General features: G+C 46.0%; 2 protein-coding genes and 2 pseudogenes across 5 annotated transcripts; 1 reads left to right on the top strand and 3 right to left on the bottom strand.

Annotated features, from left to right (window-relative positions):
* Positions 1–37,501: 37,501 nt before the first annotated feature.
* On the bottom strand, positions 37,502–38,272 carry LOC140222595 (uncharacterized; annotated as a pseudogene).
* A 166-nt stretch (positions 38,273–38,438) lies between these two features.
* LOC140222596 (uncharacterized) lies at positions 38,439–41,058 on the bottom strand (annotated as a pseudogene).
* A 5,384-nt stretch (positions 41,059–46,442) lies between these two features.
* LOC117852123 (G-type lectin S-receptor-like serine/threonine-protein kinase SD2-5) lies at positions 46,443–51,043 on the top strand. Of its 4 annotated transcripts, XM_034734090.2 has the most exons (4): positions 46,443–46,626; positions 47,549–47,595; positions 47,684–47,774; positions 48,371–51,043. In XM_034734090.2, exon 4 carries the CDS (start codon positions 48,434–48,436, stop codon positions 50,903–50,905), a length of 2,472 nt encoding a protein of 823 aa, XP_034589981.1. In that variant the 5' UTR covers positions 46,443–46,626; positions 47,549–47,595; positions 47,684–47,774; positions 48,371–48,433; the 3' UTR covers positions 50,906–51,043. The 4 variants fall into 4 exon arrangements, with proteins under 4 accessions (XP_034589981.1, XP_034589979.1, XP_034589980.1 ...); XM_034734088.2 differs by lacking the exon at positions 47,549–47,595 and having other exon boundaries at positions 47,680–47,774; XM_034734089.2 differs by lacking the exon at positions 47,549–47,595.
* A 484-nt stretch (positions 51,044–51,527) lies between these two features.
* On the bottom strand, positions 51,528–55,085 carry LOC117852124 (paired amphipathic helix protein Sin3-like 3). The gene is made up of 4 exons (XM_034734092.2): positions 54,789–55,085; positions 53,798–53,921; positions 52,051–52,131; positions 51,528–51,954 (listed from the first exon to the last, which is right to left on the bottom strand). Exons 2-4 carry the CDS (start codon positions 53,855–53,857, stop codon positions 51,769–51,771), a joined length of 327 nt encoding a protein of 108 aa, XP_034589983.1. The 5' UTR covers positions 53,858–53,921; positions 54,789–55,085; the 3' UTR covers positions 51,528–51,768.
* Between the last annotated feature and the right edge of the window lie 17,004 nt (positions 55,086–72,089).

A 72,089-nucleotide genomic window follows, 5' to 3' on the forward strand; every position in this document is an offset into this window, starting at 1 on the left:
TTCTAATTAGCATCCGAACATTCGATGTGATAAGGGTTAAACGTATCCAGACAAGCCTCTTACTCTACATGTCAACAGAATTAGTACTTTTCATTTTCGATGTAGTATAAAACAAGCTAGCTATGGATATAGACCACTTCCAAATACTGTCAGGTCCAAAGCTAAATCAAGTTGCTAAACCAACCTAGCTGGTCGTGTGCCATCGTTACTGCATTGATGATAGTTGACCTAGAAGGATCTAGGAAGAAGGCAGACCATCAAGGCCTATGTATATAGGTTGTCTAGGCTAAATCAGTGATCTGTTCTCCTATTGGTACGATGATGAAAAATAGATCAAGGGGCTGTTTGGCTTGCGGCCACAATTTGCCACGCCAAGCTCTGGCGCCACCTAAGCTCTGGCGCTAAAAATCGGCGCCACAGTTGTGGCCTGTTTTGCATTGCAAAAGCCTATGGCAGCTGCAGGTGAAGAGTAAACCAAGCAGTCTCCGTTGTTTTTATTTGCGAATCACGTAGTATAGACGCAGACGCTAACAAACTCGTACGCACACTTATCCTTACAAAAACACGCATACAACTCTACCTCCGAAAGACTGAGCCAGCAAATTCTCGAATTGATGAAGTCAACCATTGAAGCCTCGCTGTCGCGGACACATCACCGTCAGTTAAATCCTGGAATAAATCTAGGAAAGTACAAGCACTAGTGCCGAGTCGAGGACTCTGAACCCTGATAGGCAGGTTCCACCACAAGTAACTTTACCAGCTGAGCTCAGTTCGCTTGCACCTCCATTGTCGAATAAATGGATCACAACCTTTAAGGGCTGTTTGGATACGAGATGCTAAACTTTAACAGTGTCACATCGGATGTTCGGATGCTAATTAGGAGGACTAAACATGAGCTAATTATAAAGCTAATTGCAGAACCTTGTGCTACTTCGCAAGACGAATCTATTAAGCCTAATTAATCCATCATTAGCAAATGGTTACTGTAGCACCACATTATCAAATTATGGACTAATTAGGCTTAATAGATTCGTCTCGCGAATTATACTCCATCTGTGCAATTAGTTTTGTAATTAGCTTATATTTAGTACTCCTAATTAGCATCCAAACATCCGATGTGATAGATGTTAAACTTCAATAGGGTGTTCCCAAACACCCCAAGGATAGAACTGCACCAGGCTGGGACGTTGCTTGTACGGTTAAGTTTTGAAATTTGCCAGTTCAGATTAACTTTCACACGGAGGACTCCAGGAAGCTGCCTCACTGTTGTCTACCACATCAGCACCTCCTGCTCCTTGCCTCACAGAGGATGCAAGTTGAACGTACGAAATAATTTCTCGTGGAAAATGGGTTCTTCATTGCACCGGCAGTCCAATGAATATCTGCAGACTGCACTCTGTAATGTTCAATGTATGTGTGCTCAGCCGTAACAACACCGGCCTCAATCACTTTCCTATCACACGGATAAGTGTTGTTTCGAAATCCTTATTTAGCGCGCGCTACTCACCGTAGCAACGGACGCCCATATCCGGCAACCTCCCGATCCCACCACCTACCCTTTTTTGTTTCTCACGTCGTTTTGTTATCCGCATGGCATCCCGTTTCGAACTATGTAGCATTTTTGTTTTGTTCCCGCTCGGCGTTGGTTACCGATACAATTTCTCCACCCACCCCCCCAATTAATTCAAAAATCACCGTGCCTTTCTCCCTTCCCCCCCTTCCATCCAAATCACCACCCGCGGATCTCACCAGCGATCCACCCAGTTCCCCGGCGATTCATCCACGTCGATCGGAGGTGGATCTGCGCGCGGCCGCGAGAGGCCCGCGCCGCGGGACCTAGTGCCGTTGGAGGCACGCGGCAGCGAGAGTGCGAGGAGGAGCCGCGCCCCGCACACCATTAGCAGGGCCGCCACGACCGCCATCGACGGCCTCCCGCCCTGCTTCCCGCCCCTGCCGTTGTCGTCAGCCTGCGATTCATCACCATCGGAGGAAGGTTCGCATGTCAAGCTCGTCGCACCCCCGCTGTTTCGCCTGCATCGAGGGGCAAGCAGAAGCGGAAGGGACCAGCCACGCTCGTCTTCCTCCAGCGCTCCAAGCGGTCCATCGACGACGCGGCGAGGCTGAAGGGGGCACCCCCCCTCTGCGTCTCACGAGCCGCTCGAGGTAACCATGCTTTCTCAACTCGATCCCTGTACTTCCGATTTAAAGCTGATTTCTCCCTATCCCTCGACGTTTGGTGTTTAGAAAAGGGCAGGGGCACCTCGAAATCGAATACATGGCACAATTAGGGCTCGGTGATTAGCGAAGGTTTTTTTGGATGGATTTCTGGTTGTTAGCTCATGCTTACTCTGGTTTACTTTTGGTTACCTGTGCTAATTTAGTGTGGATTATTCTGGTTAGCTAGTAGTTTACTGATCTGTGTAGTTTGGAATTGGCTGGTTATACATGATCTGTGGCTTAGGCAGTTAGGCTTCAATCACCCTGTTGGTGTTTAAACCCGGCAACCTACCAAGGGGAGTACCCAAGGTAGAGTTTTGGTTGGTGGGTGTCGCTGAAATCAGGAACTCGATGGTGTACGTAGGCACGTGATGTACACAGGTTCGGACCGCTGGATCGCGTAATACCCTACGTCCTGTGTGTTGTTTTCTTGTATTCAATTGAACTTATCTGGAGGGGGTCCCTACCCATCCTTATATATCGGAGGAGTAGGGTTACAGGTTGGTTATTTTACAGGAATACTAGTCGGATTCGACCAGAGTGTCCTACTCTAACTGATATGAGTAGTTTTTGAGTCCTCGACTAGTTCCTGTCCTCTACGTAGACTATGCCGTACTGCACCGTAGTCTCCATATCTAACACATCTCGGTGCACAACCCTATATGTGGGTCTGTCCAAACCTTCTGGTGGGCCCATGGATATATGTATGATAAGCTCCCGAGTACGTTTTAGTCAAATGCAGCAAGTACCTTTACAGGCTTCATCCAACTAGTTTTTGGTGCTCTTTTGAGTACTCTATCGAAGTTGAGCTTCAAGTAGCTCGAGTACTGCCATGTGGCTAGAATGTGCTCAAGCCTCATTTGATGCTGTCTTGAATATCTGTCCTTGAATTTATATATGGAAGTGTGATGAAAATCGCACTCCATATGGAGTAGCCCCCGAGCCTTAGGTTCAATGGAAGAATCAGGCTGAGGGTCAATCTGCATTTGCACAATCTTCACCTTAAACTCCAGAGAAAAAACTTTTTAGCCGACGGGCACGTGGCACACAGCCCCCGAGCCGTTACCCGACTAGTTTCAGGAGGTATAATGGTCAACCACCAGTCATCTTGACCGTCGCCAATAGTAACCTTATCTTTGGCAATAACTTTGGAAACTAACGGCCATATGCGAAATTAACGGCCAGACGTAAAAACATCGGGGCCATTACCTCCGTTTACTCTACTTCTGTTATAAATAGACGAGGGAAGTTATCCCCCGTTTACTCCACCATTACCATTTGCTAATTGCGCTTGAGAAAAAACCCAACTGCCCAATGCCGCCGCAATACAATTTGAGATCGCCGACGTAGCCTTCCTCCTATGAGCCCCCAGCGTCTGCGCGCGAAGCAGCTTGTGACATCCAAGATGGGGAAAAAAGTTTCTGCTTCCAGGGGTGCTGAAGGTTCCAAGAGGAGATCTAGAAAGGGGAAAGAGCCACAGCTACCTTCGGCCAAGTATGGGAAGATAGGCCAAACCGCACTACCAATTCCTGCCTGTGCTTGGAAGAGATCAACCCTGAAGGAAGAAGAGATCCAAGCATTGGAGAAAGCGAAACTGTTGCAGAATCAAACAACCGTAGGCTGGAGGTGTGCCTTCGGTAATGCATGGCCGTTTGAAGAGTACTCCGAGGAAATGGTAATCTTCGCACACTTTGTCAAGCGGGGTTTTGCTATCCCCTCCTTTGATTTTCTGTGGGGTCTTCAGGATTTTTACAAGCTTCAGCTGGTCCATCTCAATCCAAATGATATTCTCCACAATGCTATTTTCGTGCACCTGTGCGAGGCTTTCTTGGGGATTCAGCCCCACGTTCAACTATTCCGCAAAATATTCTGAGTGAAGTCGTAGCCAAAGCTGGTGTGCACTATGGTAGTCGGGGGCCCTGGAATTTAGGTCCGAGAGAAGAGTAATAGTCTGTACTTGGACTACGAGTTGCTGGAGTCGCACTCTGGGTGGAAGGAGAAGTGGTTCTGCATTGGAGACCATGATCCGAAGCTACGTAAGGTGTCTGGTCACCGCTCGGAATGGAACAATAGGTGGATTGACAAGCCGACACACAGGGACAGTCTTCAAGTACTCGTGGTTTTGGCCAAGATCACCCACCTGAAGGAGCAAGGACTGACGGGTGCTGGAATGGCCTTCAATTTTCTTGAAGAGACGAGTGCAACCCCTGCAGCTCCACTCCACGTGGGGCTACGAGTACTCGGGCCTCAACGACCCATCAAGATGACATTTGAAGAAAGCTCCGATGACAGGGAGAGGGTGAGGTTGAAACTCTTCTTTAAGAACGCCAATGAGATCCCTCAAGTAGTCCCAGAGTTCAGCGCTGCTAACCCACCGAGAGCAGTAAGTACTCGTGGCTTTAGCCCCCGAGTACTTAGTTGAGGTCTTTCTTGCTTTCTGATTTGTCTTCTTTTATGTAGGAAGACATACTTGTGTTTTATTCACCCCATCCTCCCCCTGGCTCCGATGATATAGAGTGCCCCACGGGTGTTTGGGGGAAACCTTGCCACCGAGGAGGAAGAAGAAGAAAAAATTGAGTCCTTCAGCAGCTCAGACTCTGATGCTGCTGGGGCATATTGTGTGAAGGTCCGCACCTCAGACAAAGTTGGGATGTCCTCTAGGTCATCGAAGCGCCCTGAGGATAATGAACTTGAGACCATTTTGGCCCCGCCACCAAAGAAGAAGCAGACGGTCGGCAGGACGTGCGCTTTGGGTAGTCTGCGCACCGTCGAATCCACGCCCCCGCCGGTAATAACCTTCGAGGGAGGGCAATACCCTAAGGTATGGGTACGATTAGTCATGTATGTTGATACCACGACTACTAATCAGGACTTGTTGTATCTGCAGGTAGTCCCGGAGGTAGTCAAAGCGACGGAGATGATAGCTGGCGCCATCTCGTCTGAAGTGCCAGCATCCAGGGAGGTCGTCGTAGTTGAAGATGATCCGGAGCTTCTCGCTGCTGAAGTCAATCCTGTGGGTATTGAGGTATCCACGCAGAAAGAAGATAAGATTACCCTGGCTGGCGATAGTCAGGATTTGCCGCAATGTACCTCGCTAGGGGAGCCTGCCCCCCTTGTCAAGCCCCTGCGCTTGGTGGGGAAGCCATCACTGAAGCTGCGATAGTCCGCAAGGTAAATTGATTCGATATAGTTGAGTACCAATTCTAACTTGAGTACTTGTTTGTCTTCCATCACTGACACTATGTGTTGTGCAGGACGTCTTCTAGCCTGGGCCTTGGGTCGCTGGGTTCAAGGTCAACAACTGATGACACTAGCCACTCGGTTGAAGATGCAAGCCCCACACCTAATGTAGCCCTAGTGGAGGGAGATTCAGCTCCGGTGGTCAAGAGAGGTGCCGCATCACTCGTTGCTGCATTGATGCACAACGTCATCGACTCGATGGCTGACATTGCAGTGCCAGCCCCCGAGCCTGCTATACCCAGGGCTCTTCCCATGGCTATTCCCATGGAGAGTCCACCCCCACCTGTGATCGTGGAAGCTATCCCCCTCAACACTGCTACTCCCAAAGCCCCTAAGCTTGAAGCCGCCCGAGCTCTTGAAGTCGTGGCTGCTATTGTCGGGACGACTTCCGAAGCCGTCACGTCATCTAGCCATGAGATGGTTCTCGTGCCCAGTGCGAGGATCAAGCTGAGCATTGGGATTCGAGTGCTACCTGAGGAGGTCCAGCTAATTGACGATCCTTTGCTAGATGCGCATACGATGGCCACCATACTCGACATGAACCAGCGCGTCGCGTCTTACATCAAGGTAAGTTTGAGTTTTGCCTTATGCTTCACTTCTAAATGTCCGTAATATGTACTCCGTGAGGTACGCGAGTACTGATTTCTGGATAACAGGACTTGATCAACTGCTCCTGTCGGAAGTCCCAGTTGCTTTGGGACTATGGTGAGACCATGCAATGTGCTGAGGCGTTGGAGAAAGAGCTGGCTGAGGAGCGAGTGCAAACCTATCGGCTTGTCATGGAACTTGATAGCACGACGGTGACCTTCTGGGCGCAGGTGCAAGATTTGGAAAAGGAGAAACAATGCCTTGCTGCCCGGAACAAGTCATTGAGCCAGAAGCTTGAAGGTGAGTACTCATGTTTTTGTTGTGTTTATCTGTTGGTAACCTATGGTCTTTTTTATTGACTTTTGGTCTCTCCTATGCAGAGTATAAGAATCAGGAATCCCAGTTGAAGGCTTCCATAACTAATTGGAAGAACGACTACTACCGGGCCGCTGATCAACATGAGAGGTTGTAGCAGCAGGTGTCCGAGCTGGAGCGCAACTTGGAGAAGGAGACGCAGATGCACCAAGATGGCGAAGTCGAACTGATCAATGTCAGGATGACCATCCAGGCGTAACTAGTTGAGCTTGGGGCCTGTAAGCTGGAGCTGCAAGAACGGTCTGTGGTAGCCCGACCCTTGGCTGACATGGTGGATCCTCTAGTCGATGGCGCGGATCCTTGCCCGCTGGTAGAGAGACTCCGAGATGCACTAGGGAAGATCACAGGCTATGTCCAAGGGATGGCGAAGTCCATCTCAAAACAGTTGCTGGCCTTTGTGAAGTCCTTCTACCACGACGCCGACTTGTCTCCTGTCACGAAGGGGATAGCGGGAGATTGCACGGATGAAGTCTTCCAGCAGTATCTACAGGAGGTGGATCCCGGTGTGGAGGAAGTTGCCAAGCACCTAGACCTGCAATGAATTCCTTATCTTTTGGGATAGGAAGAACATTTAGTTTTGTAGTGGGGTAAATGTGCAGATAACTTTAAGTCTTAATGCAATTTGTTGCTCTCGACTTGTCATCTGTTGTGTTTAGTGCTTCTCACACTTGGTCCTGATTTTGCTCGTACGACTGAGGTGAGTGTCCGCGCACAAGGCTACTACTGTGAGCCTCTTTGGAAGAAAATTGTTGGGTACTCGGGTACTCAAGCTATCCGGTAGTGGACATTGTGTAGTTTCTCCAGGATTCCGCTGACTAGGGCTTGTTTCCTCGACCCCCCTGAGTAGAGTACTTGCATGATTGCTGCTTTGTCAAGAGGGCCACATGGGAGTGCTGCTCGCCCGTGTCCAGTCGATAAAGATGAGCAACATGTGGATGCTGGTCGTTAGAGTCCTGACGGTAAGGACAAGCGTCACGTGAACACTGTATGGGCGTGATGTGCATAGAGAGCTCTGCCGTGCATTCACGGGAGCATACTGTAGCACTCAGGATGATAGCCAACTGCCTTGGTTATAAATAGAGCTGCATCTGCATCCGTAGTGTTCATGGCTCAAGTTATAGCGCTTGTTCGGTTGAGGCTTTTGTTGTTCGCTAGGGGTAGCTTCCACCATATTTCCTGGTGCTAGAAGAATTGTTGTGAAGAATACATAGGTGATCCTTCCTTCTACAGTGTCTTCGGCCTAGCCTGGAGGCCATGATGCTAGAATAATCCTCATGAGGAAGGTGCATCGTGTGCCCCTAGCTTTGTCCAGGACACCGCTGAGGAAGACCTTGAGTGCAGCTTCCTTGAGCGCAGCTTTCTTGCATTCACTCTTTTTTCTTCTTCCGCGTTGAAGCTTCTTGCCCTGAGGTTAGGGTAGTCCCGGGATTGTTCACACACACTTTGTGATATTTTAAAAGCCTCAGACTTCTGTTGTAACCTTAATGAAAGCACATATGCCTTATTGATGAGATGTTGCTGTCTTGTTTCTTTGGCGTATTTGTTGCTGTGCCTTGGAAACCTGGAGCTACAAAACTCGTTAGCATGAGCCATGTTAAGATAGATTTGTAGTAAATAAGTAGTCGATCAGGTAGTTTGTGGACTCCCAGACGATGTGATGGCTCTTGCACCGCTAGTTCTCTTAGCGAACCGCCGGGTGAGTTGAATAACTCATATAGACTTGTAATTACAAATCATACTAGGGCATTGTGGCCTAAAGAGCTCAGTAGCTTGTTGAGATGTTGCTGACGCGCTTTTGCGAGCTGCAATGGGGGCGAGAATAAGTAGTCGAATTCCACCAAAGATAATTGCATTATTATGCTAAAAACTTACAATGGTGGCCAGTGGCCTATTTACAATGTTGCATAGTCTTCTGACTACGGATAGAATTGATAGAGATGCTCGATGTTCCACGAGTTGTCGGCATCTTCGCCAGAGAGGTATTGTAGCCTATACGATCCTAGGCCTATGACCTTGGATACAATGTGCGGCCCTTCCCATGGCGAATTAAGCTTGTGCAGCCCCTTGGTATCTTGGATATGCTTGAGGACCATGTCACCTATGTTAAAAGAACATTCTTTGACGTTGCGATCATGATAGCAGCAAAGACCCTCGAGGTACCTTGCAGACTGGATGAGTGCTGCACAGTGGGCTTCTTCTAAGCTGTCTAGATCTAGACGCCTTGTCTCCTATGCTACCCCTTCGTCATATTGCTCAACTATTGGGGATTTCCATATAACATCAACAGGAAGGATAGCTTCTGATCCGTAGACTAGGAACTAGGGTGACTATCCCGTAGGTTTGCATGGCTGAGTACGTAGCCCCCAAAGGATGTTGGGTAGTTCTTTGAGCCACTTGCCTCCTTTGGTGTTGCCAATGTCGTGCAATCTTTTCTTCAAGGCTTCCAGTAGCATCCCGTTGGTGTGCTCAACCTACCCATTGGCCCGCGGGTGAGCAATAGAGATGTACCGAATGTCGATGCCGTTATTTTCACAATACTCCCAGAACTCGTGGTTGTTGAAATTGGAACCTAAGTTTGTGATTATCCAATTAGGGAATCCATAGCGGTGTACGATCTTGTCAAGGAAATCAAGTACTCTGTCTACCTTGGGGCAGGTTACTGGCTTGACCTCAATCGACTTAGTGAACTTGTCAATGGCTACTAGTACTCGGTTGAATCCACAGGCGCTATAGGAAGTGGACCGATCATGTCAAGCCCCCAACATGAGAAGGGCCATGTTGGCGGTATGGTGATAAGCATGTAGGCAGGGACATGCTGTTGCTTGGCGAAGAATTGACAATCTTGGCACCGGTGGACTAGTTCATCAGCATCCGTTAGGGTGGTGGGCTAGTAAAATGCTGCTCTGAAAGCCTTGCCCGCGATTGTATGTGGGGATGCATGGTTACCGCAAATGCCACTGTGTATCTCCTCCAATATGTCCTTGCCGTCTTGTCGTGTGACGCCCTTGATGAGTACTCCTGAAGACACGCCTCTTTCTATAGAGCTTGTCTCTAACTAGAACGTAGTTCTTGCTTCGTCTTAGGATCTGCTCTGCCCGTGTCTTGTCCGAGGGTAGATTTTGCTCCCTTATATAATCGATGAACGGGGTTCTCCAATCCACGTCAATCATCATCACCTCTCGATCTAGTGCCTCAAGACTGCGATCGATGGTTGTGAAAGGTGCCTGCTCCACTATACATGGCTTGCGTAATTTGTGGACAAAGACTCCTACTAGGACTTGGGTGCGAGTTGAGCCAAGTTTGGACAAGACATCCATGGCGACATTGTTGTTGCGGATTACATGGTGAAATTCCAGGCCCGAAAATTTATTTTCGAGCTTGCATACTTCCATACAATACGCATCCATGTTCTCCTTGGTGCGATTCCATGCGTCATTTACTTGGTTGATCACTACCAGTGAATTGCCATAGACCAACAATCTTTTGATTCCCAGCGATACTGTCAGGCGAAGCCCGTGCAATAGCGCTTCATATTCAGCTTCATTGTTGGATACCTCCTAGAAGATCTGCAGGATGTATTTGAGTTGTTCACCTTTGGGAGATATTAAGAGTACCCCTACGCCGGCGCCCTCGAGCTTGATGGACCCATCGAAGTACATGACCTAATACTCTGGGTGCTCTGCTGGAGTCGGTAGTTGATTTTCCCGCCACTCTACCATGAAATCGACTAGAGCCTGGGACTTGATCGTGGTTCTTGACTTGAAATCCAGGGACAATGCTCCAAGTTCTACTGCCCACTTTGAAATCTGACCTGTGGCATCCCGATTGTGGAGAATTTCACCCAGGGGAAAGTCAGTGATGACGGAGATCTTGTGCTCCTGGAAGTAGTGCCACAACTTCCATGAAGTGACTAGCATGGCGTATAGCAATTTTTGGACCGGTGGGTACCTGGCCTGGGAATCTGATAGTACTTCGTTGACAAAATAGACGTGCCTCTACACTTTGTATACATGGTCGGGCTCTAATCTTTCGACTACTATCGCCGTGCTTACGACGTTAGTAGTTGCAGCGATGTAGAGCAGCAAGTCTTCATTGGGGCTAGGCACTGTGAGGACCGATGGCCTTGACAAGAAGTCCTTCAACTGTTGCAGGACTTGGTCTACCTCCTCGGTCCATTGGAACTTGTCTTGCTGCTTGAGTAGTTTGAAGAAGGGAAGGCCCGCTCTCCATGTCTTGATATGAATCTGTTAAAGGCCTCCATGCACCCAGTCAGCTTCTGAACATCTTTGATGCCAGATGGAGCTTGCATATTAATGATGCCAGATATCTTCTTGGGCTAACTCAACAATCATATGTCTGAGAGTCTGGTCTAACTAAGCGGATTGGAGGCGGGGATTTGCTTCAATGCCTCTGTGGCTAATGATGAACCCAAGTAGTTTTCCAGATGGTACGCCAAACACACACTTTGTTGGATTGAGCTTCCACCGAAATTTCCACGGACTAGTGAAAGTCTCCTCCGAGTTAGCGATGTGGTCATCTAGATTTCTGGTTTTGACTACCACGTCATCCATGTACGCCTCAACATTGCGGTGTAGCTGTTTCTGAAAGCACATATGGATTGCACGTTGATAAGTGGCGCCTGCGTTCTTCAACCCGAAGGACATCGTTGTAAAATAGAAAGCTCTGTAAGGGGTGATAAACGCGGTCTTGGCCTGGTTTTCTTCCTTGAGAGCTATCTAGTGGTACCTCGAATAGCAATCTAGGAAACAAAGTAGTGCGCATGCAGCAGTGGAGTCGACTTCCGTGGGTAGTTTTGCCAACTCTTTCTTGATGGCTTCCCTTTTGTCCTGGGCGAATCATTGTAGTCGTTGTTTCTTTGGAGTAGCTTTCAGATCCACATTTAGTGAATGCTCGATCAGCTCCTTGGGCACCCCTAGCATGTCTGCTGGTTTCCACGCAAAGATGTCTCGGTTGGCCCGAAGGAAACTGACGAGCACAATTTCCTATTTAGGATCCAGCCCTGAACCGATCAAGGCTGTCTTGGAGGTGTCACCGGTCTCGAGGTCAATGGCTTTGATGTCCACGTCACTTGCCGGCTTGACCTTGGTAGCCCTCGACTTGTTCTCTGGAATTTTGAGTTCGGCCGGGGAGAGCTTTTTTGAGGCAGCGAAGACTTGTTGCATTGAATTGGGCACTTGAGAAGTTGCGGCTAACTCGTATGATTTCTTCAAGTCTCCACGGAGGAAGAGGACTCCCTTGGGTCCCAACATCTTGAGTACTAAGTACAGATAATGTGGAATGGCCACGAACTTGCCCAATTGCGGTTCTTGTTGTTATCCTGGCCATTGCTCTGATTGTTGTTGTGTTGGCCTCGATTGTGATTTGACTCAAACCTTTCAAGCTCTTTGTCTTCTTTGTCTACCCATGCTTGCGCCATAATCTTCAGTAACTTGACATCATGGGGGCACCGTCTGCCAAAGTCTTGGAACATACGGCGATCGTAGAGACCGTTCTGGAAACAGTCGATCACGTCTTGCTCTGATGTCTACAAGGGTCTCGTGTCGCCTTTGCTTGACCTATGCCAAGCCAAGTCTATTGCCTGGAGGCTGCATTGTTCCCGCGTAATTGTTGGTAAATGCCTTCTTGAGATCTTGCCATGAGTCAATCGAGTTTGACTTTAATGATTTGAGCCAAGTAAGCGACGCTAATTCCATGCATATGGGAAAATAGATGACTTTTGTGTCATCGTTCCCTCCTACATCTTGAACTGATAATGAGTAGCATCAGAGCCATTGAACTGGATCCTACTTGCCATCATATTTGGAGATCCCTATAGGTTTGAATTTCTCGGGCAAAATAGTCTTCCTGACCTGACTTTTGAAAGCCGAAAAGCTATCGTTGTCGTCGCCTCTGTAGTCAATTTCGAGTTCGCGCTCACGGCGTAGACCTTCGATGATGTCATGAGCATCGCGATTGTTGTTTATCACCTCTCAAAGATCCACCATGGGATGCGCGGGCTCAGGATCAGCTTTGTGGTGGTGGTAGCCTCTCACAAAAGGTGTCTAATTACCCTCGGGTATACTTTGTCTAGCACCTCCGGATTGTCAAGCTGAGGGCATTTGTGGCTACTGCCGTGTTGACTTCGCTGAGATGGAGTACGTGATACCAAGGCTATCGGATTCTATCTGTCGAGTGTTCATAGGCGTGTTCTGCCAGCGCTGCCAACTGTTTGGTATATCTATCTTGTGGCATGGCACACGTAACAAGATCGACGTAAGCAATGGCGGCGAGAGGCGTACGGTGTTGCCGCATTTGGATTGCTTTGAAGGCTTTATCCAGATTCATGATCGGGAGCCTCTCTGCCAACCGGCGGCGACAATTCGTTCTTGCTGCATTCCTTGCTCATCGCTGTGTTCTTTGAGCTTCGGTCTCCTCCCCAACAACGTTGGCGACTAGTACGTCTTGCGAGACGTCATTTGAGTGACGCTCGTGTCGAGGATTCCTCTCCGGGGGATCACTGTTCTCCATATCTTGCCCTGTGATGAGGGCAAAGAGTTCTCTATTTGGAGAGTAGCTTCCTGAACTTGAGGTGATGAATTCTATAGAGCCATCACTTTTAGGGAAAGGGGACATGGGTGTCCCTTCCTGATATGGGAGAACGTCGAGGTGGGCGATGAAGCGTGACTCATTGTCCTGGGCAAGGGCGGGTGGCCTCGTGCCAATCCAGTAGATGAATCTGCCTTGGGGGGTCGAAGTGATCACCAGGCCCCGCTGCGGTCCTAATAATGGCATCTCCTCATTGGAATCCAAGTAGTGCTCGTAGTCGGGGTCCTCGATCACACCCGGGTTAGATTGCAATCTGGACAGGCTTTCTTGATAGGTAGCAGCTGCGTTACAGAGTCTGAACGGGAATTGACTCAGAGTTTGAATCGATTCGCACGATGGTTGGAACGTCGGCTCGTGAGAACTAATCCGAGTAGATGTAGGGCCCGAGTAGTACTCGGACTTGCTTCTCGATCCTTGGAATAGATCAAAAATTTTGTTGAATCTCTCAACAAATTCCTCCAAAGCTTGGCGATGAAGGTTGATGTCATAAAGCTTCTCCTCCGGGACCTTCGTGATGTGGTAGTGGAAGCTTCCAAAACCATATGCAACGCAGACCTAGGAGCCAAAGATGAACGTCACGCCTATTTCGAACATGACTGTGGGTTTGATGATGACTTGTGCCATTGAACTCGCAAGGGAAATCTCAGCGACTTCCCCTACCTAGCGCGCCAACTGTCAGTGTTTAAACCCGGCAACCTACCAAGGAAAGTACCCAAGGTAGAGTTTTGGTTGGTGGGTGTCGCCGAAATCAGGAACTCGATAGTGTATGTAGGCACGCAATTTAGACAGGTTTGGGCCGCTCGATCTCGTAATACCCTACGTCCTGGGTGTTGTTCTCTTGTATTCAATTGAACTTATCTGGAGGAGGTCCCTGCCCATCCTTATATATTAGAGGAGCAGAGTTACACGTCAGTTATTTTACAGGAATACTAGTCGGATTCGACCAGAGAGTCCTACTCTAACTGCTATGAGTAGTTTCTGAGTCCTCGACTAGTTCCTATCCTCTACGTAGACTATGCCGTCCTACACTGTAGTCTCCATGTCTGAAACGTCTCGGTGCACAACCCTATATGTGAGTCGGTCCAAACCTTCTGGTAGGTTCATGGATATATGTACGACACGCCCGCTGCAAGTGTTTGATTCCATGTGCTTTTCGAAAATCTGTGCTAACGTCATGTGGCGCAACCGCCCAACTTAAGCTGGTTTAAGTGCGTCGAATCGCTGTCGGGACAGCAATTATCCAAAACGTACCTAAAACAGCATAAGTTCGGTAGTCCGTCGAGTGTCCCTAGGACTCCTCGAAAGATCCACAACGTGCCTCATAGCCATACACCAGGATCGCTTCCACGATGGGAAAGCATCAACAAACATTACATTTTTACATACATACTGGGGTACGGATTATTACAGACCATAGTTTGAAACAATCTTAATAGTGCAGGTTAGAGCGGTTCTAGGAGTTTAAAACATAAACTGGTCTAGGTGAAAGAAAAACATCTGAGTTTTATTTCTAGGGTATTATGAGACTCGTAAAAATACCCTAGTTCTTTAGGGCTTCTTCCTCGGCGGACTCTTGCTGTGGCTCTGAAATACCAATGAGGGATAACCCTGAGTACGGGGTACTCAGCAAGACTTACCCGACTAACCAATATAATAGCTTTTCTGGAACTGCATGATAGCTGTTTAGTGTACTGGCTGACTCACCTTTCGCCAAAAGAGCTTACTAAAAGTGAAACCTTAACTTTATCTTTTAATTCAATTGAGTTATTACCTAACCAGTCTAGATGATGAAAAAGAGATACTTTTGCAAACAGTAGGAAATTAAGTCATACAACAATTTAATTTTGGAAAGACATTGCATTCATGAGATTACACTACGATGCTCAACAGTGATCAAGTGCATTCATAACCGAGAATTGTGGTGATCTGGATCAATTTACATCCTGCAGGAGAGCACCCTGATCACCAGCTATGTACAACTGTCCGGGTCGTACATAACGACCTTTCGATTAGCATACCCAAAGATTGGGAATAAGACTACCCGAACCCAGGGATGCACCCCCACATGGGACCCCACGTCTGGCCCGATCTCCATGTGAGTTTCAGGCTACGCCCCTGCCAATCTCCAACACGTCAAGCACGGGTACAAAATATTCCCGATCAGAGAGTCTACTAACCTACCGGGCTTTACTGGTCCCATACTCAGTAAGCAACTAGGTGACAATCACTTGATCAAAGGTTAAGACAACGATCGGGCCTTAACCAAATTAATCTAGCCGACAGAACTACATCTCTAGCTTCTGTCACCTCTCCAAATTTCTAAGCTATCTTTCCATATCTAGCATGTATGACCCAACAATTTACCTTAAGGTTCGGTAACCAAGTTACTTTAAGTATGTAAGCATTGCTAAGCATGTGTTAATTACTAATTATGGAACAAGTGGCAAAAATGTCCTTAAAACAAGGTAGGATCATGCACAAGAATAGGTTTCAACCAACTCCTAGACTTAATGCATTCATATAGAAATTAACCAATAATTGGACACATGAAATAATAACTCCAAAGTAGTTAGGTATATATGCACCGGGGCTTGCCTTGATCTATAAAAACGTTAGTGTCGTCCGACGGACTGGCTTCACAGGGGATCAATTCAATGATCTCCTCAAATTCCGAAGGTCCTTCTGATAATTCCAGGAATTCCCCTTCAGGTGCTTCGGTGTCTATGATATAGAACATGCATGGGTTAGTGATGCAACTTTTGAATACAAGACTATACAACTTTCCTTCATGATAAAGTTGCAAGCCAACAAGTGACTACACAATTTATCATGATAAAGTTGCAAGCCAACACACACAAAAACCCGAAAAGATTAACCCACCATTTTTATTTTCTTTACTAATCCTACCTTAGGCTTTTTCTTTTATTTTTAGAAAATATTATAAATATTTCCTAATCTCAAAACCTAACTCCTAGGGGTTAATAATAATTTGTGAATATGAAAACATTATTCCATATTTTATGCATTTAATAAAGGTTAAGTATTTATTTAAGTACCTTAATGAAAAGGCATTAAACAAATACCTAAATTTTATTATTTTTCCTAAGGTATAAGAATTTTAATGCATAAAGGAAAATAAAACAATCCTAACAAAATTGGTTTCACTAATTTAGGACACTCCTAGAAATTTCTGTGATTTAAATGGTGATAAACAAATTTAATCTATTAATCTAATAAAGAAAAACCTACATTTATTCCTAAACCCCCGGCCCAACTTTTCTCACTCGCTCCCTCTCTACCCTCTCTCACTTGCGCTGGGCTGGCAGCTCGGGTCCACCTTCTTCTCTTCTCTCTCTTACCCGCCGGCCACCCCTCTTACTGCTGGGCCCACTGGGCCGATTTCTCTTCCTTCCTCCTTTCCTATTCCTCTGCCAGCCCAACGGCCCACTTTTCTTTTTCTTTTCTCCCTCCGGCGCTCGGCTTGTTGAACCGGCCCAACCTTTCCTGGGCCTCCGCTCCGCCTCGGCCTGCGACCACTTCTACGGCCCGAGCTCAGTCGCACACCCGCCTTCTCTTTCCCTCTCTCCTTCCTATTTTTCCAGCCGACCCACCTGTACAACTCTCCTTTGGCCTGGCACCTGGGCCTTCTAGACCGGCCTATGCCTCACCCCTTCACCCGGCCGACCTTCTCTCTATCTCCTCCTTTCCTACTGCCGCCTGGGCCCCCGGCGCTAGGACCTTCTTCAACCTCGCACCAAAATAGAGCACGGCAGGGGGCGGCGCGGCTCGACGGCCGGTGCCCCACTAGCGACGGGGCCAGGTTGGGGAGGCATCCCCAAGCCACAGCGCACCCGTAGGCGGCGGCGGCGGCTCCCCGGAATACGACCGAAGATAGCCGCTCCACGGCGGCGGGCGGCTTGACCAACGGCCGGCCATGGCCAACCACAGCAACGGCACAACTCGGTCCCTCAACTACCCCTATAGCTTCCTAGTGACCCATGAGCTTACCTACAGCTTACCACAAGGAAGGAAAACGACAGCAAGGGAGAGCTCACCGTGAGCAGGGAGCTTGGTGGCGGCGGACGGAAACGGCGGCAGTTAAGGGCTCGCCGACGGAGAAGTGGAACAACAAGTAGGCACGGTGGTTAGGGAGGCGTTGGTGGGGCTGTGGGTGAAAGGAATCGAGGCGGGAGGCGATGTGGCGATGGAATTTTGCCCGATGACAGGAGCTTGGCGGTGTGCTGTTTGCGGCGGTAAAAGTAGCACGGTAAAGAGCGACGCGCGGGAGCGGTAGATATGCGAAAATTCACCGCGTGCATGGACGACAGCGTGGCCTAGTCATAGGCTTGCGTGCTGAGGAGGTGGCCCTAGGCGCCGAGCTGGAGGACTGGCGAGGACGCCGGCGGTGACACGTCTCGGCCTCTCTGTTTTCTTCCCCCCCCCCCCCCCCCCCCCCCCCCCCCCGTCTTTCTTTCTTTCACCCGAAAGTTCAGACCTTAACCACAGTCGATTTTGAATCCGACGGTCCAAGAGCCCCTTAAGCAAAGTTGGAGATAAACTTGAGCTCTTTAATTCATATATAAACTTTCACCCGAGATAAACATCCCAAAGTCGACAATTTTTAGTTTTTCTCTCGGGTGACATGGAATTGTTCTGAATCCCTGATTCAGTTTGACAGTCAAAACTCATGGTCATTTACCCTTCTTTTGATTCAATTTCAGTGGCTCAAACTTATTCCATCTAGTCCAACCACTAACCATTCATGCTCTACAACTAACAGGGATTCCATTTTGCACATGAACACCTATACCTTTTGCACTATATTTCTCTGAATTTTTCTCCAAACATAGCCACTCGCTGCTGTTTTCAGACTTAGAAAAAGTGCAGGTTCAGTACTTAGGCCGAAATTAGCAGAGTGCTGACTTTGAGCCTCAATTTATATTTGATTCCTTCACTATTCCTGATCAACAACACCCTATTAAACTTGTCCAAAGATCATAATTCATTACTGTGCACTTGGCTTTGTCCACTTACTCGGAAAGTTTGGCAGAAATCAATTTCCAAAATGCATACTCATAATGTTTTGCTGGATTTTCCTGTTTTCAGACAGTGAACAGTACCCCTTTGTTTTTCGTTTTCAAAAGCATTTCTTGAGGAGTTTTGGACTTGTTTCAGTTTCCAATTTCATCTCCTTGAGTTCTAAACTTTCTCAAGTCTCAAGTTTATAGTTTTGCAAAAATTTTCCGAATTTAAATTCCAAAATTCAAATTTTGGTCAAATTCGACTTGAATTTGACTTTGAGTCAATTTCTTTCCTTTTTCTCCACAATTCACCCTTAACCTTTCTTTGTCATCTTAGATTATCAAAACACCAGGTGTTACATGTCTGATGTTTTTCATCCCATCCTCGTCGCCCCTGTTAATTTGCGTGTCTTCTTTTTTGCTGGCGCTGCCTGGGGAGACAAAATGGTTTGAGGACTTGAGGGTATTAGGATAATATTCGGAACTTACCATGTTTAGCCACCACCCCCCAATCCTAGACATGTACAGTTTCAATCTGTCTTACATCATCCATCAGATTATTATCAATTATCCCTGCAAACATTTTTTTAGACCACACTTTTTTTTTGCGAACGTCGTTTTGTAGTTAGAAGCGCAAAGTTTATAATGCTACAGTATAAAGTTCCTAATTCTAGAGCGCAATGTTAATAATGCTACAGTATTAAGTTCCTAATTCTAGAGTGCAAAGTTAATGATGCTAGAGTATAAAGTCCCTAATTCTGGAGCCCAAAGTTTTGCAACCACAAAGCTTTTTTCGCACCTAGAAATGTAATATTTTTGAAGTGCCCTAGCAGTAAGCTTTTGTTATTCAGAGTGTAAGGTTTCAAAATAACAGCGTATAAGGCTTTTAACTTTATGTGTATATATATATGATTTGAATGCTTCTGAGTATATGCATTCAAAGTTTTCAAGTAGTGGGTTCATAGTTTTTAGCATGTAGCTTCAAAGGTTGAGACGTACAAAGTTTTTGACATGCGACTTGAAACTTAGTTGCATGAAAGTTTTCTTGTTTCTGAAATCTGAGTGCAAAGATTTAGTATGTGACTTGAAAGAGATATATATATATATATGTATATGTACAGAGTTTTAAAATTTTTTGATACAAAGTATTTAATGTGCGAGTACAAAGTATTCGATCTGATAGTAAAAAGTTTGGAATGTTTCAGCGCGATCAAGTTGTGCAGTAGCCCAAGCTGCAGGAGAAGGGAGGAGGCGTACGTCCACGAGCGCATTGAATCGAGGTGACGTGATGTATTTTTTTCTGCAGCACTGACATGATTTTCTTCGATTCGTTGTTTTTTGTGTTGTGTTACTTCATATCCGATTGGATTTGTTACTAGGTTATGGGAAGCCTTTTTTTTGTGCGCCTGGAGGTTTGATCTGTGAGCTGTGGGTGAGGGATAGAAGGAATCGAGCCACATGTGGTGAAAATCTGTGCTGAGGTCAGTTTTTATTGGAGTGACAGGAGCAACTGGAGTCTAAATGGAGAAGAAGGTATATAATATTCATCATACTATTATCAAATTGATAAAGCCATGCAACATATATTCCCCCCAGTTTAAAGTTGTGAACTGAGAAATTTAAAGTTGTGAATTGAGAGGTTCAATGTTTTTTATGTTATGACTTTGATACATACATTTTATCTGTGTTGATTATTTTGAAATTCGTTTTTTGTCCAAAGTTTATGTATATATGCATTCAAAGTTTTCAAGTAGTGGGTTCATAGTTTTTAGCATGTAGCTTCAAAGGTTGAGACGTAGGAACTTTTTTGTATAAGAGATATGAAAGTTATTTAGTTTTTATGGACAAAGTTTTCAACATGTGACTTCAAACCTAGTTGCATCAAAGTTTTCTAGTTTCTTCATACAAAGTTACTAAAATCGAAGCGCAAAGGTTTTAGTATGCGACTTGAAAGATAGATATATATGTGTACAGAGTTTTATAAATATAAATTTTTAAGAATTTGTAATTCTGGACAAAATGGTTTTGTTATTTAACTTAAAATATAATGATGTAGAAAGTTTTCAATATACCATTTGAAAGTATTCAATCCTTGGGTACAAAGGTTTTGACATCTAACTTAAAAAGATAGATATGTGAGAAGTTTTGACACTGCTAGTGTAAGTTCATTGCTGATTATAAGTATGTGATGATGGGTCACATCATTTAAATTAATAGTTTCTGTCCTCATGGGAAAAATTGGTTGTATAAAATATAGAGATATACAGATTTTCCACAAAATATTTGATATAAAGTATTGAATCTGTGAATACAAAGTATTCGATCTGAGATTGAAAAGTTTGTGAAGGACCGAAACGGGCGACCAGAGGGGGGGTGAATATTCAAAAATCTCTCTAAGAAACTGGGCCTAAGTCCCAAAGTAACCTTCAACCCTCTCTTCTAGCTATTATCAAGATCACGTAGTCACCGCGGACCTACTATGGCAGAATCGCCCAAATTAACCTGACTAAAATGCACTTAAGTCGCCTGACACGCGATCATGCACTTTAAGCAAGTCAACTTAGTCGTCCGTTGGATTTCATCCGATAAACCACTTACACAGGATTGAGAAGCATTGCTCACACGAAGGTGAGTAGCACAGAGATTACAACATTCCCATCACATTAACATAGTTCAACAATTTATTACATCGGAATTCTCGAAATTCAAACAAGTTTGCAAGGTTCAGCAAGATAAAAAAGCAACGGAAGCTACACGACGATACATAATACCATGGCGAAGCTGACCATGATATCCATTCAACGATCCACGCTGTCTGAGGTGGGTACCCACTCAACCGACCAACCCGGAGGAAGCTGGGTCAGCCAAGTCAGGCTGGCAACCATTTCCTCATGCTCAGCACTTCCTGAAAACTTAGCCACAACAAGGCTGAGCAACTAATACTCAGCAAGACTAACCCGACAGGTGATAACTGCTTTCACCAACTCCTAGACATGCAAGGCTTATTGGCTTTGGGTTTGTTTTGCCAAAAGCGTCTATGGTTGGTCCTTACTTTCAATATTTTTCGCTCAAGTTCTAAATTTATTAACCAGTTTAGATTAGCAGCTTATACTAAGCAAGCATTGTTCCCAAACAATTTAAGAACAAGCATCAAGAGTAAATCATAATCATATTCTATCTTTACTCAGTGCAGAATAACCATCAAGCAGTCCCAAACTGTGAGAGGTAGACGAATCGATTCGAATTTATTAACCATGCATGGCGAACCTAATCTCACGACATCCGCGCACCATGAAGGGTTACTTCATTTGTCAGCCGTCCCCATCGATCCCTTAGGCACGTGTCAGAGCCAACTTCCTTTGGCATGCAATGCTCCATAATGTCGGCCTCTGCCGTATTATGACCGCACTTGCACCCACATGATGCACCATGGGAATGACGTTCTAAGGACAGCTAGAGGGTATGCCACGCCCCAGTTCAATCAGGTACTAGGCTTCCCCATCCCAAACTAGGTATGAGATTAGTACTTTCAAACACTTAATCATGAACGCCGACACGTTTCAACCTTAGCAAGTTCATTGGTAGACAGACGGGGCAAACCACCACATCAAAACCATTCCGAGTCCCGTCCGTCATCCTTATGGTTGTAGGATGAGCAAACAAATAACTCCTATAACTCGCGAGTGACAGACAATCACTCGACTTTTACCGAGCCCTATTTAGCATTGTATCTACGTGACTTATCATGGTAATGTTCAGATCAAAAGGGTACTAAATTCATGCATCTAAGGAGTCATTCAACTCCTATAAACATAAATGCACAATCATAAGCATCAACATATTGCATAATTTAAAAACAGGGAAGCATGCACCGGGGCTTGCCTTCATGATAAGTTAGCAGTTCCTCGAGGTCTTGATCTAGCTCGAGCTCAACTTCCACGTGATGAAGCTCCACAACAGGTTCTTCCTCCAGCATAGGGTGGAGCTCGTAGGTTCCGTCGGTGATATTAGCTTCTACATAACATGCACATGCAAGAGTTTAGTTTTATTCATGCGTATACACCAACGATGCAAGGCATGACCTATTGGTAGAAAGAAAGTCGTAAATAGGCCACATTCACCAAACACAAGGTATTAACTTCCGTTAACTCCACAAAGTAAGGTGGGGTCGGTTTAAACTTGCGGTTGACTTTGATAGTGATTGTGTACATATATAGATTCTTACAACTTAGAGTTGCATAAAGAAGGTGGGTCGTTTTTAGGATTGTTCAGGTGCATTTGGAGAGTTATTCACTTCTGAATGATTTTTTGGATCTCTTCCAAAATTACTTAGTTAGCTTAGTAGGATTTATATTTCTTTTTATTCCTTTTAACCGATTTCTTAGTCAAAAGTGGTTCCTTAAGCAAACAGCAACAAAAGGCACTGAGAAAATTATAGCACCTTACTTATGTCATTTTTAAGTTATTGTAAAAATTTGGGAGCCATTGGATTACCACAAAAAGAATTAAACGCATATTATCACCAAAGGTAGCATGCACTTAACTATTTTTATCTCAAAACTTACAGTGATTCTGAGGGTGAAATTTACTAGTAGGTTGAAGGTGTGTTACAGATGCTTTGGTGAATTTTTCATGATTTTTGGAGAAGAACAACTATTTCCCCTATTTATCTCCTATTTAACCATGTTCTATAAGGAAGGTGGGTTTCTTTCTAAGTCTGACCACCAACCATATTTTTCCTGCAAACTACCCCTCAAAACTAAGCTACTCCAAGTGGTTTCATATTTTTCTCATTTCTGGATTAAAACTTATGCAAAAAGAAAGATTTAACCCTAGATTTCAAATACGAGATTAAAATAGTAACTTTAAGTTCTACTCCAGGGCACTAAGTATTTTTTTGAGCTTCTACTCATTGAAACATACACCACATAGTTGGATTTACCTATTTAGCATTTTCTTCTATTTACTATGATTTGAAAGGCCTAAGCAAGGAATAAAACTATAGGATATTATTTACAATAGTAACATGGGCAAACTTATTTTTGTAAGAAACTAGACAGAACAAGGATTCCAACAAAAGTGGTTTGGCATTTTTCTAATTTTTCTATGATTTACTGGGCATTTACAAATTTTAAACCTTTTTTTGCTGATTTTAAACAAATAACCGTGGCAGACTTGCATTCTACCCCTCACGTCTAAGGGTTATTCGTGTAGGGGTCCCTAGGTTTTGCGCCTAGGCCCCTAGAAAGATTGGGGAAGATGCAATGTCGTCCCCGGGGTGTGCACGTCGGCGGCGGTGAAATCCCCAGCAATTCGCCGGCAGGGGTCGAGCGATAGGTGGCCGGAGGTGCGTAGGGGCTCACCTGAGCTCGTCTTGGTGAAGCTGGGTCGACGGAGATGGCCAGCGAAGATTGGAACATGGCGGCGGCGACTTGTCTTGGCGGGTGGCGGTGCGGGTGGCATTCTGGCACACCGGCGGTGTTGGGAGGGCAACGAGCAGCTTGGGGACATGCGCGGAGGGGTGGCGAAGCGGGCGGAGAAGTCGTCGGAGCGCGGTGCGGCGCGAAGGTGGGAGCTCCATGGGAGACTTAGCGGCGGCGCAGTGGAAACAGGGGCGCGGCGTGCGGGAGGTGGCAAAGGGTGGCGCTGACAGTGTGTTTGGCCCTTTTATAGGGTAGAGGTGGAGTGGAGGGTCGAGGCAGGGCTCCGGGCACGAGAGGATAAGGCCAGAGAGGGCTAGTGCGTGGGCGAGGCGGCCTTTGGCCGGGGGCGCCATTGGCCCTGGGAAGCGGAGCTCCGGGCGTATCTCACCGTGGTTGGTCACGGGTGATTTGTAGTGTGGACAACCGGTTTGTCGGGCGGGTGAGGTGGGGCGCCAAGGCTCTGGTTGGGTGAGCGGGTGGAGGCGTGGGATGATGGCGGCGTGGCGGCTTTTCCGGCGAGCAGGCAAGGCTCCGGTTGGCGGGCGTGGATGCGCAGCAGGGCAAGGGATGTGCTCAGCCGGCGATAGGGTAGCGGGGAGCTTCGTCGGGTCTTGTCGCGGCGCTGGTTGGGCGTCGGGCTTGCCATTCTGTCGCTTCCCCACCAGGGATAGGGCACCGGCGAGCTGCCGGTGGACGGCGGCCACACGGCGGGTAGCGCTCTGGGCGAACATGTCAGGGTGCTCTGGCGTCGAGGCACGGCAAGGCAGCAGCATGGTCGAATTTGGGGGCCCTCCTTTCAAAATTTTCAAACTAAACGTTCGAATATCCCTTTACCAAACTTGTAGTCCTATGGTCGGAGTTCAAACTTTACTAAAGGTGTTAGTCCATATTTCGAACAGATTTGGAGATAACTCGATCCAAATTTTGCCAAAAACTAGAGATTTCGGACTCGGACATTTCAGCCGCTTTGGTGGAATTTCAGGAATTTGGCTGTCTTTGACTCGAATTTTGGACAACTTCTGAGTGGAATTAGACCAAGGTGCTATTGAAGGAATTGTTCTTCGGTCTTAGGAATTCAACTTCTATTAAGAGCTTTTCTTGAGTTTAGTTCAAAAATTTAGAGGAACAAACTCGTCAAGAGGCGCGCTCTGGATGGTTTCCAGACTTAGCGCTGGAATGCCAATACGGCTGAGTTGACTGTTTTGCCCTACTTTGACCAAGTTTTTGAGTAGGTTCGGTTACGATTTGGACCTGGGTCAGTGTAAAAAAGTTGGAACACACTCTAGGGACTACAACTTTTATTAAAGGTCTGATTTGAGGTTAGATATAAAATTGTGAGATAACGATTATTTGTAGGGTTTAATATACTCCTGGTTTGATTCTTGTTTTTGACCTTCTCCCACTCCGAATTAGCCGAAGTGTTATTAACAAAAGTTGTTTGAAATTAAAAATTTTACAACTCTTATTTGGGCAAAAAATTTCAAGTTTGTATATAAAAACTAAAGTTTTATATTTAACTCCAAAAAGAGCTTTTTAGGGTCAAAATGGACATTTCACCTCTTTTACTTAGTGACTAATGACTTGTTTAAGTTTAATTTCACCTAATTAAGGCAGAGTTGTTACACCTACTAACCTTAGGAACGATGCCAGGATGGCTCGGAAGCAACACGGAAGAAAACATCAAAGATTGACGTAAAACCAAGCTCAAAATAGCTTCCAAGTATCGGAACTTCCAACCTATTATCGAAACTTCCGAAAATGGGATCGGAACTGTCTCAAAAGCTCCGACAAGAGGTCCTCAACGGTTTTGTCGGAACTTCTGACCCTGTATGAGAACTTCCAGCACCTATCAGATGTATTGAGAAACTGCCGTCAAAGGACTCTCAAGCTTTCAAAAATAAATCATCGGAACTTCCGGCTTGGTGTTGGAATTTCCGTCCCGTCAGAACTTCCTACAGCTCAGAAAAACAGCCCGAAAAGTTTAATTCAATGCTTCAAAATTCAATCAAACAACCTCCATAATTCATGAAATTTTAACCATAGCTCCACAATAGCGTAGTGAGTTTTTGCCTAAAAGATCCCCTCAAAAAGATCAAGACTTCACTATGGATTTCACAGAATACAGTCAAGAACACAAAAGAGAGAGAGTTTTGGGAAAACTTCAAATACAAGCTAAATCTGTGTAGGATTTGAGGGGGGGTCACATCAAAGATGCTCACAAGGGTCCTAGCAACAATTTCCCCTAACAAACCTCATGGGATTTGGGCTCAAACTCGAAGAACAAAAATTCCCACGAAAATATCCTGAAAATCCCAAAAAAGAAAAACGGGAGAAACAACAATATTTAGCCACGGATATGAGACACAAATTCGACTAAATCACAAAGACAATATCTTTACAAGATGAGGACTAGCCTCCACCCTTCATCCTTCCCCTAGGATGGAGAAATCAAGAGAAAAGAAGCTCTCACCCTCTCATCTCCCTCATCTCCTCTCTCTAAGCACTTGGCTAGCCTCTAAGGAAATGAAATTAGGGTTCCAAGCACACCCCCAAACCAGCCAACTCTAATATATATAGTCCCTGGCTGATGATGAAAATACCCCTATAGCTACAACTAAGATAACTACCCACGTAGGGGTATTTTGGTCCAGTTTTTTATAGACGCATCGGACAGATACACCACCTTCATGACATTGGTTTGCCTCGATGCAAGTTTCACGATGATGCAACGTGCCCTCCTTCTCGAAGCTCTGGCCGCACTGGGCTCGGGAAACCTGCCTGCATAGTGGTTTTGAGGCCCAAACCGTCCATCTCCGCTTGGCCTCCATGCAACCTCCTCAATGTTGACACGTGTCTACCTCCACCAAGCCTTTGACACCCGTCCCGCATGACTCGACCGACACCGTGTCCATCCCATCATTTGCTTATGCTCTTCTGTGCACCATGTGGATCGCCCATGACTCTGCCCGGACTCCTCGGGTCTCTCGGTCCAAGCCTACTTGCGTTCACCCTTCACCGCCCTTGGTCCATCAGCACGAACCTTTCGCTTGACCTTCACCGTACGCCGTCAGCCGCCACATCGCATCCTACACCTGCAAATCACAAACCAGGAGCAACATTAATCCAACACAACGTTGAATCACTCATCATCCAAGAGTGACCACTATTGGTCCCCAATCTCCCCCTTGAGGAGTGCATTGACAACACCCAACAGAATTTCATAGCTGAAAATAAGAAAAGAAAGAGAAAGAAATAGAAAAGCTCATTTAAGTGATCAAAAGGCCAAAAGGAAAAGGCAAACACGAGATCACTCGAACTAAGAATTCTTAGTCCCCTAAGACAAGGGCAACGGCTCAACACCAATCATGTGAAGATCAAAAGCTCAATCCAAACGCCGGCTCCTCAAGAAGAGGTAAAAACTCAACATGACCAGTAAAAGAGCACAAAAGCATAAAAAGTTCACAAAAACTCCACCCGAACACATGCACTCCCTCTGAAAACATGCACAAATGCAATCTCTCCCCTTATGAACAAGCAAATGAGTTTGTGTGAATGTCTCCCCCTTGTTGACAATGCAAACATCAAGTATAGCATGAGAGCACAAAAAGCATGCCATGAGGTGCAGAAACTACCAAGCTTCCCAAATATACCACAAAACGCTCACAAAGGCTACAAGTGAGATAATACAATAGCAGGTAGATCATAAAGAGCAATTGCAACGCCATCAAGAAGATATTATGATATAAGCTGGAGACAAAGCATGCATCAAGTTTTAGCAATTTGTAAAAGTATTACCACATGAGCAAGCACTTAGCCATGAATTACTCAAGCAAGAATAAACTAGGCCATTAGAGCTCATACAAGGAAGATACATTCTCAACAAGAGATCATTACAAACACCCACATATGCATCACAAGTCATGTCAAGGCTTGTTGAAACCGTGTGCCTACTTCTTTTGGCAGACATCATGTAACAACTAAGCAAGCAAGGTGTTGGCGCTGAAAATCGGCCGACGATCCTCAACGTTAGACACACGACCCGGGAGAATCTGCTTAACACCTGTTCGGGTTATCACCCTGGTGCAGTTCGCGCGGTGTGCTAGTCAATTTGACATGTTGATTGATAAGGAAACAAAAGTATTAAATTCCAAGGACCTCGATCGACTAAAGTTCCGATCTGTCCTAAAAAGCGTATCGGTGAATCAGTCGATTCACTGTAGAGCTAACCAGCTATAAGACAGTCGATACCATGTAGTGGTTGTAAACAAAACTTACTGGAGCAAGCTAAACAATGCTAGAGAAGCAACTCTTGGGATAGATCTAATCAGCTACGTGATAACAAAGAATAAAAGTAATAAAAGTCGACAATTCGTACCTCAAGCTGGATAACTTGTGATAAAAACTAAAACAACTGCTAAAACCTATAATTCTAGTTAATATCAATAACGGGTGAATAAATCTAAATGAAACGACAACGATGCGCCCGAAGTTAAAGCTTAGATATTTATTCGATAAGAGGAACTTACCAATCGGCTGAAGATCGTGTCGATGCAGCCTCGCCAACTAGTGCGAACTCGTGAAAAGAAAAGGTTTTGGCGAAGTCGCCAACTTGAAAGTAAAGTACGGAGAAAAAGTAGATTTGTTGTATTAATTGATGTGTTGTTTTTACAAACCTCTAGAGGTGGCTATTTATAGCTTGTTACAACTGATTTCCTAACCGACTAGGATCTATCTCTAATTTTAAACAACAATAAATATTTACAAACTCGACTCGCACTCGAGTTGGTTATTACTTTCCTACGGGCCTATCTCTTTCTCCAGCAGATCTTTATCTCGGCCCACCTTTAGGCCCAAACTGGTAAAGCCACTTTGACTCCCAATCGGCCAGTCTCCTCTTCCGCCAGTTGGCCCAAATACTGTAGCTTCAATTGGCCGATTCCTAACTGTAGCTTCTAGCCCGCTGCATCGACCCCCTTTCTCCTCCTTTGACGCCGATTCAAAAACACATGTCAAAATCCGGCGTCAACACATGCCCCCAAGTTTCGGAGTACAGCGCAACTTTTGCTTCAAAATTCTTCTCAGTCTTAACTACCTCTCCGAGGCAAGCGCGGCAAAGGCTCATTTCTGTTCCATAGTCTTCTCTCTGATGATTACAATCTTTTCGAATTGGGTGCCTGAGGCAACCGCTCCTACGAAATTTGTGTAGACAGCGTGGTAAAAATCCCGCCTTTACGCTTCTCTTGAACCGTCTTTAAATATACGCATCCCTCATCACATTATTTAACCTCCTTTGAGGTTCCCTAGAAGGTGTGATGGTAGGATCTAAGGGGATGTGATGGGTACAAAGAGTTCATCTAATTCCCATGAGGTCTTGGAGAGAATATCCAAGGGCGGCTCGATGTTTCTCTAGGACGGCGATGAGTCTCGTGGATTCCTCTTTCGAAAGTTTGTCACTAATGATAACGGGAGACTCATCGTCACTGTGGAGGAAGGCATATCGAAGGCCTGCCGGTAAGGTCTTTAACTCAATTGGAGGTCTAGGAGGCATCTCAAACTCGGATATCTCTATCGGTTCTAAGGGATCATCCTCGTCTTTGATGAACTTTCCAGCGTCTTTTTCAAGGAGAGATTTTGGTGAGTCAAAAGGGAGAAGTCCGTTCACCTCTTCGATCAGTTAAGAATCGCGGGAAGGTTCTATCACGGAGTTTTTGGCTCTAGAGATCTGGATAGAATAGATTTCCTTCCCTAAACGGACATCGAGATTTCCTTGAGTCGAAGCATCCATGAGCAATTTCTTGATGGGATGCCCGATCATGAGATCAAAGTCTCAGAATTCAAAGACATGAAAGTCAAGGATTTCTTCGATGTCTTCATGTCTAATAGACACGTTCTACAAAACCCCAACTCCTTCTAGGATTTCTCCAGAGGAGGTCCGGAAGGTTTTGTTGGTAAGAACCAATGGCTCGTCTCCCAAAACGTGCAACACGCATTCGCCGGAGATGATGTTGGCTCTAACAATGGGATAATAGAGGACTTCTATCGGGGCTCCTCTTATGGCGCAAGTAATGATTGAGGGAAGGGAGCTGATCCGAAGAACCTTTGACGATAGCTCCACCTCTCTCGACCATTCACTGGTAATAATGGCCGTCAACTTCTTAATGTTTTCCCTAAAGAAGGCAGATTCTATAGGATCTGTGGAAGGGATGGGAACTTGCAGTTTCCTTGTGCAGAGATAATTCGAGGTGTTTCCGAAATCTTCAAAAAGATCATCCTCGAATTCTATTGGGAGTTCCGAAGGTTGAATCTCCGAAGCTCGTGGTTCGGGTGAGGGTCCTAGGGCTGAATCTAAGGATGTGGAAGGTGAAGGATCAGATTCGGCTGCTAGAATGTCCTTATGGCTTGATGCACGCTCTTCTCGGAAGGGTTCGGACTCGGCTACAAGGTGTTTTCGGTGATTCGATCTAGGATTTTCCTACCTTCGACTGAAGTCTTGTGGACAAACGAACCTCCAGCGGTGATGTCGAGATAATGGGCAGAATCCTTATCAAGACCTATGTAAAAGTGTTGAAGCAACATAGGGTTAGGTATCTTTAGGACAGGGCCTGATTTTGCCAAGAGCGAAAATCTAGCCCAAGCCGCACCTATGGATTCCTTCTCATTCTGCTGAAAGCAGAGGATATCCTTTCGTAGAGCAACGATACGAGTTAGGGGGAAGAATGTGATAGAGAATTTATCTCTAAGGTCATCCCAGCTGCCGTTCGTGCTACTAATGTTAAGTGTGTACCATTGCTTAGCCTTTTCTACAAGAGAAAAGGGAAACAACTTCCACCTGAGGGTATCGTGTGACATACCCGCGATAGCGTAGCATGAACACACTTGCTCAAACTCTCACAGATGGTGGCATGGGTTTTCTCTATCTAATCCAGAGAAGGAAAGTCCCTGAACCATAGTGACAAGGTCTGGAGGGAGTTCATAGCCGGATGTGAGAATTGGGTGTTCAGAAGGTGGTGGCTCTATGAACTCACCTCTAGGAGCGGACAAGCTTTGGATAGTGGGTTGCTCCATGATAACGGGGGTAAAGGTAGAAGAAAGAAAACTAAAAAGGTATGAGGATGACTAGGTAAGAAGAAAGATACAACAACCGTTCCCGGGCAACGGTGCCAGAAAGCTTGTTGGGCATTATAGCGATAGTGAATAAATCCGCAAGTGCACGGATACCGTTGTAGCTGTCACCTCAGAGTATTCCAAGGGTATCAAATCCAAGGGAACATGTGTGCACTAAATCCGTACTAGTCGATCCAAGGACACATCAAGGTAGGTGTTGATGGTAGAGAGGATTCCTAGGATAGCACTATAGGTGAGTTAGAGGTCGATCCCTCAGATAGAACTTGCTTGGGGCACTGGCTTACCCCTGATCTATCAAAAGACTCCGGCCAGCAGTTCTACGAACCAAGCTCTACACTATATCCAAACATGGAGGATTACAAAGGACCAATAGGGCTGTCACCACCAACGGCCTACCTCTAGCAACACGTGGGATGTAAGGCAAACGAAGGATAACCCTTAGCCCAAACACTACGTCTACGCTATTGATTACTACCACCGTCTAACTATGTCTCATATCCCGTAGCAAGCTACGGCACTCTGTATAAATACAAAGTCATGAACCCGCAAGTAAGAGAACTGATCTCACTCAAATATAATCACTACTGAAAGAAAGAAATCATGAATATGAACTTACTTTACTTAAAGGAAGCCAGCATTCGTAGAGGTACAAGCTTAGGGAAGAGTGTTGACAGATCTCGCGCTTCCCCAAACTACCGCTCACTCTCTCCTACTCTAAGCACTAGCTAGGCGACACTTCGCCTTTGCAATGGAGCTCTAATTCTCTCTTGGTTGTTGTGTCCTCAAATGAGCCCCCTCCCCTTCTATTTATAGGCACTTGGGAGAGTGGAGGTTCCTTGGGAGAGTAGAGATGCTCCAAGTATCTCAAGGGAATATTCTCCTCCAACTCCTCTCCTTGTGCCACCTAGCACTGCCTGAGGTAGTAACTTCACGGCGAAGCGGTCATAACCGCCTTTGGGATGTCACGAGGAGGCGACACATGGAAGATGGGTTCGAGGGGCAACCAGAGTGGTTTGGCCAAACTGGGGGTTCCACCGACCCCTAGTTGGCTCCCCTCGTGCCGCCTTTCGTCCAGGACATTGCCAAGTGGGTCCCCAAGTGGGTACAGGGTGATTTGTGGTAAGTTTAGGTGGTTTAACCTCTAATGTGGGCCCTCCAATCTGTGTGCTTACTCCTGATTGGTTGAGAGTGTGTTTCCTTGCTCTTTGAGGTGTGTTTTCTCTCTTAATGAACCTGCATACAAATATTCACCAACACTTGTGGACTTTGTTAGTAATAACTCTTACCACTATTGTCGATGTTCATATTTTATGTGTTTATGCAGGATTTGGCAGCCTAGATTTTGCACTTAAGAGCTGTCACCAGTTCCTTATGAAACTTTCAGCCCTCACCTTGTCGTATGGATGGAGCTCTGGTTCTTTATCTTAGGAAAAGAATGAAATTTCTGTAAAATTGTCCAACCACTGCTGCAAAATCTAAAGGTAGAGTGCACCAAAACAAGATCCAATATAGGATGTTCTTAGCCAAAACAAGATCTAGGAAAGGATGTTCATACCCAACCTTATACGAGCCAAAAGGGCAAACTACTGTAAAAGAAATAAATTAATGTAAAATCATAAAGGTACAGCCCCCCAAAATAAGATCCAAGATAGGGTGTTTCTACCCAACCTTGTACTAGCCCAAAGGACAAGCTAGTAAAAGAAACAAACTAATGCATACATGGGAACATCCAGATCTACAAACAAACAACAAAGTAAAAGCAGTAACAAAACCAAACAAGGAAACACATTAATCGCATCAGCGGGGATGCTTAACTGGGGAGGAAAACATTGTACCTAGTTGTTGATGTTTCCTTCGTATGACCCTTCTTCCTGGTGCCATTGCGTTGTCGTTGATGGGAAATGGGCGGTAGCTATGAGAGGAAGATTGTCGATGGTAGTGAGTAGGTTAAGATTTGGGATGGTAGCGAGGAGGAGGTGAAGATTTGGGATGGGGGCAAGGAGGAGTTGAAGATTTGGGATGGGAGTGAGGAGGTGAAGGGGAATTGATGGCGAAAAGTTTTTTGATGCGGAAGATTTGGGCGGACTAGCGGAGGGAGGGAAGGGATGGGGTATTTGGCCAATTCGGTGGATGGACCTGTCACATTACTAATATATCCTTTTACTATGATGGTGGATGAAACGGGGTGCTGTTGGGAAGGGGGGAGGAGAATTGACATTTCACATCTGTCACACTACTTGGCCCGAGCGTCCGAATATTTGAATAGCATGCCGGAAAGATTTTAGGGCTGGTCCGCGCTAGGTAATGGCGACCAAAGGATGTTCCTCTTAGTAGAATATGCCGGACAAAAATCTGATAGTGGAATGTCTAGTAGTCTATTCATGGATGTTTCTTTTTTTTTAGTACAATCAGCGTAACCTATACCAAAACTTTATTGCTAGAATCAGGAGAATCTGGACCTAGATTCAACAAATTATCATTCGAAATATTTGGTATATCATGAGAACACCTTCAAAAAGCCGGATATTTCGTTATTTGGTACCACTCCCTCCATTTATGTATTGCTCCACTTATATTGAAGTACGTTGTTAAGTACTACTCCCTTCATTTATAATGGGTATGCGCATTAAGTGTAATAAGGGAGACAGTGTCATATCATATCATGTCTTACAAACAAGAACGTAGGGAGTATTTAGGATGGAGAACTACTATATATATTGAGTTTTACATTGGGAAACTAAAGAAACCTCCCGTCTATTCGGCATGCTTACTACGATTGGAAATCCTTGTACCATCCCAGCAACATTGGAAATCCTTGTACCATGCCTTCCATTGGATGTGTTTACAGCTTAATCATGTGTACATTGGAAATCAAACAACCCTCCCTTTTGTTCCATGTGCTTACTTACATGTCAACATTGAAAACCAAAGAAATCTCCCTTCGATTGGGTGTGCTTACTACTTATTATTCATGTGCACATTGGCAATCAAACATCATGTTTCACAATTGGATTTGCTAACTACTCAATCATGTGCACATTGGAGATCAAACATACCTCCCTTTGGTTGCATGTGCTTACTTACACACATGTCAACATTGGAAACCAAAGAAATCTCCCTTCGATTAGGTGGGCTTACTACTTATTCATGTGTACATTGGCAATCAAACATCAGTTTCCCTGATTGGATTTGCTAACTACTCAATCATGTGCACATTGGAGATCAAACATCCCTCCCTCCGATTAAATGGCTCCCTTGGATTAAGTAGCTCTGGGCGTACTTCTGGGTTACATTGAAGATTACAAACAAAAACACTGCGAAGGTAGTTTTGGGTTCCTTGTATCGATAGCATCACTCATTACATGATGGCGAGGTCGGAGAAGTCTCCTTTTTGGGTGGTGGAAGACTAGACCCTTCCACTCCTGTATTCCTGCATGTATCCATAATCTTAATCCACTCCGTTGACTCAAACACTTGGAAATCCGAGTCTTCAACGCCCCTAGAGAACTTAGATGATCTAGCTTCATCCGCAACTTGAAGACGACATGCCATCCTATCCGCTTGGTCATTCTACAGCCCATTGGTACAAGACCAGTTATAAGACTCATCCAACTCCGGTACAAACTCCATTAGATCAGCAATAGTTAAAACCTGAGCACAAAGCCTAGGAAAATATTATTACAAGGCTCAATGAAATAGTTGGTTCGTACATGATAATGAAACATTTATTATTCAAATCGAATACAACAATCAATGGCAACGAAAGAATTGTTTAACATTCTACCTCTTTGTCATTGGGATTCAAAGAATGTGCCGACGTACAGGATTGGTTGACAGAAGAGGGTCATCAAGAGCTAGAGATACATGATTATTTGGTGGAGGAGCAGCAGTAGTAGCAGGTGCAGCACAACCTTCCGAAGTAGTTGGAGAAGTAGCCAGTGCAGCAGAGCCTTCCAACGTAGCTGCAGCAAGAGCAGGTGGAGCAGAGCCTTCCGACATAGTTCGACCTGGAGCAGGTGCAGGAGAGCCTTCCAACGTAGCGAGACCAGGAGCAGGTGTAGGAGATCCTTCTTACGTAGCGAGACCAGGAGCAGGAGCCACCGCAGGATCTTCCTGAGCTTGCAAAGTAGTGAGACCAGGATCATCCTTAGCTTGTGAAGTAGTGAGACCAGGATCATCTGGAGTAGCAGCGGTAGACACTTCACGATCATCCGGATCTATAGCTGTTTCCACCACATGATCTTCCTTTTGCTGTTACGAGGCAGCAATATCAGATAGAACTATGAGTATTGATGCATTTTCTTCCTCACCGTTGCCACTCTTCTTTGCGGGAACAAGTGTGAAATCCTTTTCTATCAGGGGTGTCATTGATGTCAACAGTTGTGGAATTCCAGCTGAACTGTGATGCGGCAAAGAGACCTCAGAGGTTTTACCCGGTTCAGTCAGAGGCACGATTAGCAGGGTGTTCTGATCAATATGTGGGAGTTGAATTTGCAGTGGTGGTAACCCTACATGCTGGTGCAACTGATTGAGGATGGTAGAGATAGTGGTGAGCACAATGTTCATGTTCTGGTCTGTCCTCTGTGCCACCTGCTCTAGCCACGCGAATTGTCTCTCCTCCTGACGAGCTAGTCTCTCGTCTAACCATTTTTGTAGCTCGGCCATACGGAGATTATTTTCGGCTTGTTTTGCCTGACCATCAACCAGTCTCTGAAGAATTAAGGCAAGCTCAGTCGGCTGACTGGCTGTTGCTGGAGTGACCGGTATTGTTTCTATAGCTGATTGCGATGCACCTACCTCCTGGTCATGAGTGACTTGGAGACAAAGTACATACATATTTTCCTCCTCACTGCCTTTGCTGTTTGAGCAATAGTTCTCATTTCTATCCTCATCAGGAGATGGCTCATTCCTAGCCCTTAGGCCATAACGTCTGTCTCCTGGTCTCGCTGGCTTGTATACCTTGAATTGTGTTTTTGCATTGTTGTACTCATGTTGCTAATTTTTGGATCCGGTTTGCACCTCTCTATCGTTCTCATCTTTTTTTAGTAATATGACTCAGGATGACGGAGATCCAGTGAGCATATAACATTTGTCGGGCCACGGTCAACCCATCATGGATAACATCTTGAATCTCACAAAGAATAAAGTCCACGATGTCGAACTCCCGGCCAGTCATGACATGAAGAAAAAGCCACTACTGAAGACTAGTGATGGACTCTGCATTGCTGATCCGTGGTAACAATGTCTTCCTTAGTGCCCGGTGAACCACATTGGCCTAAGGGGTAAGCATCTCAAGCGTGCGATATGTGAGGCAAGAAGGGAATGGCTCCACAAAAAGTTTGGCCATATCCTTGTCCGAAGGGAACGTATTGACTCAAAGACTATCAGCAATTTTGGTGTCGCCAAATTCTATGGGGAGCTTCCTGAAACATGACCTGAATGTACTCTCTGCTCTCAAGAATGTACACGGTAGAAAAGACAACTCGGAACCAATCCTCAATATATTGATGATGCTCTAAGACCAAATCAGCCAATCCGGGTAGTTGATCGAAGTATCCCTTAATATTCTCTCCCCACGCGGCCATGTTCATATGATTCCAGTTTATAATCTTGTGCTCAAATAGTTTGGTGGATAGATTTTTGTAGTTATAGTATAAAGTTTGCTGGATGACATTCCTAAATTTTGGTTTGACCTATTTATCATGGGATTTTTCAAACCACACATCCTCAGACACAAATCTAAGCCTTTTAATCATTTGGTAGCTATGCATGCACAGGTTAATCATCCTTAGCGGCTCTTTTGGTGGAGGGTCAAGAGGTACCTCATTTTGCTTCCTGGGGTCAAGCGCAGGAAACTCAGTAGGGCGAGGCGGCCGACGCCTCTTAGATTGTTGTCGCACGGAAGGCACCAAGGTTGACCCACCCCGTGTGCGGCAAGAAGGCATCAAGGTTGACCCACCCCGTGTACGGCTAGAACGGGCAAGGGAAGACTCCCGTGTAATGGACTTGCCCCTTTGCCGTGTCTGAGCACCAGACGTGCCTGCAAAATTCTCCTGCGACTTCCTTTATCGCTTTGCAGGAGGTGGGTCCAGCGCTTTTCCATTTCTCTTGCCACCATCTTGGCCCATCTGCAAGATCTTTCTCAAATCAGCATCCGCAATGATCTCAAAAAAGTTAACGAATCCCCCTTTCAACGACGAATACCTATCAAATCAGGGCGAGCAGCGGTGGATAGCGGTAGTAGCAAAGCACGGCCGCAGCGACGGGCGGCTGCAGCAGGTGGCGGCGGCGGCGGCGACAGCTAAACCCTACCAATGGTGAGCGCCGCAAGTGACCAGTAAGTGGGGAATAGGGAACGACGGGTCAACAGGAGTGACATGGCGTTGGATAAAGTTATAAAGGTATAGTGCACACCCAGACAAGAAGATGGGTAGGAGATTCCTACCCAACCTTGTTCTAGCATAAGGATGTTCCGGTGTTTGAGAATACACCAAACCGGATAAACAGACAGCCAAATGGGCGTTCGAAGGTTTTGAAAGTGATCACAAGATGCTCCGGTGTTTGACAATACACCGAACCGGATAACCAGCCAGCCAAATGGGTGTTCGAAGAATTTGAAGACATCACAAGATGTTCCGGTGTTTGATCATACACCAAACCAGATAAATAGCCAGCCAAATAAGCGTTCGAAGATTTTTCGAATGCGTCACAGGATGTTCCAGTGTTTTAAAATACAATGATCCGAATTAATAGCCAGCTAAGTGCGCTTTTGAACATATTGAGATGCGTCAAAAGGATTTTCCCACGACTACTATGATAAAAGGTCTACATGCACATTTCGGTTCATATCTTATACAACAAACAAGTTCAGATCGGGTCGACTAAAACATTAATTGATTTCACTTCCTAGTCCTCATCACTATCAGGTGCAGGATTTTTATCTTCATCATGGTATTGCCAGATAGTTTCATCCTCCTCCTTAGTGTCCGAATTGAATCTGTCCACAACAGGTAGAACCTGTTGGCAAATGGAAGTAACTTGAGCCGCTGGAATGACAGTCCACTCCTCCGCATCAATAATAGGCACTGAAGCCTCTGAACCATCACCAATACCATCATTCAAGGTTTCTTCAATCACATTATCTTGATATGCAAGTACCATGCCACTGGGCATTGTGTCCCACTCATTTTCATTAAAGCTCCACAAATGCCTATGCTCAAATTTTTGCACCACTCTCCATGGGTCTTATAGCAGGGTATCTGGCAAGTAAAACACGTTTGTTGCTTGTTCAGCAAAAATGTAGGGATCACTTTTGTATCAGTACCTTCCAGTATTGATGCTTTTGAAGTACCCATCCTTTCTAATCCTCCATTCCCTCTTGGTCCCTCCCAGATCATACCAATCATAGTGGAATAATACAACAGTTCGATTTATGCCATGCCCTGATGAGTTATAACGCAGCTCAATAATTTCTTTTAGACAACCATAAAACTCAAATGGCTCACTGTTATGAAAGCCTGCAGCCATAATCCCACTGTTCTATGTCTTCCGATTTTCCTCTCGGGCATATGTGTGGTACCGGACACTACCAACAAGACATGTTGAATATTTTCTTCCTCGCCTGTCTGGTAAAGATGATAATGCATATAGGTCCTCGGAGACCTCTCCTTCAGGCATCTTTTTAATTTGTACAACAAAACCATAGTTTTATATATAGGTCCTCGCTAGCTAATATAAGTTTGTTGTGAAAAAGTAGAAAACTTGCATACGATTTAAACCATCGGGCAAATTCTTTCTGAATTCTACAATCAATAACCTGGTTCGACACACCTTCCGCTTCTAACTAATCCTTGTATATCCTACAAAAACACATCTATCTGAAAATTAGACCGAAATAATTGCAGTAGAATCATTGCATGACGGATTATGTACCCGATATATGGCTCAACCTTTTCACAATTGTTTAGCACATACCAAACTAGCTTGTCATAATTCGAATCAAGGAATGAAGTCTTCGATGCTCCAATTACATTAACATTGTGCTGGAAACAAGATAAATCACCTTCTCGTAACAAATCAGCATTCTCTCTGTTCTTGCCCTCTTGATTGAATCGTGTGCCAACATCATCGTCCGAAAAGTACCTTGAGCAAAATGTCAAGGACTCATTAGCAACATATGCTTCTGCAATGAATCCTTCAGGCCTAGCCATGTTTCTCACGAGACACTTCAATGTGCATAGCCTTCTTTCAACGAGATACATCCATCCATATTGTACTGGGCCTCTTAGGATTGTTTCCTCAGGCAAATGGATAGCCAAGTGCACCATAACATCATAGAAGGCAGGAGGGAAAATTTTCTCAAGCTTGCACAAAATTATTGGTATATCTGTTTTCAATTTCTCCAAAACATCCAACTTCAGAGTTTTGCAACATAGTTGCCAAAAGAAGTTTCCTAATTCCAAAACAGCTGAGTATGTCTCTTTATACATTAAACCTCGAAGGGAAGCAGGCAAAATCCTTTGGAGTAGGATATAACAATCATGAGTTTTCAGTCTTTGGTGTTTGCATCCATCAGCGACAATACATCTTGATAAGTTAGAAGTATATCCATCTGGGAACTTCACCTAACTTATAAAACCACAAAACATCTTCTGTTTCTTTTACCCATTGTATATGGAGCTTCTGGCATTTTGCATGACTCTGCTTCCATAGTATTCAGCATGCGTAGATGTTGTCTAACGCCAATCTCTTCCAAATCAACCCTAGCATTGATCGTGTCCTTTGTCTTCCCAGCAATTTTAAGCAATGTTCCAATAAGGTTTTCGCATATGATTTTCTCATTGTGAATGACATCAAGATTATGTGGTAGCTTTAGAGTTGTCCAATACAACAAGTCAAACAAACAAAACCTTCAGCTCCAACACTGTCCGGGTTCCCACTTCCTTTTCTGACCTTGAGAAGGCTTTCCTAGTCTAACATCTTTAACCTTCTCCAGTTGCTGCTGAAGCTCCTCAGTAGTAAATTGCTTTGGTCTCTCTCGGTTTTCAGTATTACCATCAAACTCTACTTTCTTTCTTCTCTATGGATGGCCAGTTGGAAGGAAATGATGATGGCCAATATAACATATCTTTTTCTTCAATCTCCTTGAGCAAGGATCCTTGTCACAACACACACAGGCGTAATAACCTTTCGTGACTCGCCCCGCCAATCTGCTCAGTGCTGCTCAGTGCTGAATAATCATGTATGCACCAAATAACCGTAGCACGCAGTTTAAAGGATTGTTGACTACAAGCATCGTATGTATCGACACTCTTCCAAAGGTCCAACAGCTCATCTACGAGACGTTGCAAGAAGACATCAAAATCGTTTGATGGAGAACTCGGCCCAGGGATCAATAATGCCATCATGAAGTTTGATTGTTCCATGCATACCCATGGCGACATGTTATACGGCACAACAAATACTGGTCACATACTATATGAGTTGGTCATGTTGCCAAATGGATTGAAACCATCGGTTGCAAGCCAAGTCTAATGTTCCTAGCATCTTTTGCAAATTCCGCCCAATTTTTATTGAAGTCTTTCCATGCCTCACCATCAGCTGGATGGCTAAGCTCATTGTCCACTGCTCGTCGCTTCAACATGTGCCATTGTGCATCCTTTGCGGTTTTTGATGAAAGAAACATCCTCTTCAGCCTTGAAACCAGCGGAAAATGCCTCAATACCTTCTAAGGAATATGCTTCTTGTTGTCTGCATCTTTCCATCTTGAATCCGCTTCACAACACACTAGGCACACATCATGTTCTGCAAGATCCTTGTGAAACAATACACAATTATTCTTGCAAACATGGATAGATTCATAGCCGAGTCCCATGGCACGTATGTACTTCATTGCGTCATTGTAAGATGTCCGAACACATGCCCCTAGGAAAGCAAGGGATACCACCTTCAGAATCGCATTGAATGCAACATTTTTGATCTGATAGAAATACTTGATATGAAGTAACTTCACAACAAATGTAAATTGTGTATATTTAGATTCCGATGACACCTTACGGTTTATATGTTCCTTTATAAATTCTAACATTTTCCCTCCAAGCTCTTTAGCGTGGCACATGTCGGCTATCATTTCAGGAAGTCTATCTTCAGTGTCTTCATCCTCCTCCACACCTGATATGTGTTCATTTTCCTGAACCATTTTCTGATCACCATCATCCTGCAGAACTGCATTATCCACAACTCCCTCATCCAGCAGAATTGCAATTTCCTCAACCCCATCATCCTACATAATTGCATTCTCCTGAACCCCACTATCCTGCAGATTTGCATTTTTCTAAACCCTATCCTCGAATGTTTCTCCATGATGGATCCACGTAGTGTAAGTGCTTGCCATCCTAGTCAAAAGTAAGTGCAAGTTCACCTCATCTATAGTTCATCTAGACTGATTCAGGCATCCACGACATGGGCATAGTATTTGTTTATCGTCAGAGTATCTACTCTTAAAAAATTCCATGAAATCATTGACCCCTTTCTCATGCTCGGGGGTAAATAGTTGACAACCGCGTATCCAACATCTATCCATCTGGGAAATTTTGGTGAATTCAACTCAAAATTACTGAATAGATTGAAAGACATCAATGCGAAATGAAATTTTTGTGAATTCAACTCAAAATTACTAACCAGATTGACACGCCGTAGCAGGAAGCACCAGATTTGTGCTGCCATAGGACTGAGCCACCGCGGGGAGGCGCAAATCTCCGCCGGAGTGCTCCGTCCTGGCCGCCTTCTCTCTGTTCTTTTTTCCTATCGCAGGAGCGCGGCAGCGGGTAAACTACTTTTTGGCTGCAGCGCGAGCTTTTCTGCCGCCAAATACCACACTCACCTGAAACTTACCTTACATGTGGGATCCGGTTGTGGTAAACACTTCCCATTCGATCCGTAACAGGTTCGACCCACGGGAAGAGCACGTTTTCCATTTTATTGTACCACCCTATTTATCAGCTTAAACTTACATGTGGGACCCCCGTTGGTTTATGACATTTTCGCGGAGCTTATATTGTCACAAAACCACTGTGTAACAGCGAGTGACAATTTCTTTTTGGCTATAATGGAAACTTTTATAACATTTCGTAACTTTATCACTGAATTTGCTCATATGTCAAACTTTATGATGTTTTCATCCAGAAACGTCATAGATCTATGACGAGAACAAATGTGTCATTAAATTTTTATTATAGATCAAAACATTTCTTGTAGTGCTGTTCCGGAAATTCCGCAACTTGCGAAATTCCGGAGAAATCTACGAATTCTCCAGAGATTAGCATGGTAACACTACAGCCCTATGGAATGCTTTGCTAAAAGTAAATCGCGGAATATAGGTCATGCAGCAGGATTTACTAAGCCTAAGAGACAATATAAAGGAGCTAGCAACCTTCTAAAAAATAGATCAAGTACAAACCCTAGAAATTAACTCTATGCTTGAATAAGAACGAAATGAAGAATAACAAGCACAAGATACACAAGGATTTGTTTGCCGGAGTTCAGCTCCACACCTGCGGCCTATGTCTCCGTTGAGGAACCCACAAGTCACACCTAAGCCACTTTCCTCACTCTAGCGACTACAAAGATCGAGCTAGAGTCACTTACTCAATCGCGGGGGGTAATACAAAGTTCCCATAGATAGCCACAAGCTTGATGCTCCACGAGCAACGCCTAGCCAGCTAGGAGCTTAAAGATCTAAGAGTAACAAACATGAAATCACCGGCTTGATGAAGAACAAGGTGCTCAAGAGATGGGCAATCAGCTCACTAGCACTCTCCCTCGCTCTCTCTTGAATCCCTCCTTAAATCCCCTACCAAATCTTCACCTAGAGGCCAAGAGGGGAGTAAAGAGGAGTTTTGAATATTTCTGAAAAGCTCAGGTTAGGGTTAGGTCGAGAGATTTACTAAGGGAGGGGGTGAGGGGTATTTATACCCATTCACCAAAAACTAGCCGTTGGAACGTTAAGTTTCGGAAATTTCTGGAACTTTTTCCAGAAACTTCAGAACCTCCGGAGTATTCCAAAACTCTTAAGTTAGCACCATTCTAAGTATATCCCAAGTGAAGTGCAGGTGCAAGGTATCTCTCATGGGTTGGTTATGTCATCTTGAGCACATTTTTCAACGTAAAGATCGTAGGTTACGCATCCCTCTTGATAGTGTAGCATTCCTAAACTCAAATTCAAATCAAAAATAAATTTAGCCTTCAAGGCATGCCTCATACTCCATTCATTTCCTTTTTGAGGGCATCCACAAGTGCAACATGTCAACCCATCCTTTTTTTACCTGCTCATGCACTTAAAAATTCATTAGACACTTAAACTTGTATCATTAACTCATCAAAAGCGACTTAGTGGATAATGATACTCTTCAGACTGCTTCAAGTAAAAATAACGAGGAGCATGTGTGGTTTGGGCGGATCGAAGGCAATTTGGTTTTATATGTGGTATTTCATATATAGATAAAGAATCGCTTCTACGAGGTGTTGCACCTCTGTAGTCTGCGGGTGTGCCATCACATTCGACCTTGAAAGTTATACAACAAAAGATATATGCTCAGTTTGCGGGGAGGTGTTCCACCTCTGCAAGGCTCATGTCAGCGTCTTGACATAGTTTGTACCGTGATTTTTCTTTAATACTTTCATCTACGTGGCACTGGCACCAAACGAAGTATGGATGTAGAAATAGTTTCAGCTATACCTTCATCTACTTTCAGCTATATTGGTGAAATAGTTTTTTGTCCGTATTTTCTAATGCTATATATTTAGTAGGAGCTTGTCTCTGCTGTTTCATAAAAAAATAACAAAATATTATTATTAAAAAAATTTGCCTTCAGCCTAGTTGTTGGTAACACCCATTTCCATAAAATTTGTTGGAAGGAATTCAATGGATCAGTCTCTTGGACGACAGTGCAGAGAACGTACAGCATTCAGCAAGCCCTGTTCCCTCAACACAGATGGACTCCAAGAAATTCTCAAAAAATAACTTTAGTGAATACAGTATGTATGAAACTAAAATGGAAATTCCACTAGTTATTTAAAATGCTTATATTGCACCAATGATCCAAATAAATTATATTATTACTAGCCCGTTTAATGCTGTAAGCATCAAATGTGGACTCAAATAAACTTTGTCCCACCAGGCACCACATTTCCCCGATGGAACATAAACTACTATGCAAGTGGAAGAAGGGTAGATCTCAAATGTCCTCATTATCATTGCCCACGAAACGACAAATAAAATGAGCTAGTTTTGATACTGATGAAGGAAGCTAGTGTTCCTTTATAATGAAAATGGGACATATCGCTCCACTCTATGATCGCCTACAAAGTTTTTTTTTTGTCATGACTGTGAAGATCCATTAGGTTTAATTTGACCGCCTACAGCTCTAGGAAATTTCAAGATTTAAGTTCCATTTTTCTACCAAATCTAATGGATTTGGATCCTAAAACACCCCAGGGTCTAAGAGTTGCTTACAACATCGGAATACATTCTGCAGTAGTGACATATACATACTCATAGAGGCATAATGCACCCAAATTACGAAGCGATACCCCGGCAACGCATGCCCGCTGAATTATTGAAACCCGAGGCGATGACCTCGTTCAAACTCGAACGACATGGTCGCGTCTCGCGTGGCCCGCGTCAGTCATCGATCTGCACCTCACTTCACGGTTCACGCCCGCGCCGACAGCGTTTGCCTGACCACCACGGCTGAATGCTTCACATGCATGCATGTCGTGCACAGGTGCAATGAATTCGTCAATGCAATGACCAGCCACACGACTACTCAGTAAGGGTACGTTCAACGCTACACCCTGGCTGGACCCGGCGTCCAGATCACCAAACGGTGGTTTTGGAGAGAGACCGGCGTCAGGCATATATGCATGCATCCCCAGTCCCACATATTTGCTTGGTGCACACACCTTTCGCGTTCCGCGCTATCGAAAATCATTGTATCGGGTGGATCCTGTAGCATGGAGAAAGAAGTGAGAAAGCAGGGCGCTCTTTGAGGCGAGAAATGCCATGACCATGCTCTACCATGGGAGCATGAGCAATGTATATTGTCCAACTAGTCTTTAGAGGTGGGCTAGGTAAGAATGGGTTGTATACTTATTCCCAAACTCACAAGTTGAGCCCAGAACCGAGCTACAAGGGTTGGGCCAGTAAATAAAAAAAAATGTACTCTCATCTCCCGTTCCCCTCTCTCTCCCTCTGCGTCGTGCTTCTTCCTCCGCGCCGCCGTCCGTCTCGCAAGAGCCACCGTCGCCCGTACTCCCCTCCCCCTCCTCTCCAAGCTCGATTGGATCCCACGGCTTGGAGAGGGCGTAGCCGCCAAGAGGGAGAGGGCGGACCGCAACGGCAAGCTCTCCTTTCGTGCCGTCCGTGCGAGCTACCGTGGGCTCCATCCCGACGTCGAGCTCGACAGCTTGGGCTTCCCCAAGCCGCTTCACTAAGCCCCGGGTTGCTGCTGCCGCTCCTCTAGGGGCAGATCTTGTCACAGAAAGAGGCCGGGAGCTCGAAATCGAGTTGTTTCCGGGCACCTGCCGTTGCTCCGTTCCCCTCATTGTAGAGCCATCGCAACTTGCCCATGTGCCGCCAGCAGCTCGCTCGTGCGCCACTCGAGTTCATGTTGGTGGCGGGAGTGGCAGCTGCAGCGACGTCACCGCCCGTGGGAGGAGATGGCAGTGGAGAGAGAGAGTATATTGATTTTTTTTATCTGTATGGCTGGTCTTTAGGCATATGGGTTCCCATAAGCTATGGACCACTATAAAGACTAATCCCACAATGGTGAGCCAGGTCATATAGGCCTATAAAGACCACTTTTGCTCTCCACTGTGGCTGCCCTAATGCTAAAGAGCACAGTACATGATCCATGGAGAAAAATCTGTTAAAATGGACAAATTTGGTCATTCCGGAGTTCGGATCGGAAGGAGAGAGTACACCATCACATGCCTTCCCTAGAACTTTTCCTGGAGAATTAAACTGCGATGAAATGTGGCGTGTCGTAAGGTTGATGCTGGATCACGTCAATTCCACTGCGCTCAAGGCTGAAATGAATGCATGGGCCGGGAATAGTAAAAAGGAGAGAAATGTCGTCCAACAAATCGCAGTAGAAAGATATTATTCGATTTGTCCGATTCATACATATGGTACCTTTATTTGTTAAGCAAGGGTCAAGGGACGCACGTACAACACTAATCACCAGGTACGCACTCCGAATTCACACTAATGAGCTAGCTTGTCTCTTACTACCACACATCTATAAATAAAATGCTGAAAGCACCCACGTTTATACGTGACCACCAGTGCCAACACATTTTCATGTATAACCACCACCGGACATGTAACAACCAGTCCACAAGATCCAATTATCTCCATATACAATATAAGCATGATCAGGGATTATGCAAAATAAAAAAATAGGCACAGAATCACACTGTGCAATAGTTGAGCTGTTACTAGCCCATGCACGTGGCCATACAGATGTATAAGAAGCAGTTAATTAGCAGATGCTTAGAAGATCCAGAGACTTAATGCGCAGAAGATACACTGATAATAATATAATCTAATGCTAGACTGATAGTCCAGTAAACTATTTCCTAGAGAATCACTGATAATCATGCACTAGACTTGGTGGGGCTGGGGCTATTGATTTTGCACCGATCCATCTGATCAGTTTCCCTAGGCCCAGGCTACGGATTAGATATATATATTATATGCTATAAACAAACGGCCATCGTCACCACTTGCGGTGCGCCCCATCCGTCTGCATCCACCGCTCGTTAATGCCGCCCCCGCCCCCGCCCCCCGCCCGCCTGCTGCTTCCCACCACCAACCAACTACTCGCCCCGCCCGCCTCCGCCGCCTCGCTCCATCACGCCATCGCCTTCCCCTCCTCCTCTCCACCGCTCGCTTTCTCCAACCGGTTGCAGCAAATCTTTTTCCGCGGAGGCCGTCGCCTCGCCGCTTCCCGTCTCGTTCCGGCTCGGAGGTGACTGACCCCTCTGCTCCCCTCCCTTGCTCTGCTTCCTCACTTGCTTCTTCCTACCCCCTTGTGCAGTTGTGCTTGCCACCACTCAGTGCTTCCCCCTGTTCTTGCTTCTTGTTTGTATGTTTCTTTGTTTTCTTCTCTATCATGTTTCTTTCTGGTCTAGTAGCAATCAGCATGATTCGTTTTGTGTGGGTTTTCCCCCACTTTGGATGCGCAGAGGTATACTTTCTTGCTTATGAAGGGTCTACTTTCGAGTGAAATTGAGTGCGCTTTCTAGGCTATGGGGAGCAGACAGGGACAAGCCCCCAATTTCGTTGTGTTTCTCAAGAGGGTGACATGGATTTTGTAGCTGGGATTCCGAAAATTCAAAGTTCGATTTATCCCATTTCTGGAAGGTTTTGCGGGATCGAATTCTTGCAGTAATCGATGGCCGTGGCATCAGAAATTTGGGGAATTCCATGCAATGGATACACATACACGTAATTGCCTATGTCCATGTGACCTGAATTTGTTTTTTTTAAAAAAACTTTTTGGGTGGGAGAAGGGAGAATTCAACAGCGTACTTTACTTTAGGACTAATTCGTGGATTAGGGTACAAGAAAAGAAAAGAAAATGATGGGGGAAACAAGAAAGCAGTTTGGAACACCAAAAGTTCTCGAGAAGATCAATTGAGAGGAGATAAACCTTGGTCTTGGTGGAATGTTAGGTGTTGCTGCACATAATATGATATTATATAAACAAGACTTGTCCATTCGGCCGCTGCTAGGTAGTGCTCTAATAGTCGCAACAGTCTCGGTCAGTGGTCACCTGGGGAGATACTTTTGCTCTTCAGGTCGCGCTCGCTTTGAGGTTTAAGCCAAAAGGAACTGATGCCAATTATCTCTAGTCCATTGATTAGATGCTTTTTGGTGGGTATTTGCAGATGGGGCAGCCAATACCTTCACTCTGATTTTTCTATTTTTTAAAAAGGTTCCTATTTTTCCCTCATTTATGTTGTTAATTGTTGCACGTTACCAATTTGCCATTACTCATTCTTGGATCTGTTTTCGAAAGGTAGTTGTGTGTGACTCCACTGAACTGCCAAATGTTCATAAAGGAGGAGGTCGAGAAGCCAATAGGAAGCTTGATCAAGAACCTCCCCACTTAAGGTAGCATACTGAGCTCTCGTTCCAGCGTTTCATGTGGACAAATGCTCTGATGATGTGCCTTTTGTATTATCTTTTCAGATGTTTGATCAAAAGTCAAAAGTGTCTCGTTCTGAATGTCATCATGCTTACATCTTTTCTGAAAAGCAAGTTACAGTGCTTATGATTTGACTTGTTCGATACTGAACGTCTTGAAGAAAATGTAAATTAATAAATACCTTATGCTTGAACAAAATAATTGACTAGTTCCAGTGCTCCTACTGTCGAGCTGTAATCAGCCTGGGTCTATTGTGTCACTTAAACCTCCCAATAGCAATTGAATAGAAAATGTCCTGCATAAGCAAAGCAAAGCAATGCATATACCTTAGCGACACATCCTGATTACCACACACACACACAGGTATTGCGAGCAAGCTGTCTGAGTTCCCCTTACTACTTTGCATGATTGCTTCTGAATTTACATGCTAGGGAGATAACCCATCAAAATAAATGGCACACCATGTATCCTGCAATGCTGCATCATTCAGTCTACTAGTTTTAGACTCCGGCATTTCGGTTCCCAACTGAGATCCTAATTGTGCTCATTCTAAACACTTCAGATGACGGTGATGAGTGGAGGGTCATAGAAGGCTGCTAACTGGAAAAGCTTGTCTTTTGTACTCATGGAAGCTTGTGTCTATCGTCACGGCCATTCAAAATGCATCATTATGCTGCTGATACTTGTGATAGCCAACCTCTGGATTATGTGCAGCAGCAGTACCCAAAAGCAAGTTCTCCCTCCTGGTTTCAGTGGCTCGGAAATGGACTACATTGATAACAATGGAATTTTTCTTCTCTCCAATGGTTCTGTGTTTGGCTTTGGCTTTGTCACCAACAGCGTGTCAGACACCATGTCCTACCTCCTTGCAGTGGTCCACTTGGCCACCACTTCTATTGTCTGGTCTGCTAATGCTAACTCTCCAGTTTCCCATTCAGACAACTTTGTGTTTGACAAGGATGGCAATGCCTACCTGCAGTCTGGAGGCTCCACAATCTGGACCGCGAATATCTCCGGCAAGGGGGCCACCTCTATGCAGCTGCTGGACTCAGGCAATCTTATAGTGTTTGGCAAGGACAGCTCTTCTCCTCTCTGGCAGAGTTTCAGCCATCCAACGGACACACTTCTGTCTGGCCAGAGCTTCATTGAGGGGATGACTCTGGTGAGCCATTCCAATACACAGAACATGACCTATACGCTTCAGATCAAATCTGGGGACATGATGTTGTATGCGGGCTTACAGATGCCCCAACCATACTGGTCCGCTCTGAAGGATAACAGGATGATCGTCGACAAGAATGACAACAACATATACTCTGCAAACCTTAGTTCAAGTTCCTGGTCGTTTTATGATCAATCGGGGCTTCTTCAATCACAGCTTGTCATTGTGCAGCAAGGCGCTGCTAACACCACACTGGCTGCTGTCCTAGGTAATGATGGTCTGATTACCTTCTATATGCTCCAGAGTGTTAGTAGCAGGAGTACTCTCCCTACCACAGTTCCGCAGGACTCATGTGACATGCCTGCCCACTGCAAGCCGTATACCATTTGCAACAGTGGTACAGGGTGTCAGTGCCCTTCAGCACTCAGCTCATATGCAAACTGCAACCCTGGCATCAAATCACCGTGCAACTCAAAGGACAAGTTTCAGTTGGCTCAACTAGACAGTGGTGTTGGGTATGTCGGCACTAGCTTCACGTCGCCTGTACCTAAGACAAACCTCACAGGATGCAAGAATGCTTGCATGGGTAACTGCTCATGCATTGCTGTATTCTTTGACCAAATGTCAGGCAATTGCTTCCTTTTCGACCAGATAGGTAGCTTGCAACAGAAAGATGGAGGTAAGAGTAGTTTTGCTTCTTTCATCAAGGTATCAAGCAGTGATCGTGGCTCGGAGCAAGGTGGAACTGACAGTAGGCTAACCATCATTATTGTCGTCATTATAGTTGGAACTTTGGTTGTCATAGGGGTCCTTGTGTATGTTGGTTTCCACATTTATCGAAGGAGACATCATCCACCCTCGCAAGATGATGCTGGTTCATCAGAAGACGATGGTTTCCTGCAAACCATATCAGGAGCACCAACACGCTATACTTACAAGGAGCTCCAGGATGCAACAAACAACTTCTCAAACAAGCTAGGTCAGGGAGGGTTTGGATCTGTGTATCTTGGTACGCTGCCTGATGGCAGTCGCATCGCTGTAAAGAAGCTAGAGAGCATAGGCCAAGGGAAGAAAGAATTCCGCTCTGAGGTGACCATCATTGGCAGCATCCACCACATCCATCTTGTCAAACTTCGAGGCTTCTGTGTAGAGGGTGCACATAAGCTTCTTGCATACGAGTACATGTCAAAAGGGTCACTGGATAGATGGATTTTCCATAGTGATGAGGATTCCTCCCTGCTAGACTGGGACACAAGGTTTAACATTGCACTTGGAACAGCAAAGGGATTGGCATATCTCCATCAGGACTGTGAGTCGAAGATCATTCACTGTGACATCAAGCCGGAGAATGTTCTACTTGATGATAACTTCCTTGCGAAGGTGTCTGACTTTGGCCTTGCCAAGTTGATGACCAGGGAGCAGAGCCATGTTTTCACGACGCTCAGAGGCACGCGGGGCTACCTTGCACCTGAATGGATCACCAACTATGCCATCTCGGAGAAGAGTGATGTGTACAGCTACGGGATGGTCCTGCTTGAGATAATCAGTGGGAGGAAGAGCTATGATCCCGTGGAAAGCTCAGAGAAAGCTCACTTTCCCTCCTATGCCTACAAGAAGCTGGAAGAAGGCGATCTCCGTGATATCTTTGACGCCAAGCTAAAATACAATGACAAGGATGAGCGAGTTGAGGTGGCAATCAAGGTTGCCCTGTGGTGCGTTCAGGAGGACTTCTATCAGAGGCCATCCATGTCAAAGGTCGTACAGATGCTGGAAGGCGTCTGCGACGTGCCCCAGCCACCAATATCTTCGCAGATTGGATATCGGCTCTATGCAAACGCCTTCAAATCGAGCAGCGAAGAGGGAACGTCATCTGGGATGTCGGACAACAACAGTGATGCTCTGCTTTCTGCTGTGCGGCTCTCTGGGCCCAGATGATATGAATCATATGTACATTGCGTTCAATTTTTGGGGAAATGTCCAAGGTTAGGTGTTCATTTGTTCATAGTCATGTACATATATGTTGTAGATAGAACTCAATCGCAATTTTGCATCTATATACGAAAAGATTTCTCAGATTCCGTATCGAAGCTGTGAGCAGGAATATATACCAAGGTCTGCAAAACTTGCCGATTTTGATTATATATCAAACTATTGCAATGTTATCTGAAGCATCGCCAGGGAGACTGCCGAATCCAGTGCACCATAATCCCATACCGATAAGTGTCAGGAACCTGTAGTGCATTAAAACCGTGCTACCTAACAGAAATGTTCATCACCTTTTAAACCGGCTTCAGAAGATGATGATGACATTTTGTTTGCCGCGAGGACAACCTGATGGAATTCAGCCCAAACCACTAACGAACCATACATAAGAAGACCTCTTACAAAATTTCTCCTAACTCATCTGCCCTGTTCAAATTCGAGACTTCCAAAGAGTGGCCAAATTCGAGGTTGTGTGACCTTTTAAACCAAAGCATCAGGCAAGTTGGCACCAAAATGATGTCTGTCGGTGCCCTAGTTGTCCCAAATTTCTCACCTCTTATTTCACGTTGCTCTCTTAGGCCAAATCGTGTACAATTAAAGTTCATATTGAACAAGGACAGATGATCTCTGTTTAGGATTTGCTGCCAGTATGACGCATTTCATCTACATATTCTTGAACTTTGATAATACGGTAGATTATTTCCATGCATGAGCATACAAGGAGATCATACAGATATTGCAGGACAGCAATCCATTCACATATATATACAATTGGCCGCTAGTACCATGATGCAGCGTTTTCAGCTTGCAACAGGCTACTGGAGCAGGAAGCACTTCAATGGCTTCTCAAAGGCTAGGACAAGGCTCAGGAGCAGAAAGGGCATGAGGAATATGATCATCCAGATCGAACCGTGGGTATATATGCTGTTCGGACATGGGAGGGGCCTGAACTTTGACAGCTCCGCTAGCAGATCTTCATGATGCCGGAAGAGAAGTGAAAGCTGCATTTCAAAGGTGATGGGACAAAGTTACAATGAATCAGTATGCCACGGAATTGCTCTTTGACAGGAGTAAAAAGAGGATCACAGTCATGCTACCTCGCTGTAAGCTTCGAGAGGGATTTGATCGGTCCGGTTGAGCACATCAAGCAGTGATAGGTATAGCATATAGTCACGTGCCTGTACAAAGAAAGCTCCATAAAAAATTATTGCAATATTACTTGAAGCAGATCAATTATGACATAGAACTGCACTAAGTTCAAAGGATTGGTTTCATATATCAGAAGCCTTCTACCAAAAGGCTTGATAGCTCATAAACGGCATATATACACAATTTTCATGTAAAACTCATGATCTTGAGAAGGAAAAAGGTACACATATATAGTTGAGCTGCACAAAGAAAGAGCAATGGACTTTTGTTGCAAACTTTCCTCTCATTGCTTTCATCAAACCCAACATTAAAATATCTATTAGAATTTTTTGTGATTATTTTATTGGTAGGAAGCATCTGACACTGGTTCAACCTCAAGACACGAAAAATCACGAAGAATTCTTAAAGTAATTTTCTAAAATAGGGAGTAATGTAGAGGCACAATTTTTTCTAACACTAGGTGTGATGTCATATAGCACCCCCACAGAATGTAGGCTCAAAGCCCAACTTGTATGGGAAAACCAGATTTACCCAATTTAAATAGTTACGTGAATTGAAATAAGACAGAATTTTGTATGACAGTGAGGACAAACTTAATAGTTGGGTCATGGGTGTAGTAAAATGGATCTTTCCCCCTTAAGTATAGTTTTCCCCAAGCAATGGGACATAAGTCGTAATGTTTCATATATTTTACTGCATGCAAAATTCAATTATGGTAGATTTAACAGTTTCATATCGCACCATAAAGCACTAATATTCCATCCATATCACAATATATGGAATTGGATGCTATTCAAGACAAGTACTCCAAATACCTAGTATATTCAAGTAATAAATGAATACACTACAGCTCTCAAAGCTAGAAGGTACATCAGGAAATAGATAGTAACATGTGATATGTAAGGTATCAGGTCTATGAGCCTCACATGAACTAAAGAACTGAAGAACACCAATATATCACAAACATAAACTCTAATGAAGGAACACAATGCATAGGGTAAATATATTAATTCAACTGAAATATCTCCTTTTTCCCAAATCAAAAGGTAACCGCAAGTCAGTTGGTGCAAATAAGTCATTTTCTTATTTTTGTCCTGGGTAATCTACATGTCCGACCATCGTTGGCTATCAATATCCTTTTAACAGCATCCACTATTACCATTATTTTTATTACTATCACTATAACTACTATTTTTCTTTTTTAATCCACTTTACTGGTGGCTCTTGCTGGGTTTCATCTTAGTAGTCTCGCTCACCACAACTTGCTTGGGACTAAAAGGCTTTGTTGTTGATCTTGCACAGGCTGGGTTCAACCTTTGTACAGCAAGTATCTCTATTTGGTTCAGATCCAAAGCACTAAATGATTGCTGACAGCCTTTTATATCAAGAAAAGGAAGCATACTCTTATTCACTTAATTGCAGACAACTTGCTACCAAATGATTGAAAAGGACTATGCACTTTCTTGCCATGCACCCTAGATGATGAAACTACTATGACACTGCAGATATTTTTGTGACTGGGTAGACCATGGTACATGTACCTTCCCAGCACTCTTAAGGATAAATTGTTGTAATCCATGTAACCACTATAATAACAGCTAGGGCTCGCAAAATTGTAACATCAAAGAACGCTACCCATCAATAATGCAATGAATCTAAAAGCCAATTGAGAGTTCCTTTGAGCAAATTTTTCACCTTTACTTTCTTGACAAAGCTAAGAGATTCCTCAAATGTGACTGACTCCCACTTAGACATGGAGCCCAGAAAGGTAAAGGAAAGGCCCTCGATTCCCCTCAAAGAGGCATAATTTCCCAAGTTCCTGCAAGGAATAATTTGAAAAAGTGAATATGATATCACACTGCAAAAAAAAAAGTACAAAAGAAAATTTATGCGCGAAACTTGCAGGTCCACAAAAACACAAAGGCCATACATAGTTTGTTCAATTCAACATAAAGAAAACAATTGATTATCTTGAAAGAGCTTGTTAAAGAGATTCAAAGGTCTGCCATGGAAGCTGAGAAGATCATAACTCCTAATGGGGAAAAAAACCACCAGTGAACTACAATGAGGTGCCAATTTGACAAAATAAAAGAGCAACAAATTCTTAATTTATTCTAGCAAGAAATTTACCAGAAGCACACGAAATCAACCAAGAGAAGCACTTTTTGTACTGTGAGGATCAGGATAGTATAAGCACACAATTAAGAAAGAAAGCAAGGATGAAGAACATGGACCTTAAATCCAGCAAATCATTACAATAAAGGACACCCGAAACAGTGATCCCATCAAAAGGTCTTTATATTGCAGTGATATATATTAAGCCACAATCAAGAACAGTTGAAACCTAATTCCAAAATTTAGCAACACCCGAACCAGATAACGCGGTGGAGGCTAATTCCCCAAACTATGGCAACTAACAAACGAGTACGGTAGCACGGAGAATCATTTATGACAACACCACCACCACGATTCAGTCATGTAACTAAATCATACTGCAACGCAAGAATCCCCAATAAAGAGGGTACACTAGGCTCCATCAGTCTGAATCAGATAAACGCATCCGCAAAGGACAGGACTAGTAATCAACAAAGATTTTTTTTAAAAAAAAGAACGCAGAGCAATAAAGGGATCTCTATACGACGCCAAGAGTTCCCGAAACTGGGCAGAAGAGAGGGACCTTCCTCACCTGGAGCAGAGAGGCAGCGGAGGAGAGGTTGGGCGGCGAGAACGAGAAGCTTTCCTTCCCCGCCGACAAGCGAGCCCTCGATGAATGAATCTGTTGGGGAGACGGGGAGGATTGGATGGAGCGGGGATGGATGGAGACGGGGGAGGGGAGGAGGCCGTGCTGGCGGTGCGCGGCCGTGCGAGTGGGGTACTGGCTGGCTGGCTTGGAGGTGGACTCGAGCAGAGTGGCCGAGCCGGTGCGGAAATAGCGGAGACCCAGCGGATGCGGGAAGACGAGCGAGTGGCGGGGTGAGCGACTGGTGGCAGTCCTTTTTTTTCTTGACTGGTTTGTTGAGATGTACTCGTACACTCTAGCTCTCTGTCACAAGGATGGTGACAAGGAAGCCAGAGCAGGAGGCAGTGCGAACTGCCAGAGGTTATTTTATTTTTATATTTTTTTCATTTTTAAGAAATATATAGCCGGATGGAAAAATTGCAGAATTGATCTATCGCCGCCGGTCCAGGCGACGGAAGCCCGTTACCGCCGCCTCAGCCGGCGGTAAAGGCCCGACCCCGCCGGCTGCCCTTCCGCCACCTGAGCCGGCGGTAAGGACCCGTCGCCCTACTCCGCCACGGTACGGCGCGGTTAGAGTCGTTACCGCAGCCCAGGCTGCGGTAACGACCCCTACCGCCGCCTAGGCCGGCGGGGGTTCTCCTATTTAACCGCCCCGCAGCCAGGCCTCCAAGGCACCCACCTCTCCTCGTTGAGACGATTTTTGAGGGGAGAAACAGAGAGGGAGAGAAAGAAGGGAAGGAGGAAAGAAAGAGAGGAAAGAAGGGGAAGAAATCTCCTAGGATTCAGGTAAGTTTTTCAATATCGTAGTATAGTATATCTAAAAATACATTGTGCTTTTAGATGGTAAAAATCTAGCTTAGTATGTATAGTAGATTCGGTATTTATTTTGTAGTTTAGTATTTAGATCTACGGATATGTATGTGTTTTTAGATGTTAAAAATGTAGCTTCGTTAGTATAGTATTGCATTCGGTTTTTAGTTCATAGTTGTAACGCCCGCAGAAATCACTAGCTAAATTCACCCGTTAAAAATTGTCTTTAAAACCTTTTTACCGCTGAGCTCCCGGAAATCGGGAACCTCCCCGGCGATTTCGCCGTCCCGGTACCATGCCGACCCCCACCTATCTTTTTATCTGTGCCCGTGAATCTCGCCGCGTGCCGTTGTCAGACGCCGTGCGCGTGCCCCGACCGCGTGCCGCGAATGCCGCCGGTCTCTCCCTTTCCCTTTCTCTTTTCCCCCTTTTCCTCCTTTTCTTTTTCCTTCTTCTTTCTTCCTCTTTCTTCTTCCTCCCTTCTTCTCTCTCTTCCTCTTCCTCTTCCTGGCGCCCGAACCGCCGGCCCCAGCTCATTACTCCGGTGCCCCCCCATTCCCTGGCGCCATACCGGCGGCCGGCCCGGCCCGCCGCTCGCCTGGGACCCGCCGCCGGCCGGTCCCGCCGGACGTGCCGGCCTCCTCGGACGGCGTGCCGCCCGCCGGCCCCTACCCCCGGCTCCACCTCCGGTCCGGTCACGGCACCGGGGCCGTGCCGGCCACCGCCGGCCGGCCGCCCCTTCGAGCCGAGCCCCTACCGCCGCCGGCCCGTCCTGCTCGGACCCCCACCTTACCGCCGCCGCCGGCCCCAAGCGGCACGCCACCGCACTGTGCCGCCGGCGCCCCTTGGTCCGGACCCCCACCCGTCGCCGGGCTATAAAAGGGCCATTCCGCCGGGCTCCCATCGCCACACCCCACCGTCGCCCACGCACCGCCGCCCAAGCCGCCGCCCGTGCACCGCCGCCGCCCGAGCCGCCGCCGCCACCACCACCAAAATACCATCGCCGGCCGCCCCGTATTCCGTGCCGAAACTCCAAGGTAACAGGCCAAATGGGGCCTCCACCCCATCCTCCGCCGCCCCGGCCCTCGGCCGCCGCCGGCGCAGCCCCGCCGGCCGGCCGCCGCCAGCCACTTCCCTCCCTCTCTCTTCCTCTGGTTCCTGGAAGGAGAAGGAGCCAAAACTCTAAGAATTCCGATCTAACCCCCAAGTTTCCCCAAATTACACATAGGCCCCTCCACCTCCGAAAATAATTACAAACAGGTCCCTGATTTATTATAAATCAGCCCTAAACCTCCGTTTAAGCCCCTAATCCGTGTTTAACCCGTCATTTCATGCGCCAAACTCCCTCCAATCAATCCCAAATTTCACCACCTCATCCTCTGGGATACTTTCGCCGATCCATACCCAAATTTCCCTGAAATAATCTTCCTACCTATTTTTCGTTCGCGTTTCCTGTTCGGAGCTCACGGTTAAAAACCGTTTCCTCTTTTATTTATTTGTGTGTCTGTTTGTGTGTGCCGTAGATCGCGGATTGCCCGAGGAGGAGCCCGAGGAGGAGTTTGATCGCGAGCCCGAGCCTGAGGACCAGTACCGCGAGCCGGAACTCGCGGAAGGCTTTGAAGACGGCAAGTCCAATCTCACCCTTTGATGCATACTTAATACCTAGTTTTTCAAACACAACCTATTGGCCTGTTTTACAAAATGCATATTATTTTATCGCAAGACATGGTTGGATAGCCACCCCTTGATTGTTATGAACATTCCTTGTTGTCCTATGCTTATCTCTAAATATGACTCGCTCTGTTTAGATGATAGCCACTGCTAGAACGCTTAGGAATTTGTTACTCAAATGCAATTATTATTACAATGGTGTATTCGGAAAATAAATGTGTGTGTGTGTCCAAGTAAGAGAAATGGCTTTTGGGTTCGGGGAAAAAGGATGTGTAGACGGGATGGATGGGTGTTCCTCGTGTGGGATGCCATGTTGTTGTGCTCGTACCTTGGTGGTTGAGCGATGTCGGGAGATATCCATCCTGTCGTGATTAAGGACCGAGTTGATGTGTCATCTTGCCTAATTCCACTATCGTGCAACCACTCGACCGTTGTATGGGCAACAGCTTAGCATAAACCCCACTAGCTGGATGGTTAGTCCTCAGGAGTGCTGGTGAGCAACGGGAACCCATGGAAAAGGAGTAAGATCTTGGTGACTTAGGTCCCGGTTACGGTCTCATGGACGAGCCGTGAACCCCTTGGGTGTTTCCGCGAGGGCTAGTCAGCCTTAGCTAAGGTGGGTAATGGCTTTGTTAGGATCCGTACCGTCACTAAGGTGATCGTGCTACGGTACCCTACTTGTGGGAAAAGTGTACACCCTCTGCAGAGTTAAAACCTATCCGGGTAGCCGTGTCCACGGCATTGGACGAGTTACGGCTTGGTCACATAACTAGTGTTTGGGCAAGAATGTCATGTGTGTGTGTGTGTGGGTGTGGAATTTCAGAAGAGTCCGGCAGTTGTGCCGTGCGCTATGACGGACGGGGAGTCCGATAGTGATAAAAGCTTGGATCCTTTGTGTAGGATCAACCCCACTCAATGTCCTGGGTATTAGAGGAAAGCTTTACAAAAAACCCTTTCAAAACAACCCCCTGCATGTGTTAAAATTTAGCTTTTCCGCAAATGAACTCTAGCCTATCCTTGTTGTACTTGTGCATAAACTTGCTTGTATCCCCTCCGTGGATGGGGTTGGACTTGTTGAGTACGATAGTACTCACCCTTGCTTCATTGCTACAGAGGAAGACCCCGATTTCGTCGCAGAGGACCTCGAGTAGAGGTTGTGTTCGCACCCGACGCTGCCTGTGGTGTTGTCCTGCCCAAGATGCTGCTGCTGCCGTGTAGTCCCGAGTGCTGTCTTTTGGCAGTCGCTTGGTTAGCCGCCGTTATTTATTTACTGTTTATCGTTGCGTGGCTTTCACGCCCACTCCCTCGGGAGTTGTACGGTAACTGAATTATCTGTCGAATAAATGTGTTATCAGCCTCCTGGGACTGATATTTGTATCACATTTAGTCTCTACTTATGTGGGGACGCTTCAATAGTTTAGTATTTAAATCTAGAAGTATTTACTAGTATAGTTTCATGAATTTTTAATATTTTTATTATACAACTGTAGGATCCCAAGGTGTGGAAAAGCTGGTAAAGCAAGGTAATCTCAGTGCACGTTATTCAACCGTACGTTAATCGATAGTCGTATGATTTAATCTTAGTTGCTTCTTGTTCTTACAACAAAAGTGGTAAAGGTGGAGTGGTGTTCCGTTGACCAGAAATGCCTTCGACCGTTTGCCTCTGCCTAGTGGTGTTCCAGTGCCCATGTGCTTTTGCGGCGATCCTTGCAAGGTAGCAAGTCCAATGAAGAGGACACGTATAGGCAGAGGTATTGGATGTGTTCCAACTTTGCGTTTGAGCCTACACTTCGTCAGCGCCGCATTAATAAGATGGTGAGGAATTGATGTTGTGCAACAACTATTTTGTGCCATATGACATCTTGCATGCTTTTTTTGTTATGTAATAAATACATTTTCTGCAGACTCCTCCACCGCTCTGTGATTTTGAGCAGTGGATTGACACTGAGATCAAGCCTGAGGACAAGGACTACATGCAGTACATGTTGCAGTGGACGGCAGAGAGCAAGGAGAGGATGGAGAAGAGGCTCAGAGAGGAGGCTGTAGAGAAAGAGCACAAGAAAGAGGAGGAAAGGAGGCGGCTTGCTGCACAGAGGGAGGAGAGGGAGAGGAAGCTTGAGCGTGCACGCCGAGCCAAAGCAGCGATGGAGGAGAACCCCGATACCCTGAGGAAGGGAAAGTGGCCTCGTTGTACTTAGTAGGCTCCGTTATTCGCTACTACTCCGTTGTGTGCGGTTGTGTCCATGTTTTATTCATGGATAATGTTGTATACTGTTCGACCTTTGATTGTGTTGTGCTTAGGTAATGTACTCTGTTATTTGCCGCACGATTTTCATTCGTAGTTATCGATTATTTTAATTGTGTGCTTCTAATTGTTAATTGGGAAATGTTTAGAATTGGCAGGGAAAATGCACGCAAACAATGAAAGGCATTTAACTTATTATGTAGATAGAGTAGTCATCGCACATAAAGATAATCGTAAACATTGTAATTGTACAATGAAGTAGCCCTACGCACTCAATGCGTCCTCGCTTGAAACGAGGCTCGCCGGCACCACGCCCATGCTTTGCTGCCCGCTGCGCTGCTCTAGTCTGCTGCCGGTCGTACGTCCAAAGCTCCAGCGGGTGAACGTCGCGAGTCGGACGTCCTCCCGTTACCTCCGCAAGAGGTGTCACGAGGTACTGTGACGACACGCCCTGTGTGGGACCCTGTGGTGTCCCGAGGAACTGGTCGCACCCTGTGTAGGACCCGAGGCGTCTGGCAGCTGGGAGGGACCGAGCAGGTCGGTGTCCACTCTGAAAAGGTCATCGATCCAAGCACTGCTGCTGGCCCTCGCTGCCTCGTCGTGCGAGTCCTCCGAATGCCATCCCTGGTCTACGTAGCCTGTTACAATCACAAAGGAAACGGTTTTGTTAGTTTCGTTGCGTTCTTAAAATGGAGTTACAATAAGTACACATCACGTACCTGTTGGTTGTAGCTCCAGTGCAGCTAAAGAAGGATAAGACGACCATGTGTATTGCATCTGAGGAACGATGGCTGGACCTGCTGTGGCGTGCCATGACGGTGGCGGCGGTGGTGGTGGTACGTCGTACGAGGTGCCGGCTGCTGCCGGACGAATGGGCTGCTGAGAGGACATGCTTGACCCGCGTCCTGGTCCTCGGTAAGAACCAGCTAAGGTACACTGTGAAAGCGTCGACGTCGTGTGGCCGGGCCTCCTGGACCACCTCGTCTAGTACGGTGGCCCACAGGGCGACCCAGTGAACCATCCTCGGAACCCATAGGACTCCAAGCCCACTACCACCACCCTGACGGGTAGCCCTTATGGAACCATCGTTACACGAGTTACATAAACGAAATATTGTTAATGCAAGTAGAATGAAAATGCTGGACTGTACCTGTGAACGGAAGCCGGAACCGCTGACGTTGCCGGAAGTGGGGAGTCCTGGTATAGGCCAAACTGCCTCATGACACGGTGAACCGCATAGTCCTCGACGTGGATGTCGAAGACTAGTGGCCTCCTTGTCATCCAGTATGCCATGTCCCGATGGCATAGCGAAGACAGGCCATGCGGGGCACGAGCCTCTACCTCCTCCAAGCTGTAGGGTCTCCACCTCACGTCAGTGTCGACCAGAGCGTCGAACATACCGACGAAGTCCGGGTAAGACTACTTTGTCTGAAGCCCCGTCCAAACCGCCTGCAAGAAATGTAATCACAATTTCTCAGTTAGGACCTCGGAAATTCCAGTGTAATAAGAATCAAAAAATAGTAGTGGAAGAACCGTACCCTCCTTAGGCACCACAACGACCCCATCGTGGGTCTGTCGACATCGTCCTCGTCAAAACCCCCAGGGTAGGGGGACATGTCCACACGAGGTCGCCCTATCGGGAACCGCTCGTAGGCCCAAAGCTGAAGCAGCAGCAGACAGCCAAGGAAGATAGGCTCCGTCGAAGTTACTTTCACGCAGCCATGCAAAGACCCCTATACGTGGCCGCCAGCATAGCTGAACCCCAGCTGTACTGTGGAACCTCGTCGAGCGGGGCCTCCGCAATGGCCCTCACGTAAGGAAGAAGGTGCTTAGGCACCGAGTTCCCCTGCGACGTGCAAAAGAGTGTCCAGTCGAAGAGACACAGCAGGTACGCCTCCAAGTGACGCGCTATTGTGGCATCGTCTGCGTCCTCTCTCATGTACTCGGCCTGCAAAATAATGTCATACTTGTGTCAACAATTTAAAAAAATAGCCAAAAATATTTATAGTTACTGCTAATTAGAAACTCACACTGAACTGCTGGAGCCAAGCCTTCGTCGGGCCGTGGGAGCTGCTGAAAGTGGTGTACTGGGGGGCACCATCTACGTGGGCAACATCCGCAAAGTGACCCAGCAGCTCCTCGCGCCAGGAGGGGTGCACGTCCATCGTGGCTACAGCAACCCCTGCACAAGGAAGGCCTAGTAGCATCGAGACGTCCTCTAGTGTGGGCGTCAACTCACCGACCGGGAGGTGGAAGGTGTGCGTCTCCGGCCGCCACCGGTCCAGCAAAGCTGCTAGAAGGGACATGTCAAACTGCAATCATGTGGGTCTCTCGCAGCCACGTTGCGCTGAACGGTTGACCATGTCGCCCTCCACAAGCCTAGCCACAGGAAGAAGGCCCGCCGCACGCAACCTGTACCACGAAACAAATGAATTAGTTTACACAAATTATTCGTTCAACTTAACACAGAAGTATTACTAATTATTTGTACCTCGGGATCTAACGTCGGTCGATCGGCATGGTCGCAAGCGGAATACGAGCCCGAAACGTGCCTAGGTTGGTACCAAGTACGACCGAGTGGAACGACCTGTGCTGGCCATCCACAGTAGGGTCCAGCAACTCAGGGGTCTCGACCCCCTGTGGACCTGGGTGCGATGCCATACCTGCAACACAAGTATGGAAAGAAATAAGCACTGAACATCTAAAGAAAATATAGTATTACATTACGTTACATACGAGTCAACACAAATATAAAGGGTCCACGATAAATATTACAATACTTGATGTCCTTGTCCGCAGCATCAAATAAAAATTATATTACAGTACCTAAGGACGACAACTGAAGTTACAATAACACAACTGAAGGTATACAGTACATTACATTAATAGTTATTAGATGCAGATTGGGTGCTAGCACTTTCATACGTCGTTGTCGGGCAGTTCTTGTAGGTGTGACCGGCTTTGTGGCACTTGGAGCATAGACGGACATCAGGACCAGCTTCAGATTCATCCATGTCATTACGGATACGCCTGTTCCCACATCGCCCCACTCCTTGGAACATTTCTAGATCAGGATCAGGAATGTAGCGGGCGGCATTACCTGGATTATTGACAAAGTCTCCCAGCAAACGATATCCATAAACCTCGTTCCTCCAAGTTTGCCATATGGTTTCTTTGAGGAAATAGTGCGGCACGAAACGATGGGGTTCGAGGCCCCCCGCCTCGAAGCATGCAGCAATGATATGGATGCAAGGCCTATGCGACAACCTTGGCTTGTGGCAAGAGCAAACACAACCTTCATTGCTGATGATGCACTCATGTGTGTGTCTCTCACGCCTCCCGCCCATTCGAACTTTGTCCCTGCACACAACTTTGAACCGGCGTTCCACGGCTCCCACTTCTTTCACACAATGCAAATGAGTTTTCTTAATTGCTTCCTCCATGTACTCTGTCATCTTGTACCCAAATATTACGTGGTTGTCGCGCATGGAGTTATTAGCCAATTGGTATCTTTCCCTGAAATACTTCATGGTGCGGTAAAGATAAAATTCGACAATACCAACAAGGGGCAGGCCCCAAACACCACGCAGGACCCAGTTGTAAACCTCAGCTAGGTTTGTCGTCATTATACCCTACCGTGCACCTCCTTCATCAAAGAGTAATGCCCACTTTTTCCTTCAGTTCATTCTCAATCCAATGTGAGAAGGTCTTGATGGATCTTCCCTGTCTTCGCCTGACATTTGGACCGTCGAGCTCGATGTCCTCCAAAGACACAGGTTCGTCGGCCTCACTATTGACCGCCCTCTTCGCTAGTTCCTCGCATTGCTTCTTTGTGAGGTCATCAAGTTTCTTCCACAGCAGGTTGAACTTCCTCTCCTGATTCTGGTTGCACAGGCGCTTGAACAATTTTGTAAGGGTCTTGTTCTTGAATTGGCTATGAAAGTTTGCACCCATATGCCTCATGCACCATCGACTCTTCAAGTTCGGCCATATCGGGGTCCTGAAACGCTCTTGACTTCCATTCTGTAGGTCCTCGATTGCTTGTATAATGCCTTTGTGCTGATCATGAATGAGACAGACACCCTCGACGTCCAACACAATCATATTCTTCACCCTCTCGAGAAACCAATACCAGCTATCTTCAGACTTCTTCTCCACAAAAGTGATCGCAAGCAGCAGCACCTGATTGTTGCCATCCGTTCCGATAGCTGTTAATATTGTCCCTTTGTACCTTCCAGTCACAAATGTGCCATCAATGCAAATGACTGGTCGACAATGCTGGAAAGCCTGAATGCAAGGACCCAACGCAAGAAATGAACGCTGAAGGACCTGTTTGCTAGAAACTGAAGAGCTGGATATGATTTCAAGTCGTAGAAGCTTCCAGGATTTCTCTAGCAAATGGTGTGCAACAAGGCAGGGAGGTTGTCGTAGGATGCTTTGAACGTACCCTACTTCATCTCAAGTGCCTTCTGCTTAGCACGGTAACCTTTGTTATAGCTGATCTTGTACTTGAACTTCTCCTCTATGGCACAGATAATGGACTTGGGCTCAAAGCTTGGATTCTCCACTATCTGAGGGTACATGTATTGAGCAACAAATTCAGTAGTGAGGTTACGGTGTGTCCCTTCCAATTCAGCCAGCAAGCATTGGTGCTCAACCACTTTAGTCACCTCCCAGTAATCCTTCCATTTGCCCTTGTATGCATGCACCCTGAATGGGCAATCATTTCGCACACAACGGACATCATACACCTTCGGGCTACCCTTTTCCACCCTGAACTGACGCTGCAAACACAAAGTAGACCACCTCTTAATAGCCACCTTCACTTCATCCCCACTTTGGTACACAACCCCCTCGCATACCTCATTCTCCCTGTACTCCCCAGCAATATTTTCCCCCACATTTACCTGTAGGGCGTAATGGTCGTAATTTGACCAATTTCGCGGTACAGGATAATCATTTTCCTCATCATCCGATGAGTCCTCCTCCATGGCACCATTGGCCTCCCCTCCTTCCATCTCTATCTGCTCTACTAACTCAGGAAATTCTTCCCCCTCATCAGCCTCTGCATTTGGTTCCCGAGGTGCTACTTCATGTTCTGCATCTCCACCTTCTTGTTCTTCGTCATCAATTTCTTCGTTTCCACCCGTAGTACTCTGCACATCTTCTTCCGCTTCAACTTCATCTCCTCTGACTTGATCTTCAATATGAGTGCTAGGTCCACCCTTCATGAAAAATTGGACATACCATATGATTGGTAAACCTCTTCTCGTGAAACCATCTATGTAAGCTCGATACCTCGGAGTTCCTTCAAGTGGAACCAACTCCCAAAAGTTTATGTCCGGCCGTATTTGCACTACAAACCTCACTGACACATCTGCTTGATCTCTGTCAACACCTAAGTCCCTACAGAGCCACTTGCATATGCCCTCCAAGTTCTCTCTCTTGCTCTTGGAACACACTTGGTAAAACAGGGGAATCCACTCAAATCTACCCCTTCTGGACCATATCTAATCTCCCCCGGCCCATAGTACACTTGAATATTGACACTATCCGACATGCCTGGCAACATACATGAAACGGGCAGTCCAAATTATTCTCAGCACTATACATAAATTAACTACAATAACTACCTCAATTCAATAAACAAACAACTATATTGTAATACCTAACCAAAAAGTTATAATTTACTGCCTACATTTATTGCAGTGATTTACCAGAACAAACAAATTTAATATTGTTATCGAAAAACTCTATTCGAATACCTACCAAATAAACATAGTTTAATAACTCATTTATTCTAGCTATTTACCATAACAACTAAATCTAATAATACTGACTCTATTTTACTGTATATGCTAAATCAGATTGTTGGCGCTAAAAGTCAGCCGATTGACCGTCAGCGTCGGACACACGACCCGGAAGAATCTGCTTAGCTCCTGTTCGGGTAATCGCCCTGGTGCGGTTCGCGCGGCGTGCCAGCCAATCTGACCTGTTGATTGGCAAGGAAGAAAACGTGTCAAATTCCAGGGGTTCCGATCGGCTAAGGTTTCGATCTCGAAAAGCGTATCAGCGAATCGGCCAATTTGCTATATAAAGATAATCGGCTATGATATAGCCGACACTCGTGTAGCGATTGCGAAGAAAACTACTAGAGTAACTAGACAAAGCTAGGAAAGCAACACTTGAAATAGATCTAATCGGCTATGCGATAATGATTAATGAAAAATAAGAACATTAGAGCCGATAGTTCAAATCTCAAGCTAGATAACTGGTGATAAAACTAGAACAATAGATGAAACCTATAATTCTAGTAAATATCGCTAACTGGTGAATAAACCTAAACGAAACGACAATGATGCGCCCAAAGTTAAAGCTTAGATATTACTCGATAAACGGAACTTACAGAATCGGCTGGAGATCGTGTCGATGCAGCCCTGCCAACCCGTATGAACTCGTGAAAGAGGAAAAGTATTGGCAAAGTCGCCGACTTGAAAGTAAAGTACGATGAAAAAGTAGATTTGTTTGTATTGATTGATGTGTTTTTACAAATCTCTAAAGATGGCTATTTATAGCCTGTTACAACCAATTTCCTAACCGACTAGGATCTATATCTAATCTTAAACGAAAACGAATATTTACAAACACAACTCGTATCGGAGTTGGTTATTGTACTCCCATGGGCCAATCTTTCTCTACCTTCTTTCTCTGATCCACTTTAAGCCCATATTGGGCCAATCGCTCCAGCCTTCCAATCGGCTGATCTCCACCAACTCCGTCCGCATAACACTGTAGTGCCAATCGGCCGATCCCCAATTGTAGCACCAATCAGCCGATTCCCAATCGTGACCTTTTAATCTGCCGCATCGGCCAATTCTTTCTTCCCTTGACGCCGATTCCATATGTGTCAAAATCTGGCGTCAACACATGCCCCCCAGTTTCGGAGTAAAACATAACTTTTACTTCGAAATTCTTTTTTAACTTCTCCTCCGAAACAAACGCATCAAAAATATCCTTCCGTTTCGCGGTCTCCTACCTGATGATTGCAATCTTTTCGAAACAGGCGCCTGAGACAACCGCTCTTTACCCCTCTTGGACCGTCTTTAAATACTGGCATGCCTTGCATTTCTTCTTCACAAGCCAGTAACTTTCTTCCCAGAGCATTAGTTTCCATCTTCTTCCGGCGCCCTTTTGGCTTCCAACCGCATCCTCCGGTGATCCCCCTTTCATCCACATTCCGCTTCATCTTCCCAATGGCGGCACCATCAGCAACTCCACCAGCAACGGAGGCTCCGCCGGCAGCTCCATCAGTGGCGACCGCAGCTCCATCAGTGACAGAGGCTCCACCGGGGGCTTCATCAGCGGTGGCAGCTCCACCAGCAGTTCCATCGGCAACGATGACTTTCATTCCAGAGGTACTCATCCGAAACTTTTTCCTTTTTATTTTTACCGTCCACGCATCTTTTTAGATCCGTTCTTAGTTCTTTCCTTTTTTCTTTTTTAGGTAGTCAGACACCAAATAACCATCCGTCTTTCCGAAGCTCCCGGTCTGATCTATTTAGGCCCTATAGGGAACCCAGACCCAACCGACCTGATCAACTTGGAAACCCATAGGATTCTGTTTAAGCAGTCGCCTATGAACTTGGATCATTGGTTAGGCACTTTTAGATCTTGGCCGAATGAAACTCCCGGTTGGAAAGAGTGGTACCAGAGAATAGCCATCTCCAAGAGAGTTCAATGGGATGAGCGAAAAATCCGCTAGTGCATAAATCTTTCTCTGTCCCAGATGGAGAGAAAGGAACCCTTGGTGATGGCAGCCTCCTACTTCTGGTCCGATGCTCTCAACGCGTTCCTTTTCGGCCATGGGCCCATGACCCCCACTCTGGCCGATGTTGTGATGTTGACCGGCCTTGACATTTCTTCCCCTGATACCCCCTTCCATTATCTGGTCAAGCCGACCCATCGGCTGGAGACAAAAGGAATCGGTGGGTGGAAGGGGTATATCAAAAACAACATGAAGATCGGGACCGTTTCAGAGAGAGAATACGCGGCCTTCTTGATGATGTGGCTGGAGAAACATCTTTTCTGCGGTAGGGCAGTCGGCCCTTCTTCCAATACACAAGCTCTAGCCGAAGCACTATCAAGAGGAGCCGTCATCCCCCTCGGGAAGCATCTACTAGGATCGGCCTATCACATGCTGCACCAAATCGGCGTCAAACTATCAAAGTGAGAGCCGATTGGAAACCCAGGTGGCCCCTGGTGGTTCATCAATCTCTGGCTCAATTTGTATATGAGCAAGATCTCACAGCATCGGGTGGAGCACATGACATTCCCCAATATTGAGTCAGAAGAAAACCCCACCGTACGACGCCGATGCACCTCTTTCGGCGAAGCAGCGTCAGTCTTCCTTGGTTGCCAGCTCACTGCCACCAAAGTAGCTGAATACTTCTGTTGGCGCTAGAAATCGGCTAACCGAATCCCCAGCGTCGGACACACGACCCGGGAGAATCTGCTTAACTCCTGTTCGGGTGATCGCCCTGGTGCGGTTCGAGCGGCGTGCCAGCCAATCTGACCTGTTGATTGGCAAGGAAAGAAACGTGTCAGATCCTAGAGGTTGCGATCGGCTAAGGTTCTGATCTCGAGGTAGCTTATCAGCGAATCGGCTGATTTGCCGTAATAAAGGAATCGGCTATAATACAGCCGATTACCGAGCAACGTTGATAAAGAATACCGCTGGAGTAATCTAAACAACGCTACAGTAGCAACACTAGGAACGGATCTAATTGGCTATGCGTAAAATGAATAGATTAAATGGCGAAGCACAAGAAAGCCAAAATTGCCAATTCCTAGGTGGATAACTAGTGATAAAACTAGAACAACAGGTAAAACCTAGAATTCTAGTAAATATCGATAAGTGGTGAATAAATCTAAACGAAACGACAGCGATGCGCCCAAAGTTAAAGCTTAGAAATTATTCGATAAGCGGAACTTACAAGATCGGCCGGAGGTCAAATTGATGCAGCCCCGCCATCCTGTATGAACTCGTGAAAAAGAAGAAAAGTATTGGCGAAGTCGCCGGCTTGAAAGTAAGTATGAGGAAATAGTAGTTTGTTGTATTGATTTGATGATGATTATATATCTACAAGGGTGGCTATTTATAGCCTGTTACAAACGACTTCTTTATCCGACTAGAACTCTATCTCTAATTTTAAACAAAAAACGAATATTTACAAGTACGATCCATACTAGGTCGATTATCGCGCTCTTCATGGGCTAACTTCCTCTTCATCTTCATAATCCTCTTCAGGCCCACACCCGCCCAATCGCTCCAGCCTCCTAATCGGCCGATTTCTACTTACTCCATCGGCAAGGAACAGCAGATTAGGGCCCACATGTCGGGGCTCTGACTACTCCGACCCTGGAACCTAAGGTCGGGCGAAGCGGAGATCCTCCCCCGGAGGGTCAGGCGCATCCGACCTCGGGACTCAGGGGTCGGGCGAGGCAGAACTGAACCCTTAAAGGGTAATCGGCCGATCCCTGACTGTAGCACCAATCGGCCGATTTCCAACCGTGACCCCCGTGTCTCACCACATCTCCTGATTTCTTCCTCTCTTGTCGCCGATTTCACACGTGTCAAAATCTGGCGTCAACACATGCCCCCCAGTTTCGGAGTAAAACATAGTCTTTACTTCGAAATTCTTTTCAACTTCCCTTCGGAAACAAACGCATTGAAAATATCCTTCCGTTACGCGGTCTCTAGCCTGATGATTGCAATCTTTTCGAAACGGGTGCCCACGACAACCACTCCTCCCGAAAAAATCGAAACGCCGGCGTGGTAAAAATTCCACTTTTACCCCTCCTCAGACCATCTTTAAATATCAGCTCGTCCCGTACTCCCCCTACGAGCTCACATCTTCCTTCTTTAGCGTACATGCCTTCTTCTTCCTCCGACACCTTCATCAGCTTCCAACTTTTTCCCAGCATCTCTTTCCATCCTCATTTTCTCCCTACTTCTCCAATGGCGGCACCTTCGAGCACTTCACCAACGCCCGAAGCTCCGGAGATGGCCCCACCGACGGAAGTTCCAGCGGCAACGACAGCGGCTCCATCGACGAGAGAAGGAACTTTATCGGCGGGAGCTGGGGCTTCAACCGAAATCCCATTGGCGACTTCATCATCTGCAGCTCCACTGATGACCCCGCCGACTACGATGAACTTCATCCCGGAGGTCATTACCGAAACTTTCCTTATCAATAATGTATTTACTTTAGTTCTATTCTTACTTCCGCACCCCTTTTTTCCTTCTTTAGGCGGTTAGGCATCATATTACCATTCGCCTTACAGAGACTCCCAGCCTTATTTGCCTTGGTCCCATGGGAAACCCAGATCCAACCGACTTAATCAATTTGGAAACCCATAGAATCCCTTTTAAGCAATCAACTATGCACCTAGATCATTGGTCGGGTACCTTCAGGTCATGGTCGAATGAAACCCCCGGCTGGAGGGAATGGTACCAGCGGATAGCCGCTTCTAAGAGGGTCCAATGGGAAGAGCGTAAAATCGGCCAGTGCATCAATCTATCTTTGTCCCCAATGGAAAGAAATGAACCATCAGTGATAGCAGCCTCCTACTTCTGGTCCGATGCTCTCAATGCATTCCTTTTTGGACACGGACCCATGACTCCCACCTTGGCCGATGTGGTCTTGTTGACCGGCCTTGACATTTCTTCTCCGGACACCCCTTTTCGCCTTTTGGCCACGACCTCTCATCGGCTAGACACAAAGGGAATCGACGGATGGAAGGGGTTCATCAGATGCAACAAAAGGGCCGTATCAGTCGAGAACAGAGAGCACACGGCTTTCCTGATGATGTGGCTAGAGAAACATCTCTTCTGCGGGAGGGCATCTGGTCCGTCCACCAACACTCAAGCTCTGGCCGAGGCATTATCGACAGGGGCCTCTGTTCCCCTTGGAAAGCACCTACTGGGGGCAGCCTAGCACATGCTTCACCAAATCGGCGTTAAATTATCCTAAGGGGAGCCGATTGGAAACCCCGGTGGGCCCTGGTGGTTTATCAACTTATGGCTTAACCTGTACATGAGCAAGATTTCTCAGCAGCGAGTGGAGCACATGACATTCCCCAACATTGAATCGGCAGAGAATCCCACTGTCCGACGCCGATGTACATCTTTCGGCGAAGCGGCATCGGCCTTTTCTGGTTGCTCGTATTCTGCTACCAAGTTGGCCGAATACTTCAGGTGTTTTTATAATGGCTTCAGTGAAGATGCAACCAGCTAGTTCCCTTATCAGAGGGATGACCCAATCTTTGAGCTCCCTTCTTGCTTTGACTCGACTACTGGCCGATTCGACGAAGACCTCACAGACGAACTAATTAAACCGGGAATCTTACCGGCCAACTTCTTCTCAGGGAAGGATGCTCCTACTTATGAGTTCTACAACCCCTCCGTTGCAGCACGGCAATTCGGCATGGGTCAATTGCCGATTCAGGCATATTTCGCCGGCCAAGCAAAGTTTAGAGATGAACTCACCAAGGGTCTTGACTATAATCGGCTGCGAGATTGGATCCCAGAATCCAGTACCATAGACCTGAATGAATGGATAGTAGCCTCTTTCGCCGTTCAGCCATTCAAGCTATGGTGGGCCGAATGAAAACAGTACCTGTTCTGCATTTCTGCATCGACATACTGCAACCTCCTGGATCCAGCCAACATCGATCCGAATGCCGAGGTATTCTTCTTTTCCCTGGCCGATTTTCATTCCCTCTTAATGTTGTTACACATATATACTAACTCTTGCTGTTGACTCAGTCTGAAAGCCGCGTTCCCCCAAAACGCAGCCGGAGTGGCCGGCCGATAGAGGACCGTTATCCATATACCACCTTCTCCCTCATCGGTTATCATGCCTCTTCCATGGACGTTATTGCCGGTCGAGCGAAACAGGCGCAGAAGAAAGTTGTCAAGAAGACCAGTTGCCGAGTGCGTGCTCGTATAGAATCGGCCGATCCTCCTATGATTACATCGGCAGAAACTTCGGCCACGCCGCCCCTTCCGACTGCTGAAGAAGTAGACATTCAAGTTGCCACGAAAGCAGAGCAGCTGCTGCGTCATTACTGGTGGAGGCTATGCAGGTAAACTTGTTGTCCGATCTTTCCGATCGCTATATCTATACTGACTCCTCTTATATTAGACTGCACAGATTACCCTTGTGGACCCCCAGCAATCGGCAATAACCCAAGCGGTCGATGAAACGCCAGCGCTTCCTTCTGTCGAGGTATACCATCCTTCAACCCGATCTTCTAGTATTTGGATGGTGGTCTTATTGAATTTGACACAGGTCACCGGCACACTAAGCGCATTGCCTAATCAACCATTGGCCATCCTTTAAGAAGCTGGCCCGAGTAGAGCGCCAATTGTTGTTGAGTCTTCTTCTTCCGACGAGCTAATGGCACCAGTCCCAGAGTCGAGGGTGACGGTCTCGCAAACGCAGTTGGAAGAAATCCGT

This window comes from Setaria viridis, chromosome 4 (genome assembly GCF_005286985.2).
Source record: "Setaria viridis chromosome 4, Setaria_viridis_v4.0, whole genome shotgun sequence".
Taxonomy (NCBI): Eukaryota; Viridiplantae; Streptophyta; class Magnoliopsida; order Poales; family Poaceae; genus Setaria; species Setaria viridis.

What these genes read in the sequence shown, in the direction of transcription:
- LOC117852123 (XM_034734090.2), top strand. Translation starts at nt 48,434, where the DNA reads ATGGAAGCTTGTGTCTATCGTCACGGCCATTCAAAATGCATCATTATG.
- LOC117852124 (XM_034734092.2), bottom strand. Translation starts at nt 53,857, where the DNA reads ATGTCTAAGTGGGAGTCAGTCACATTTGAGGAATCTCTTAGCTTTGTC. An exon ending in GCTTTGTCAAGAAAGTAAAG is followed by an intron (nt 52,132 to 53,797) that starts GTGAAAAATTTG and finishes TTCTTTGTACAG; the next exon opens with GCACGTGACTATATGCTATA. An exon ending in CTCTCGAAGCTTACAGCGAG is followed by an intron (nt 51,955 to 52,050) that starts GTAGCATGACTG and finishes TTTGAAATGCAG; the next exon opens with CTTTCACTTCTCTTCCGGCA.